The sequence below is a fragment of the Coregonus lavaretus genome (assembly GCF_964263955.1).
Source record: "Coregonus lavaretus genome assembly, chromosome: 27".
Lineage (NCBI taxonomy): Eukaryota > Metazoa > Chordata > Actinopteri > Salmoniformes > Salmonidae > Coregonus > Coregonus lavaretus.
Window position 1 is genome coordinate 6,077,720 of NC_140014.1, and position 72,089 is coordinate 6,149,808.

General features: G+C 44.5%; 2 protein-coding genes and 1 pseudogene across 3 annotated transcripts; 2 read left to right on the forward strand and 1 right to left on the reverse strand.

Annotated features, from left to right (window-relative positions):
* The first annotated feature begins 5,539 nt into the window (after positions 1–5,539).
* On the forward strand, positions 5,540–10,666 carry LOC311102588 (pseudouridylate synthase RPUSD2-like; annotated as a pseudogene). The gene is made up of 4 exons: positions 5,540–6,007; positions 6,615–6,878; positions 7,499–7,982; positions 10,616–10,666. The product of its transcript is annotated as a pseudouridylate synthase RPUSD2-like (transcript).
* Positions 10,667–10,999: 333 nt separating this feature from the next.
* LOC311102589 (protein dispatched homolog 2-like) lies at positions 11,000–28,886 on the reverse strand (the record flags this gene model as incomplete). Its single annotated transcript, XM_084143962.1, has 8 exons — positions 11,000–14,500; positions 14,890–14,987; positions 15,255–15,373; positions 15,700–15,827; positions 18,152–18,275; positions 18,609–18,638; positions 20,382–20,789; positions 28,795–28,886. The coding sequence occupies 8 exons, from the start codon at positions 28,884–28,886 to the stop codon at positions 11,000–11,002; spliced, it is 4,500 nt and encodes a 1,499-aa protein (XP_084000088.1).
* Positions 28,887–41,229: 12,343 nt separating this feature from the next.
* LOC311103128 (extracellular tyrosine-protein kinase PKDCC-like) lies at positions 41,230–47,456 on the forward strand (the record flags this gene model as incomplete). The annotated part of the gene is made up of 7 exons (XM_084144671.1): positions 41,230–41,823; positions 42,548–42,664; positions 44,011–44,282; positions 45,471–45,550; positions 45,896–46,003; positions 46,863–47,039; positions 47,350–47,456. 7 exons carry the CDS (start codon positions 41,230–41,232, stop codon positions 47,454–47,456), a joined length of 1,455 nt encoding a protein of 484 aa, XP_084000797.1.
* Between the last annotated feature and the right edge of the window lie 24,633 nt (positions 47,457–72,089).

Below are 72,089 nucleotides of genomic sequence, written 5' to 3' on the forward strand. Positions count from 1 at the left end.
ATAAACTACCTACAATACCTAACTACAATACCTACCTACAATCTAAATACATGGTTTAAGCTTTACTCAACACCATATAAGAAGCCAAGCTTACCTCCTGCTAGAGAAAACACAACCTCTCCCGACCACCACGTGGCACTCCAGATTTGGTACCATGCACTGTATGTTCTATTCTATTTCAATTTATTCAATTCTGTTTTGTTCTGTTCTGTTATTACCCCTTATGTACTTACTTATTGAGCAAGGTGAAATACATTTGCAAAAATGTCTAAAAACCTGTTTATGCTTTGTCATTATGGGGTATTGTGTGTAGATTGATGAGGGGAAGAAAATGTAATCCATTTTAGAATAAGGCTGTAACGTAACAAAATGTGGAAAAAATTAAGGGGTCTGAATACTTTCCAAATGCACTTTATGTAGTATATCTGAAGAATAGGTAGGATAGACTATAGCAATAGTTAAATAGGATAGGCCTTGACTAGAATACAGTATATACATATGAAATGGATAAAACAGTATGTAAACATTATTAAAGTGACCAGTGTTCCATCTCTATGTACATAGGCAGCAGCCTCTAAAGTTCAGGGCAGGGTACTCGGCAGAGGCCAGCTAGTGGTGACTATTTAACAGTCTGATGGCCTTGAGATAGAAGCTGTTTTTCAGTCTCTCTGTCCCAGCTTTGATGTACCTGTACTGACTTCACATTCTGGAAGGAAGCAGGGTGAACAGGCTGTGGCTCGGGTGGCTGAGGTCCTTGATGATCTTATTGGCCTGGGTGCTGTAGATGTCCTGGAGGGCAGGCATTGTGCCCCAGGTGATGTGATGCGCAGACCGCACCACCCTCTGGAGAGCCCTGCGGTTACGAACAGTGCAGTGTCCGTACCAGGCGGTGATACAGCCTGACAGGATGCTCTCAATGGTGCATCTGTAAAAGTTTGTGAGGGTCTTAGGGGCCGAGGGTAATTTATTCAGCCTCCTGAGGTTGAAGAGGTGCTGTTGCGCCTTCTTCACCACACTATCTGACACTGTCTGTGTGGGTGGACCATTTCAGATTGTCAGTGATGTGTACGCCGAAGAACTTGAAGCTTTTCACCTTCTTCCACTGCAGCCCGTCGATGTGGATGGGGCGTGCTCCCTCTGCTGTCTCCTGAAGTCCACGGTCAGCTCCTTCGTTCTGTTGATGTTGAGGGAGAGGTTATTTTCCTGGTAGCACTACGCCAGGGCCCTCACCTCCTCCCTGTAGGCTGTCTCGTCGTTGCTGGTAATCAGGCCTACCACTGTTGTGTTGTCTGCAAACTTGAGGATTGAGTTGGAGATGTGCATGGCCACGCAGTCATGGGTGAACAGGGAGTACAGTAGGGGGCTGAGTACACACCCCTGTGGGGCCCCAGTAATGACGATCTGCGTAGTGGAGGTGTTGTTGCCTACCTTCACCACCTGTAACGGCCTACTAACGCACAGTGATGCCATCGACAAGCGCCCACAGTCCTATGGAAGGAAGACCCATATTTTCGCGGCTGCTTCAGTGAGATGCAAATGAGTATTTTGGACACAGTTGTCACAGTATTTTATTTACCGGTAACCAGACAAAAGTGTTTTTAAAGAACTCCCTAGAGAAAACAATACTCTTTCTTTAATTTGACAGAACGTTATTTCAAGAAAAATGTACAGTTCCCGTCAAAAGTTTGGACCTACTCATTCCAGGGTTTTTCTTTATTTTTATTATTTTCTACATTGTAGAAAGATAGTGAAGACATCAAAACTATGAAATAACACATATGGAATTGTGTAGTAACCAAAAAAGTGTTAAACAAATCAAAATATATTTTAGATTCTTCAAATAGCCACCCTTTGCCTTGATGACAGCTTTGCACTCTCTTGGCATTCTCTCAACCAGCTTCACCTGGAATGCTTTTCCAACAGTTTTTAAGGAGTTCCCACATATGCTGAGCACTTGTTGGCTGCTTTTCCTTCACACTGCCGTCCGACTCATCCCAAACCATCTCAATTGGGTTGAGGTCGATTGTGGAGGCCAGGTCATCTGATGCAGCACTCCATCACTCTCCTTCTTGGTCAAATAGCCCTTACACAGCCTGAAGGTGTGTTGGGTCATAGTCCTGTTGAAAAACAAATGATAGTCCCACTAAGCCCAAACCAGATGGGATGGCATATCACTGCAGAATACTGTGGTAGCCATGCTGGTTAAGTGTGCCTTGAATTCGAAATAAATCACAGACAGTGTCACCAGCAAAGCACCCCCACACCATAACACCTCCTCCTCCATGCTTTACACTTGCGGAGATCATCCATTCACCACAAAGACACGGCGGTTGGAACAAAAAATCTCAAATTTGGACTCCAGACCAAAGGACACATTTCCAATTTCTAACGTCCATTGCTTGTCCCAAGCAGGTCTCTTCTCATTATTGGTGTCCTTTAGTTGTGGTTTCTTTGCAGCAATTAGACGATGAAGGCCTGATTCATACAGTCCCCTCTGAACAATTGATGTTGAGATGTGTCTGTGACTTGAACTCTGTGAAGCATTTATTTGGGCTGCAATTTCTTAGGCTGATAACTCTAATGAATTTATCTTCTGCAGCAGAAGTAAATCTGGGTCTTGCATTCCTGTGGCGGTCCTCATGAGAGGTTCCTGAAATTTTCCATATTGACTGACCTATATGTCTTAAAGTAATGATGGACTGTCGTTTCTCTTTGCTTATTTGAGCTGTTCTTGCCATAATATGGACTTGGTCTTTTACCAAATAGGGCTATCTTCTGTATACCCACCCTACATTGTCACAACACAACTGATTGGCCCAAACGCATTAAGAAGGAAATAAATTCCACAAATCAACTTTTAAGAAGGCACACCTGTTAATTTAAATGCATTCCAGGTGACTACCTCATGAAGCTGGTTGAGAGAATGCCAAGAGTGTGCAAAGCTGTCATCAAGGCAAAGGGTGGCTTTTTGAAGAATCTCAAATCTCAAATATATTTTAATTTGTTTTACACTTTTTTGGTTACTACATGATTCCATATGTGTTATTTTATAGTTTTGATGTCTTCACTATTATTCAACAATGTAAAAAATAGTAAAAATAAAGAAAAACCCTTGAATGAGTAGTTGTGTCCAAACTTTCGACTGGTAGTGTATCTGTTCAACAAATCTCCAACAAACGCAAAATAACGCTTGATAATAGGACACTATCACATGCCGGACATTGCCGTGCGCAATTGACAAATGTCACAAATGATAGAGATGTAATTTGGAAAATGAGAAAATAACATGCACTTTACAACTCAGAGTTGTTATCTGGCACACGTTTGCATCAACACAATTTTACAGTATTGTCGTATTCAGTGGAGTCGACAGTGACAGGGGTGTCGGAGGAAAATACCTCAAACACAACAGTCACTTCTACCACGGACAACGAGTTGAAAGAAACTTCTACACGTAAGAGCCAAGAGAACGAAGAACCAGAGAAAAGTAGTTGTTTAAAGAGACGGCGAGGAGGGGGTGGGAAGAAACAACTCCTTCCGGGAGAGCGGCAAATTTCAGTGGGTCTAGGGTGTCCGGTAAGGTGGAGGTGATATGAACCTTAACTAGCCAAGATTAATTCACCTTTCAGCAGGACAATAACCTAAAACATAAGGCCAAATCTACACTGGAGTTGCTTACCAAGAAGACAGTGAATGTTCCTGAGTGGCCGAGTTACAGTTTTGACTTAAATCTACTTTAATATCTATGGCAAGACCTGAAAATGGTTGACTAGCAATGATCACCAACCAATTTGACAGAGCTTGAAGAATTTCGAAAGAATAATGAGCAAATGTTGCACAATCCAGGTGTGGAACACTCTTAGAGAGTTACCCAGAAAGACTCAAAGCTGTTATCGCTGCTAAAGGTGCTTCTACAAAGTATTGACTCAAGGGGTTGAATACTTTTCTAATCAAAATATATTCACGTTTTATTAGTCATTACAATGCATCATTTTTTTTATTGTATTTTTTACAAATGTTAGAATTGTTGTTCCACTTTGACATTACAGTGTATTTTGTGTAGATCGTTGACAAAAAATGACAATGAAATTCACTTTAATCCCACTTTGTAACAACAAAATGTGGAAAAAGTCAATACTGGGAATACTTTCAGAAGGCACTGTTTATGTAACTTTTCAGGGTCAAGAGGACGAAGATAAGGCTTTGAAACGGGCTACTAACGCACAGTGACGCCATCGACAAGCGCCCGCAGTCCTATTTTTTTATTTTTTTATTTCACCTTTATTTAACCAGGTAAGCCAGTTGGCAACAAGTTCTCATTTACAACTGCGACCTGGCCAAGATAAAGCAAAGCAGTGCGATAAAAAACAACAACACAGAGTTACATATGGGGTAAACAAAACATAAAGTCAAAAATACAACAGAAAATATGTATACAGTGTGTGCAAATGTAGCAAGATACTGGGGTGCAAATGAGCAAAGTAAATAACAATATGGGGATGAGGTAGTTGGGTGGGCTAATTTCAGATGGGCTGTGTACAGGTGCAGTGATCAGTAAGCTGCTCTGACAACTGATGCTTGAAGTTAGTGAGGGAGATAAGAGTCTCCAGCTTCAGAGATTTTTGCAGTTTGTTCCAGTCATTGGCAGCAGAGAACTGGAAGGAATGGCGGCCAAAGGAGGTGTTGGCTTTGGGGGTGACCAGTGAGATATATACCTGCTGGAGCGCATACCACGGGTGGGTGTTGCTATGGTGACCAATGAGCTAAGATAAGGCGGGGATTTGCCTAGCAGAGATTTATAGATGGCCTGGAGCCAGTGGGTTTGGCGACGAATATGTAGTGAGGACCAGCCAACAAGAGCGTACAGGTCACAGTGGTGGGTAGTGTATGGGGCTTTGGTGACAAAATGGATGGCAATGTGATAGACTACATCCAATTTGCTGCGTAGAGTGTTGGAGGCTATTTTGTAAATGACATCGCCGAAGTCAAGGATCGGTAGGATTGTCAGTTTAACGAGGGCATGTTTGGCAGCATGAGTGAAGGAGGCTTTGTTGCGAAATAGGAAGCCGATTCTAGATTTAATTTTGGATTGGAGATGCTTAATGTGAGTCTGGAAGGATAGTTTACAGTCTAACCAGACACCTAGGTATTTGTAGTTGTCCACATACTCTAGGTCCTATCGAAGGAAGACCGATATTTACACGGCTGCTTCAGTGAGATGCAAGTGAGTATTTTGAACACAGTTGTCACAGTATTTTATTTACGGGTAACCAGACAAACAGTGTTTTTAAAGAACTCCCTAGAGAATACGATCCTCTTTCTTTAATGTAGTATGTTATTTCAAGAAAAATGTATCTGTTCAACAAATCTCCAACAAACGCTTGATAATAGTACACTATCACATGCCGGACATTGCAGTGCGCAATTGACAAATTATAGAAATGTAATTTGGAAAGTGACTAAAGAACATACACTTTACAACTCAGAGTTGTCTGGCACACGTTTGCATCAACACAATTTGACAGTAGTGTCGCATACAATGGAGTCTACAGTGACGGGGGTGTCGGAGGAAAATACATCAAACACAACAGTCACTTCTACCACGGACAACGAGTTGAAAGAAACTTCTAAACGTAAGAGCCAAGAGGACGAAGAACCAGAGAAAAGTAGTCGTTTAAAGAGACGACGAGGAGGGGGTGGGAAGAAACAACTCCGTCCGGGAGAGCAATACATTCCTCTCCCTCAAAAACGCAACCCCGGAGTGAGCTTTAGCAAAGATACTTTTTATGAAATGACTTACTATTTTGAAGGAGGTCTACGCAAAGTGCACTCATACTACTTTGACTTCAACATTTATTGCAAGGGACGCTGGATTGGGAAAAGTCTTCTTGAGGTTTTCAGCAGTGAATTCTGAGCGAAGCCTTTGGAGTATTACATTAGGGCTTCCAAACTAGGACGCATCCGACTCAACGAGATACCAGTGGATGACCTCACCATAACACTCAGGGTAAGTTCTAGTCTGATAAATCATGCTGTAATACACAATTAATTGGTATATACAGCCTGAAACTAATGCCTGCAAAATCATATAAATGTTCCTTACAAGCCAGAATGTTGAATAAAATTATATTTAGACTTACTGTACCAGTTGTCTGTGTGATTTGTCCTTTAGCTGCTAGAAATTTGAGACAATATCCACCTCAAACTATTGTTTACCCAACTTTTTAGACAGTAGGTATGGTACGGTTCGGCACCAAGGTCAAGTTAGTTGCCATGCCATGACAATGAAAATTGTATATTCTGAATCAGGGGAGGATGGAGAACAATCAACACTTTTCAGTGTTCATTAAAAAAATAGAAACCAAATAAAAAATAAAAAATTCACACACCAAAAATGTGGAATTGTCGAATTTTGCAGGCATTAGTTTCATGCTGTATATACAAATTAATTGTGTATTACAGCCTGATTGAACTTAACCTAGTATGATTCATCTTTGTCTTCTCCCTGTCTATGAATATGTTGGCTTGAGTCAGATACAGCAGTCAAACTTTGATCCTATGTTTTTTGAGTCTGCAGAAAAAATATTGCCTCAGACTGGTCTTTTTCCCCTCAGAACAATGGAAGGAACACAGTGCATTGCCATGAGCCACCTGTAGTCAGACGGCCCCTGGAGATTCTGGAAGATAACGGGGAGGTGTTGGTAGTTGACAAGCCATCCTCGATGCCAGTCCATCCTTGCGGGCGCTTCCATCACAACACGGTCATCTTCATCCTGGGAAAGAACCGGGCATATGTGGCCTTCATACTGTGCACCGGCTGGATCGCCTCACGTCTGGGGTGCTGCTCTTCACCCGCACTTTGGAAGTGTCCCAAAAACGTGTTGGTGTGAGAAAGACAGGTGAGACATCCTCAGTCTACCTTATGTTAGTGCAGTTTGCACCTTTCAATTGAAAAGGGACATTCAGAGTCATAAACTGATAAGACATTTTTTATTCACTTATCCTGGAAATCTGGTTACCAGTTTGGATTGAATAGGGCCTCAAGTATAATCTCTGTCAAACTGGGGTGATGTGTATGCGGCAGTGAAGTCAGGCGCAGGACACAGAGGATCAGGAATGACTACTTTACTTCCAGTAATACGCACAAAAACAAAAGTCTCCAACACTAGAGGAGTAACACGCGGAGTGCGTAAAATAACGAGCTAGCAATGCCAAACATACGACAGGACAAAAGGACAATAACACACAAAGGCAAGCATAAAACAAGGGAACTTATATGTTACATAATCAATACAAAATAAGAAACAGGTGTACAAACTAGACAACACAAGACACACACCGAAACATCGATCGGCAGTAGCTAGTACTCCGGGGACGACGAACGCCGAAGCCTGCCCGAGCAAGGAGGAGGAGCAGCCTCGGCGGCATCCGTGACAATCTCTCTATGACTGAACATAAAATACACTTTGTCAAAGTTTGATATTAGTGACTGATACAGTATGTCATCTTTTACAGCTGGAGAAGGAGTACGTCTGTCGAGTGGAGGGGGTTCCCAGAGGGCGAGATAATCTGTGAGGAGCCTATCCTGGTGTTCTCCTTCAAGGTGGGACTGTACAGGGTGCATCCTAAAAGCAAGGAATGACGCACAGTCTTCCAAAGACTCAGCTGGAACGGCCACTCCAGTGTAGTGCGCTGCCTCCCTTTCACGGCCGCACTCACCAGATCCGCGTCCACCTCCAGGCTACCCCATCCTCAACGACCCCATCTACGGTTCTTCTGCTTGGGGTCCCGACAGGGCGAAGGGTGGCCTGGTGGGCATGAGCGACCACGACCTTCTCAAAGCGATTCTGGAGGAACACCACTTGAAGGCGAATCTTAATCTCCTAGACATCCCAGATGAAGGAATCGGACAGGTGAGCAATGCGCGGTCTGACGTCAATGGCAAAGATGCTCAGACACCTCAGCCAGAGCTGTTGCCACAGGTTTGCAATTCTGTTTCAAGAGACTGTAAACTGAATGATGTAGAACAGAGTGCAAATCAGGTCCACAGCAGTCCAGCCACACCTGGAGCATTACCTAGACCATCTGAAGAAAATGGGGATCAAACAAAGTCCACAGAATCTTCTCACTCAGCTTCTACAAACACGAGAGACCCTCTATGCAGTGAGTGTAAGATTGTGCATCCAGACCCCATTGAGAAGGAGCTCATCATGTACAGTGAGGAAAAAAGTATTTTATCCCCTGCTGATTTTGTACTTTTGCCCACTGACAAATAAATGATCAGTCTATAATTTTAATGGTAGGTTTATTTGAACAGTGAGAGACAGAATAACAACAACAAAATCCAGAAAAACGCATGTCAAAAATGTTATAAATTGATTTGCATTTTAATGAGGGAAATAAGTATTTGACCCCTCTGCAAAACATGACTTAGTACTTGGTGGAAAAACCCTTGTTGGCAATCACAGAGGTCAGACGTTTCTTGTAGTTGGCCACCAGGTTTGCACACATCTCAGGAGGGATTTTGTCCCACTCCTCTTTGCAGATCTTCTCCAAGTCATTAAGGTTTCGAGGCTGACGTTTGGCAACTCGAACCTTCAGCTCCCTCCACAGATTTTCTATGGGATTAAGGTCTGGAGACTGGCTAGGCCACTCCAGGACCTTAATGTGCTTCTTCTTGAGCCACTCCTTTGTTGCCTTGGCCGTGTGTTTTGGGTCATGCTGGAATACCCATCCAAGACCCATTTTCAATGCCCTGGCTGAGGGAAGGAGGTTTTCACCCAAGATTTGACGGTACATGGCCCCGTCCATCGTCCCTTTGACGCAGTGAAGTTGTTCTGTCCCCTTAGCAGAAAAACACCCCCAAAGCATAATATTTCCACCTCCATGTTTGATGGTGGGGATGGTGTTCTTGGGGTGATAGGCAGCATTCCTCCTCCTCCAAACACGGCGAGTTGAGTTGATGCCAAAAGCTCAATTTTGGTCTCATCTGACCACAACACTTTCACCCAGTTCTCCTCTGAATCATTCAGATGTTCATTGGCAAACTTCAGACGGGCATGTATATGTGCTTTCTTGAGCAGGGGGACCTTGGCCATGGTGGAGAGTTTGTAATCTGATTGATTGCTTCTTTGGACAGGTGTCTTTTATACAGGTAACAAGCTGAGATTAGGAGCACTCCCCTTAAGAGTGTGCTCCTAATCTCAGCTCGTTACCTGTATAAAAGGCACCTGGGAGCCATAAATCAACAGAAGTGCAGATAATGTACTATACAAAGAGTCTAGAACGTGACCAATAGGATTCAAAGCTTCACAAAAGTTAACGTTTTGGACTTTGGACACTTGGTTAACCAAGCTCTGTTGTTAAAGGCCCAGTGCAGTGAAAATTCATTTTTTCCTGTTTTATAACATATTGTACAACAGCTGATGAAACTAACACTGTAAGCATGTAAAAATGTAATTAAATTGTAGTATCTTCATGACCTTGAATAAAACAAACCATTCAGTAAAAATACACTTTTTTGCTTTCGACCGTGTGAAAATTAATATGTACTTTATTTACATTTACATCATTTAGCAGACGCTAAATGATGTAAATAGTTATGCACGCTCAAGTTTTCTGTTTTTTTGGTCTTATTTGTTGTTGTTTCACAAAAAAATAATATTTTGCTGATATTTTAATGATCACAGAATCAGTTGTCAAAAGGAAATCCTTTTGGATGAGACAACTTCAAAATAACCCTGCTTGTAGGCACATTTGACAATTTCTTGTTAAGGTCATTGCATCAAACCACAATCAACCCTTCGTAATTAAAACATCAATAAATGATTCTGGGTTGTATTCGATACACCACATTTTGGACCAAAAACACATATCTGAAACCATTTTTGCCAGTAATATAAAGGATATCCCTTTCACACAGAACACATACATTTACATTTTCTTCATGGAAAAAGGATTGTTGCAAAGATTTGGCACATGCTGCACATTGTACACCATTATCCATATACTGCAGATATTCCGTCGAGGCAAACATATATTTCAACTGATGTTCCAGCTGGTTGTGCAATGTTGTAAAGGCTGTTTGATCTGCTGATGCTATTTACATTTTTTAATACCTAGTCAAGCTTAAGTAGAGATTGTATTACTCTACACTGAATCTTAACCACAGCACTGTGCAAACAAATTATCTACAAGTCATGTTTAATATATGAATGAGCCCCATAATGATGGATGAAGCCACAGGCCAGTAAAATCCCCCTTTGTCAAATTCAGGCCTGCCAATAAATGAGCAAGACATTCCTTTTTCATTATCGAAAGGACAATGCTCAAATATAGCTCTGTACCTGCAAGTCTGCAAAAGTGCTGTTCAGGTCCCCTAAATAATTAATACACACAGAATTGTCTTAACAGTTACCAAATTAATGTTACATTTCTTGGCATTGACATTGAACAACAGCAATGAGTGGTACGTTCTGACATTAAAATGGTTAGAAAATGTATATGATATAACACAATCTCTGAACTACTTTTAGTGATGTGAATTACATCACTTTGTACCATGTTAAGATAAAGTGAGGTGTGCCTCTTGTTTGGTGGTGTTTGCCTCTAATAGCATGGCACAAGCATTGCGTTCAAACAAAAGAGCACCTTCTCTCACATCTAAAATGTATTTGGAAATTATTCAATTTGTTCAATTTACATTATTGTCCAATAGTTTATTCAGATTATGGATATAAATCAGGGTGGTTCAGGCCAAGACAAAAATGCCAGTGATTATCCAAGTTCCAGTGTCTGTCTGGCTGTCAATTTTCAACATTTCTAAATCCATTATGAAGAATATTTGTCACAACATAACATTCCGCATGAAGCAGTATCTGCATTAACTAGACCTGTTTATGATAATACTTTATCAAAGGATAGTTTCTGATTGAGCGAATGAAGCTGCCTGACGATGAACTGAAAACTTTTGCATGCTTAGATTATTTTGAAATCCCATTCAGTTTGTATCTTCCCTTGGCCCATCTCGTTTGATCCATACATCAGGCAAATCTGGTTTACTGTTTGGCAACATGACTGGTCCTTCACTCAGGCTTGTATGACCCCTCCCACATCCGGGAGAGACTGTCTCATAGGTGATCTCTCTCAGGGAGAGGCGTAAGGTGTCTCTCTTTCCGTTAAGGTGCCCTGGTTGTGGTTCAAGTTCTCCCTCTGCTTCAATAGATATCTGTTGGTTTGAGGGTCCAGGTTCAGCGTCACTCAGGCAAGTCTCATTGGAATCCTCTAGTGCGTCAAATGAACTCTGAGTTGACAGTAGGCGTTTGTGGGAGTGATGCTCAAATGGACTATTGGGGGCCTCATCCTTTGAGAGGGATGGCTGGTAAATTGTTTCTATTGTTTGACTAATGATGGTTTCCTCAATGCTTGAGGAAGAGGACAGCGATACGTTCCAGTGCTTGATGCCAGCAGACTGTCCTCTGCACATCTTGCACAATAGCTTTTCATTAGCCAGGTCACCCGGAGGAGCAACTACTGGCCCTAGGGTGTTCTCTTTGTATGGGGAAGAGGTCTGCAAAGCCGGGGGTGGGTGACAGCCTTTGTGGTGCCTACCACAGATCTCTTCACTATCTGCCTCAATGTTGCTCCTCTCCACATCTCTCCTGGGACTCAGCCCACCGAACTGGATGTCATCCGAGAGAACTGAGGGTCTGTTGGATAGCTTACTAGTGCACGTGCTGTTCTCAAAGCTTTCACTTAGCTGATAAGCCAATGGCTGAAGCTCATACTGCTCTGACTCCCTCCCGCCTCCTACCTGTCGCTGTCTATGACGCTGTTGGTTCGGGTAAAGGTAATTACCCCTGTCTTTATTGAAATTCCTTTGAACGCTTGATCTCCCAAAAGCCCCGTTGGCTGCAGAGGTCGAGGACCTAGGTTCTGATGCTGAGCAGGATGGGAGACCTTCAGTTCCCTGTTTAGATGAACATGGCACCATTATTTTCCCACCGTTTTTTTGAGGACCGAAAAAGCAGCATAGGGATTGGAAAAAGAAGGTGGCAAATCCACATGCTACACATTTCACCAGAAATAGGAATATTCCCAGCTTTCTGAACAACAAGGCAGTAGTAGGGAGCATGATGATGCCCGCACAGCAAAAGGCCACAGCTCCTATTGCTACAGGACAGCCCATTCTTTTCAGGGAATGCGCAACTCTTCCAATTCTATCAGTGTGTGGAGCTGAATTATATGATATGCAGTAGTTGGCTAAAAAGTCAACAGACAGCCCAGAAGCAGCTGATATGAAGAGTGCCTCCACACCACTGAGCTGCCATTCTAGAAGGACAAGGAGACCGACGGTGACAAAAACACTTCCTCCAACAGCAGCAGTGCCATAAACACTCAGTGGAATATTCCATGTGGTCAGAAGAAGCAAGACAAACACCAGGGCTACAGAGAACCCAGTAACCACAAGGGTCTCTGAGCTTAGACATTGTTGCAAGTCAAAGAGTGTCAACTGGCTCACAAACCATCCTTTCTGAAGTCCCAGTGGTGCCCTAGAAATTTCTCCATTAAACCATGACAAAATATCATTATAGAAAAGGGTGGTGTTACTAAAGTTGTAACTATAGCGGTGCGTTGTCCTAAATACCATTACCAGGGCTGCTATTTGCCCATCTGCCTCAAAATGTAGGCCTTCAACCTCGGACACATAACCCTCTGCATGCCGCTCGGCCACCATCATACTCAGGCATTGTTCAAAAACACTCGGTGGGTAAGGAAAAGAAATAGCATTGCAGCAAAAATGAAAAGCATCCTTACTCTCGGAGCAATGTCGAATAGACACCCAGTCTATGAGTTGCTCGACAATACAGATATTGTCTGTTGAGCCTTCGTTTTCAGACGATGACGATGAGGGTAAATAAAAGCTTTGGTTTTGAACTCTTCCACACAATTCTCTCAACCACACCTGAGCCTCTGGGCTACTCATGTTAAACTCTGGATCCATAACTAAAGATCCATTGCTTTTTGGATCAAAGTGATTGCCATTATCGGTTGGGATGACTCCCCAAACAAGAGTTAATGTAATAAACTGGTCCTCCCCATTCACCAGCCGTTCAAACATGAATTGGTGGCGATATTCAGCATCATATCTTTCAAAGGGATGGCTGGAGCGGAATAACTGAGTTACCCTGTTGTCTAAAGTGGGTAGTCTCATACCAGGGTCTATAACTGAGATATATGTTCCTCCTGCGGCCAACACTGTGAACCAGCAGACCCAAATGTATCTGAACTTGACCACTCCACAAGGGAGGATTTTCAGGAAAAGCACATTGGAGGTGTCGGATAGTCCCCGCTTCAACCCTCGTAGCTTCTGACCAAAGGTGAAGAGGCACCGCTTTCGCGAGCTTGTGTCCCAGAACCCGCCAGGGCTTTTCGTGCAGCAAGGCTTCCAGGCCTGAGCAGTAACAGAGGCTGAGGCAGCCACAGTGTAGCGCTCACACAAAATGAGAGAGCTGGGCAACCACGCAAGGGAGGAGAGAGTACAGATTAAGGACGCAGTTCCCAGGTACACAGCAAAGCATCTCACTGCTGTGATGCTGCTCAGGAACCCCGAGAAAAACGTGGCACTAGAAGTCAGTCCTGATGCCAGTATCAAATATCCAACCTCTTGGAGAACTCGATTGACTCTCTTCTCTAGAGAAGCGGGTGGATTCTGGGATAGTTGTAGGTTCCAGAAATCAATGAAAGTAAAAGCCTGGTTAGAGCAACTGCCAAACAGGACGAGAGCTGAAGCTAAGTTGAGGAAAGGGAAGAATGTCAGCTGGAAAACCACTTTGTAGAAGAAATAGGAAGTCAAGAGCGAACTCACAATTGCGAGTAAAGACAATGCTGATAGGAAAAGTGACCGCAAATAAAGGGCCATGGTGAGGAACAGCGAAACTACAGCCAGAACAGGGTAGATGGCGTCCCTAGCCAGATAATACTTGAATAGCTTTTGCTTGATGCCTAGGTCCATTCCTGTGATAGTAGTGTTCTTGTATGTGAGCTCACGACCTTCAAGGCTGTTCATGTATATCTCCATCAAGTGATCTCCTTTTTCCACCGGTAGAAACAGGAGGCTATATTTCAGTGAGGGGACCTGATATTCTATTGTCTGTGGCCCTAGGAAGTCCTTATCAACCAGGTAATGCAATATCTGGAATACGGCACGAGAGTGTTTGCACCGAGTCGGCACAGATGCACAGTGGCCTTGCTTGCCCCTCTCTGCACAATATGCCACCAGGCTTCCATCGTGGTAGTATGGGGCGCAAAAGCGGAGTAGGTGCAGACTCTCCGTCACCTGCAAAGAGGTCAGGCTGAGACAGGATGAGGCATTGCTGAGAAGTGCCAGGTAGTTTCCCAGTGACCAACTTGGACAGCATCCGCCCCTGATCATGGCACCGTCCACTTCCAAACGGATATGTTGCTTGCAGAGATCTTGGAAGTGGGGTTGTGAACGAATCTGAAACATGGAGAAGAGAAGTTTGTCATTTTAACACATCTATTGACTTCTATGATCATTTATTCTCACTCTACCCATGGCAAAATCGATGTAATTGATGTTCCATCTACCTTTTATTACAAGAGCAAATTGAAAGGTACAGATTATTTTGCTACTTTTCATCACGTAATTTATTGTCACCCACTGGGGATCCATAACAACTTCGTTTTCTTTCAAATAAAGAATAGCACAGATTTAAAAATGTTTCTATCAGTGCCTGCCAAGTTCTGTATCCTAGAATGGTCTTTAATTTGTTTGAGTTGGCTCCCTGATTTCATGGTCTGGTTGGTAATGGTGGAAAATGGCAGATGGTATGCTGATTTAAGATGAGTAAAGACCTAGTCACCTACCCTTTCCTGCTCCATCTCACACATGGAGTAGATCGCCTTCAGGCTCCAAAGACTGGCAGAGTTTCCCGAGCGGAAGACCAGCTGGGCGTAGCGGTCTCCTGTGATACCACAGATGGCAGCAAAAACATGGCACCCCTCATCAAAGACTGTCCTCAGTCTTCACTTACAAAAATGGAGCTAGAGGGACTGCTTATATTCTTACATAACTGAAACACTGGAATGATGAACTAGCGGGTCAATACCTATATATTAAGGTTTTTGATTGATACATTATTGGATTGTTTCCTGCTACATTTGAGAAACATTTATCTAGTAGTAGAGAGACAACACCATCATGTGGGTGTTGATTAGCGTTATTAGCCTACCTGGAGAGTCACAGAGGAACGTGTCCTGGGCAGAGTCCCTGTCCAGCATTCTTCTAGGCCGTTGCCTGGATGACTGTTCCTGGGTCCCACTGGCATCCCCTCCGCTACCGTCTCCATAGCTTCATAAATAAACATGAACACAACACAATTATACATGAGACATCTAGACAATTCATATCAATCACAGGTAATAGCACAATCAGCACCCAAGTAACAATATACATATGGACTCAATTATCCAGCATTTACACCGTAGCTATACTATATCATATACATTTGGGAGCATGTTGGCGGAATGTGTGTTCTGTGCATAGGCTTAGTCCATCTGTGATTGTGCCTCAGAAAGATGCCTAATTGTTGCCTGTGGTTCTACTTTATTGTGGCTGCTATTTTGTACAGAGCTCTCTGTGTGTGGTGGGGAGCTCATCCGGTTTTTGCACAGTACCTCCCAGCTGTCTTGTCTTTGAGCTGTTGCGGTATCAGAGACAGTGTTTTTCCAGGCCCCGTGTTCTGCTGAAGCTTGGCCAAGGCAGACTGTCGCACCCCAATGTATGTTCCTCGAGGCTCAAAACCCTGCATGAAAACATCAAAGTCAATGGAACAACATCTCCTGATGACAGCCAAAGCAGGAAAACAATGCTATTAATTAATAAAAAATATGTAGGCCTAATGCTGATTGTTAGGGCTACAGTAGGTGAATTAGACAGTCTGATTACATGAATTAGAATGATTAGATGCTAATGTACTGTATGTTAAGTGACATACTAGGATGGATGCTTTGAAGATTGACAATGACGTTCAGTGTTGATTGATATAGCATTGTGTTCAATGTTTTTCAAGATGTATTTTTACACTGGTCTCTGCCTTGGTCATTACATATTGATAACCATGAGTGTAACTGTACACATTTAGTATTTCATTTTAGTCATTTAGCAGACGCTCTTATCCAGAGCGACTTACAGTTAGTGAGTGCATGCATTTTCATACTGGCCCCCCGTGGGAAACGAATCCACAACCCTGGCGTTGCAAGCGCCATGCTCTACCAACTGAGCTACAGTGGGGAAAAAAAGTATTTAGTCAGCCACCAATTGTGCAAGTTCTCCCACTTAAAAAGATGAGAGAGGCCTGTAATTTTCATCATAGGTACACGTCAACTATGACAGACAAAATGAGAAAAAAAAATCCAGAAAATCACATTGTAGGATTTTTAATGAATTTATTTGCAAATTATGGTGGAAAATAAGTATTTGGTCAATAACAAAAGTTTCTCAATACTTTGTTATATACACTTTGTTGGCAATGACAAAGGTCAAACGTTTTCTGTAAGTCTTCACAAGGTTTTCACACACTGTTGCTGGTATTTTGGCCCATTCCTCCATGCAGATCTCCTCTAGAGCAGTGATGTTTTGGGGCTGTCGCTGGGCAACACGGACTTTCAACTCCCTCCAAAGATTTTCTATAGGGTTGAGATCTGGAGACTGGCTAGGCCACTCCAGGACCTTGAAATGCTTCTTACGAAGCCACTCCTTCGTTGCCCGGGCGGTGTGTTTGGGATCATTGTCATGCTGAAAGACCCAGCCACGTTTCATCTTCAATGCCCTTGCTGATGGAAGGAGGTTTTCACTCAAAATCTCACGATACATGGCCCCATTCATTCTTTCCTTTACACGGATCAGTCGTCCTGGTCCCTTTGCAGAAAAACAGCCCCAAAGCATGATGTTTCCACTCCCATGCTTCACAGTAGGTATGGTGTTCTTTGGATGCAACTCAGCATTCTTTGTCCTCCAAACACGACGAGTTGAGTTTTTACCAAAAAGTCATCTGACCATATGACATTCTCCCAATCCTCTTCTGGATCATCCAAATGCACTCTAGCAAACTTCAGACGGGCCTGGACATGTACTGGCTTAAGCAGGGGGACACGTCTGGCACTGCATGATTTGAGTCCCTGGCGGCGTAGTGTGTTACTGATGGTAGGCTTTGTTACTTTGGTCCCAGCTCTCTGCAGGTCATTCACTAGGTCCCCCCGTGTGTTTCTGGGATTTTTGCTCACCGTTCTTGTGATCATTTTGACCCCACGGGATGAGATCTTGTATGGAGCCCCAGATCGAGGGAGATTATCAGTGGTCTTGTATGTCTTCCATTTCCTAATAATTGCTCCCACAGTTGATTTCTTCAAACCAAGCTGCTTACCTATTGCAGATTCAGTCTTCCCAGCCTGGTGCAGGTCTACAATTTTGTTTCTGGTGTCCTTTGACAGCTCTTTGGTCTTGGCCATAGTGGAGTTTGGAGTGTGACTGTTTGAGGTTGTGGACAGGTGTCTTTTATACTGATAACAAGTTCAAACAGGTGCCATTAATACAGGTAACGAGTGGAGGACAGAGGAGCCACTTAAAGAAGAAGTTACAGGTCTGTGAGAGCCAGAATTCTTGCTTGTTTGTAGGTGACCAAATACTTATTTTCCACCATAATTTGCAAATAAATTCATTAAAAATCCTACAATGTGATTTTCTGGAAAAATAATTCTCAATTTGTCTGTCATAGTTGACGTGTACCTATGATGAAAATTACAGGCCTCTCTCATCTTTTTAAGTGGGAGAACTTGCACAATTGGTGGCTGACTAAATACTTTTTTTCCCCACTGTACATGGTCATTCAATCAGTTAATGTAACTATTCTTGACTGTTCATTAGACCTGCAATTGCACTGATATGGTTTCACTTGTATTTCTGAGCTGACAAGACATAAAAATGTTTGAGAGATATGCAGTGTCTACTACTTTATCTGCGGCAGCTTTTTAAGAGGCAGAGAGCGAGCTAAAAAAGAGTTTACAGTAGCATTCGGTTTGATAGGAATTTGGCAGAGAAAGCCACAGTGCTGCTGAGGGAGACACTCACCATCAGCGGGTCAGAGAAGTCTGGTAGGGGACCAATTAACAGGCCGGCTAGGGAACATCCAAGGAGGACCACTGCACACCCGACGAGCACCGCCAGAGGATACTCCAGTACCACCTGGGAGTAACTGTCAAGCAAATGTCACCAACTGTCAAGCAAATGCCACAGGAAAAGAGCATCTCTTTACATAGTGAAAGTACTGTATGTATCTAGGAAAATCATGGTTCTAGCATAGTAAAGTAAACCATTGAACATTACATCTCCAAACATTGGTCACCAGTACTCATATTTTGAGTCACACAATATTATCTTGATCTTATGATCATGTTGTATAGCTAAATGAAGGACTAAAGATTGTTGTTGTCCTAATGACTGCCATGCACTGGTGTACAATTGGGTGCAAGGGAAATTGTAGGTCATTTTGCGTTCACACGATGACCTTGTTGTCATGGATACTGACTTTCTAGGGATCCAGTAGAGTCCGTCATCCCTAAAATAGAAAAATAATTCTGCGTCATTGACCTTGTTTTGAGATTATATTTTTGCATGATAATGTTCAGTGCATTCGGAAAGTATTCAGACCCTTTGACTTTTTCCACATTTTGTTACATTACAGCCTTATTTTAAAATTGATTAAATTAAAATGTTCCTCATCAATCTACACACAATACCCCATAATGACAAAGTGAAAACTGGTTTTTTTAAATTTTTGCAAATTTATGAAACATGATAAACAGAAATACCTTATTTACATAACTATTCAGACCCTTTGCTATGAGACTCGAAATTGAGCTCAGGTGCATCCTGTTTCCATTGATCATCCTTGAGATGTTTCTACAACTTGATTGGAATCTACCTGTGGTAAATTCAATTGATTAGACAAGATTTGGAAAGGCACACACCTGTCTATATCAGCAAAAATCAAGCAATGAGGTCGAAGGAATTGTCTGTAGAGCTCCAAGACCGGATTGTGTCGAGGCACAGATCTGGGGAAGGGTACTAAAAAATGTCTGCAGCATTGAAGGTCCCCAAGAACACAGTGGCTTCCATCATTCATAAATGGAAGAAGTTTGGAACCACCAAAAACTCTAGGCCAAACTAAGCAATCGGGGAGAAGGGCCTTGGTCAGGGAGGTGACCAAGAACCCGATGGTCACTCTGACAGAGCTCAAGAGTTCCTCTGTGGAGATGGGAGAACCTTCCAGAAGGACAACCATCTCTGCAGCACTCCACCAATCAGGCCTTTATGGTAGTGGCCAGACGGAAGCCACTCCTCAGTAAAAGGCACATGACAGCCCGCTTGGAGTTTGCCAAAAGGCACCTAAAGGACTGTCAGACCATGAGAAACAAGATTCTCTGGTCTGATGAAACCAAGATTGAACTCTTTGGCCTGAATGCCAAGCATCACGTCTGGAGGAAACCTGGCACCATCCCTACGGTGAAGCATGGTGGTGGCAGCATCTTGCTGTGGGGATGTTTTTCAGCAGCAGGGACTGGGACACTAGTCAGGATCGAGGGAAAGATGAACGGAGCACAGAGAGTTCTTTGATGAAATCCTGCTCCAGAGCGCTCAGGACCTCAGACTGGGGCGAAGTTTCACCTTCCAACAGGACAACGACCCTAAGCACACAGACAGCGTCGTCCAGGGTAGGGGAGGGAATGGCCGGCAGGGGATGTAGCTCAGTTGGTAGAGCATGGCGTTTGCAACGCCAGGGTTGTGGGTTTGATAAAATAATGTATGCGCTAACTGTAAGTCGCTCTGGATAAGAGCGTCTGCTAAATGACTAAAAATGTAAAAATGTAAAAAAAATGGGACAAGTCTCTGAATGTCCTTGAGTGGCCCAGCCAGAGCCCGGACTTGAACTCGATCGAACATCTCTGGAGAGACCTGAAAATAGCTGTGCAGTGACGCTCCCCATCCAACAATTTGGAAACTCCCCAAATACAGGTGTGCCAAGCTTGTAGCGTCATACCCAAGATGACTTGAGGCTGTAATCGCTGCCAAAGGTGCTTCAACATAGTACTGAGTAAAGGGTCTGAATACTTCAGTTTTGCTAAAATGTCTAAAAAACAGTTTTTGCTTTGTCATTATGGGGTATTGTGTGTAGAACGATGAGGGGAAAAGCAATTTAATCCATTTCAGAATAAGGCTGTAATGTAACAAAATGCGAAAAAATTCAATGGGTCTGAATACTTTCCAAATGCACTGAATATATAGTATATAGACTACAGACCTGACTGTGACCACATGATGCTGTTTGGACTTGTGGGGGCCACCGCCATCATGGGACCCGTGCAGCCAGTGGCAGCTGACAGCGTTGTGACAGGAAAAGGAGGGGCTGCAGGTCTTGAGAGCACCCGTTGAGCAGTCAGCGTGAGGAGGACCCACAGTGATTGGGTGCGACTCCAGACAGGCGTTGCCTTTGATTGGCTTGTGATGGCCACAAAAGTGACATCGTCGGGTCTGCGGCGAATCATAGGCTCCACCCTGTAAGACTTGATGGTAGAGCTGGGAGGAGGTGGAGGAGGAGGGCCTGGGGAGGCTGCAGCTGTCAGACTGGTCCCCTTCGGTTTGGATCAGAGTCGCCTGGGCCTCCGGGCACAGGCTGTCGGGAGGACACAGTGACACCTCCGGTATCGCACTGTGAGAGACAGACAGGGGGAAAAGTGTATTTATGTATAACCCCTACAGTGGCAGTGCTTGCCATTGTCAAATGTGCACTGGAATTTTCTGTAATCAATGTTTCAGCTCAGTTGCTTCCCTGGCCGGATCATTTTTACTAAGCCTTGAGTAGGCAAACCAAATTAATTGGGTAAGGAATGACATCTCTAAAGTATTGTTGCGTTGCTTGAAGGCCCAATTAGGCAAAGAGATGCTCCGTCTGCCCTGCCTACCTGTCAACATCCATAAGAGAGTCCCGTGGATGTGGATCTAATGAACAATAACTGATGTTTATGGAAGAAGTGGGTGAAGATATATATTTTTTCTTCCTCGTGTTGTCTTTAGGCCTAATGGTCAGCAGAGTTTCAGCATGTACATTTCCTTAGAGAAAAGTAACAATTATAAATCAATCCCTATTTACTGAACTACATTTACATGTTAGTCTTTTAGCAGACGCTCTCATCCAGAGGGATTTACAGGAGCAATTAAGGTTAAGTGCCTTGCTCAAGGGCACATCGACTGATTTTTCCTCTAGTCTGCTCATCGATTTGAACCAGCAACCTTTCGGTTACTGGCCCAATGCTCTTAACCGCTAAACTAACTGCAGCACTGTAAAAGGCGCTGCGTGGTCAATCCGACGTCTGCATTGGACGTCCAGCATTTACCGTGATACGGCCTCTACAGAAGTCAAGGCATTCACACTTCTTGCCCTTCGCAGAGCAGCGCAGAGCTGTTGTGAAGGAAGTTGTCAAGGAAGTGAGTTTGTGTCTATATAGGACTTCCCACCTACCATCAACCAATTATGTCAATGCAGAGCTATACGGAGCCCTCCGCATTGTTACAAAATTTGAAAGGTGGAAGGCGATGTGGTACGGAGCTCTGTTTGGTCTCTGCATGCCTCTGGAGGCTCCGCGATTGCGTCACACCCTCCATACGGAGTCTCCAACCACATTTTCGGACTAAGCATAAATTGGCTTTAAATAATATTGAATTCCCGGTATTACAATAATCTAGAGTATGACTGAATGAAAGCAGACATTTAGGCACAGTCTAAATCTAATCTGACTCAGGTTAGAGGGTAAAATGACTTGTTATGGGTAGGGTAGTAATCTTTGGGCCGATGGGTCATTGCGTCCAGGATCTGAAACAATTTTTCCAGACCTGGTCGCCTGGATGGACTAAGACACACTTCCTTGACTCCCTCCTCATCACCAAGGCGATGTGGTAAAGTAAACAGGGAGCATTTGATCAGCAGTTGAGTGCTTTATTTGCATTCCCAACCACCGGGGAGAGATGGGTGGGCAGCAAATGAATCATAGCTTGACTGTGTGCCATTGTGCATTTCAAAAAGCTGTATTAATAATAGAAAGTGTCTTCGATGTATTGGTCGCTTAAAAGTGTGGAGGCAATTTCTCAAACCTATGTAGTGGTTCCACTCATATGATCCCATCAAGATGCCGAGATTATAATTTTGGCTGAAGGACAAAATATGTTGCTGTTGGGTGGCTGATGGTGATGGCGATGGCGCTGATGGTGTCACTAGCTTGCTTCTGAACATACTCAGGGAAATGATTTATTTGCTGTCCAATAAAAAATTGCCATGTACCCTTCAACTGCGCTGTGTGACACATCACAAGCTGCACAGTGCACTGACAGCATGATGGGGGCTTTTGTGCTAGCAGAAGGTGCTATAGACAGCACCCTTTAGGACTGTGTTACTGCAGAAGTATTCCTTGCTTCTCATTGACATCTGTTTATAGAGCTAGGACATGCTAGCACAGCTAGGCAATTTGTGGATCCAATTAATTATTGAAAAGAGCAGTTACAAAAATACCTCCAGTTGGGTGTTATCGAGCCCTTGCCTGCAAGCTATGAAATAACAAACGCCTGAGATATTGCCAAATTCTCAAATATAATTGACATGGGAGGTGTTCTATCAAAGGTTGATATAACATTGTATTATGGTCTAAAGAGGGTGTTCATATGCTGATACTTTGCTCTGTCCGCCAGAAACAACCTTGGTTGAGCAGCGCCGTGCTATTTGCTAAACGTTGATATTACATCGTATTTAGGTCTAAAGAGGAAGTTGATATGCTGACACTGCTGCTTTCATGTTTACTCTGTACTGCTACTGGTGGACTGCATATCCGCGGGAAGTAGGGGTTCTGGAGGTGCTGCAGCACCCCCTGATAAATGTAAGTAATCTTGCCAAAATTAGGCTATATATTAAAAATATTTTTTCATAAAATTATATTACTCCTGTCTATTTGGAAAATCATTCAAAATACTACACCAGAGAGCATAATTTATCCACAGAGGATAAAAAGCTTTAACAAAAATATCTGTGGATTAAGTTTTATCATAAGCACTTACAGTAGGGAAGGCCGCAATTTGGGCAGCACATGTGCCAAATACAACTTGTTGTATTGTGGCCATAGACATATAATCCATAGAAGGGTTTTGGAACCTCTTACCCTGGCAATTTGACTATTAAACTCATGGGTACACTAGCAATGGCTGCCAGTGCTGACTTGAATGGGAACTGCCGTCTATGGATTATATTTCTAACGTTGGTTGCGGCTGTCAGTTTGCCTCTCGCAAATTTCTAAATACAATCGCGAGAAAAACGTACAGTTTGGAAAGCAAATGCCTACTGTTGAAAAGAGAACACTAATCTGTCTGTAAAGTCTAATAATGATGCTTAGCATTTTTAACACCACAGTCGACCAAACAAGTCCTGCAGGCTCTAGTTTGATCTAATGTTGACTATTGCCCGGTGATATGGTCAAGTGCTGCAAAGGACCTGCAAAAGCTGCAGCTGGCCCAGAACAGAGCAGCACATTTTGCCCTTCAATGTACACAAATGGCTAATATTAACAGTATGCATGTCAGTCTCTCTTGGCTCAAAGTAAAGGAGAGATGTGTTGAAAATTCCAAAATGTATGTATAAACAATTTACATATAGCTGTGACAGACATACTTACCCCAGCAGACATGCCACCAGGGGTCTCTTCACAATCCCCAGGTCCAGAACAAATTCAATGAAACGTACAGTATTATATAGAGCCATGATTGCATGGAACTCCCTTCCATCACATATAGCGCTAGTGAACAGCAAACCTGGTTTCAAAAAACAAATAAAGCAACACCTCACAGCACAATGCCTCTCCCCCATGTGACTTAATTTTTGTGTGTATAGCCTTTGGAAAGTATTCAGACCCCTTGACTTTTTCCACATTTTGTTACATGACAGCCTTATTCTAAAATTAATCAAATAAAATAAAAATTCTCATCAATCTACACACAATACCCCATAATGACAAAGCGAAAAACAGTTTATTTGAAATTTTTGTAAATGTATAAAAAAATTAAACAGAAGTACCTTATTTACATAAGCATTCAGACCCTTTGCTATGAGACTCGAAATTGAGCTTAGGTGCATCCTGTTTCCATTGATCATCCTTGAGATGTTTCTACAACTTGATTTGAGTCCACCTGTGGTACATTCAATTGTTTTGACATGATTTGGAAAGGCATGCACCTGTCTATATAAGGTCCCACAGTTGACAGTGCATGTCAGAGCAAAAACCAAGCCATGAGGTCGAAGGAATTGTCCGTAAAGCTCGGAGACAGGATTGTGTCAAGGCACAGATCTGGGGAAGGATACCAAAAAAGGTCTGCAGCATTGAAGGTCAGCGAGGTGACCAGGAACCCGATGTTCACTCTGACAGAGCTCAAGAGTTCCTCTGTGGAGATGGGAGAACCTTCCAGAAAGACAACCATCTCTGCAGCACTCCACTAATCAGGCCTTTATGGCAGAGTGGCCAGATGGAAGCCACTCCTCAGTAAAAGGCATGACAGCCCGCTTGGAGTTTGCCAAAAGGCCCCTAAAGGATTCTCAGACCATGTGAAACAAGATTCTCTGGTCTGATGAAACCAAGATTGAACTCTTTGGCCTGAATGCCAAGCCTCACGTCTGGATGAAACCTGGCAGGGAAAGATGAACGGAGCAAAGTACAGAGAGATCCTTGATGAAAACCTGCTCCAGAGAGTTCAGGACCTCAGACTGGGGCGAAGGTTCACCTTCCAACAGGACAACGACCCTAAGCACACAGACAAGACAATGCAGGAGTGGCTTCGGTACAAGTCTCTGAATGTCCTTGAGTGGCCCAGCCAGAGCCCGGACTTGAACCCAATCGAACATCTCTGGAGAAACCTGAAAATAGCTGTGCAGTGACGCTCCCCATCCAACTTGACAGAGCTTGAAAGGATCTGCAGAGAAGAATGGGAGAAACTCCCCAAATACAGGTGTGCCAAGCTTGCAGCATCATAACCAAGAAGTCTCCAGGCTGTAATCGCTACGAAAGGTGCTTCAACAAAGTACTGAGTAAAGGGTTTCAATACTTATGTAAATGTGATATTTCCGGCTTTTAATTTTATAAATTAGCAAAAAATCTAAAAACTTGTTTTCGCTTTGTCATTATGGGGTATTGTGTATAGATTGATGAGGATCTTTTTTTTTTTTACATCTTAAGGATCGGACCCTTTTTTTCAATTTTCACCTAAAATGACATACCCAAATCTAACTGCCTGTAGCTCAGGACCTGAAGCAAGGATATGCATATTCTTGAAACCATTTGAAAGGAAACACTGAAGTTTTTGGAAATGTGAAATTAATGTAGGAGAATATAACACATTAGATCTGGTAAAAGATAATACAAACAAAAAAACGTGTTTTCTATTAATTTTTTTGTTCCATTATCTTTGAAATGCAAGAGAAAGGCCACAATATAATATTGCAGTTTAGGCACAATTTTGGCCACTAGATGGCAGCAGTGTGTGTGTGCAAACTCTCAGATTGATCCAGTGAAGCATTGCAATACTGGACTATTTTGTATCACATCAGCCCAAATGTGCCGAACCACTGGTGTCAGCTAATGGGGATCCTAATAAAATCAAATAACAACATTTCGTAGAATTGCATGAAATGAGTTTATAAAAAGCCAAAACAATTCAGACCCATGTGTGGAAATCCTAGAAACGCCTCTTCTCAACTGTATGCCACTACGCAAATGCGATAATAGATTCATGCAATGCTTTATTGTCACAAACGTTGAGAGACGGGTCAGCGTGAAAAGCGTACATGTTTATTTCACCCAATAAACAACGTAACGTGAAGTCCAAAGGGCTATACAAATACCAGCCTAAACAGGAACAAGATCCCCCAATACTCAGTAGGCAATGGGCTACTTAAGTATGATCCCCAATCAGAGACAACGAGCGACAGCTGTCTCTGATTGGGAATCACACCTGGCCAAACCTAGAAACACAACCTAGCACTGCAACATAGAAATAGACTAACTAGAACATAAACATAGAATATATAACATAGAAACTCACGCCCTGACCAAACCAACTTAAGACAACAGGCCTCTCAAGGCCAGGGCGTGACATTTATTATAAATGTAGAACGTAGCAAACCCCACCGTATACCCTCAAGGTGCGTACAATATGCAGAAACACATTGGTATCAGAAGTGGGATTCTCTGCTTACAATAACAGGGCCACAAATGTGTAACTGCATATCATTACAAGGTGGTGATCTTCTTATGTATGCAGGACGACTGTGCAACTGATCTTTTTTTTCTTTAGCACATTTGAACACTCTTGGTTTTACATCATTTATCCTCGACCACGATCGCCTATTGTTTTGATGCATTTGGTACTATAGTCTAGCCTCTGGAGCGGCACTGGTGGCTCACAGGCTAACTTGTCTCATCCAGAATTGAATATTTATTGTTGTGGTTGGTTTGTGTTGGCTACTGAATAAGCAGGCAGCTGATGCCTCATAGGGAAGTTTGACAAGGGTACCCGAGTGGCAGTGGATGCACATATCTGGGTACTGTTTTCTATTTTCCACCTCCCCTTTACTAACAGTCTCTATGCATGTGCAAACCTTAAAGAATAACTAGTTTAGAAAGGCATTGCATAGAAGTTAGACGGTGTTTATTGTGCAAGAGACTGTACACTGACTACAGCTTTCAACTATTACATCCAGGGGTTGTCACTCCCTCCTACTGTGTCAATAACAAGTGTTTGGCTTACCATTATGAAATAGACAAAACACGTCTTGTGCCTTTTTGGACCAAAATAGGTATTTTTTGCATTATGAAGTGCAAGCTTTCCATATACCAGACCCAAATAGGTGATGCCATCTTTCTTCTCCCCAGTAACCTCTGAAAAGAAAATGCAGAGGGCAGCGTTTTTTGGAGCTCAGACTACTTTAAAATCCATTTAGTGACTTCCCTTTTTGCAACCCCACAAAAATGCACAGTATCTCCAGAAAAAAAACGTTGATGCAGAACATTTACGCCTCGATCACACCGACAGCGTCATTGCATTTTTGGTACACCAGAATGACATTCATTTCCAATGGAACGCTGCGTTTGCCTTGCAGCATTGCGTTGGAGAGGCAGTTGCAGTGCGTTCTGTGTGGTGCATACGTTGGATTTATCGAATTTATGCGTCAAACTGTATGCGTAGATGGCTTGACAGAAATGGTAGCAGAAGGTGAATGTTGAACTTATGTTGCACACATATCCAGATGATGCTGCGTACCATTTTGCGCAATGACGCTGTCGGTGTGATCAAGGCGTTAGGGCCAGTTTCCCAAATACAGATTAAGCCTATTCCTGGACTTCAGGATTATATTTAATCTGTGTTTGGGAAACCAACCTTTAGCATAATTCCCTGGTGATTCCTAAGTGTTTGTAGTTCCCTAATCCACAAGTCATACCAGTTAATCAGTATCAATGTTGAGTGAATTGTATCATATACCATATGTAGCTAACCATATCTACTACATACAGTGGGCACTGTAGTGACAGTGATGTGAATCACATCTATAAAAAAAATAACTGGCATGGTGGAGTTTTGCCCTGTAGATTTGTGGTTTCCCCTGAGCCGAGCCTACAGTAGGCTATTGTGTCAGCAATGTCATATACAGATCTGCATTATTCAGACTTCAGAGAGCATAAAGAGTGGATGGCCGAGGAATACCAAATATCTCTGGATCCTGGGAGATTGTGGATGGAAGTGAATGTGGGAGTGGATTCAGTGGATAAATTGTACACTGAGTATACCAAACATAAAGAACACCATGTTAGCATGTTGACTCTAATGCTTCCCACAGTTGTGTCAAGTTGGCTGAATGTCTTTTGGATGGTGAACCATTCTTGATACACATAGGAAACTGTTGAGCGTGAAAAACCCAGCAGCGTTGCAGTTCTTGACACAAACCGGTGCGCATGGGCATAGCATCTACTACCATACCCCGTTCAAAGGCACTTAAATAATTGTCTTAAAAATCCTTCTTTAACCTGTCTCCTCCACGTCATCTACACTGATCGGAGTGGATTTAACAAGTGACATCAATAGCTTTCACCTGGATTCACCTGGTAAATCTATGTCATGAAAAGAGCAGGTGTTCTTAATGTTTTGTATACTCAGTGTATTTCTTGCAATAGGCTGCTACACTGTACCAAATATTGACTATTACATTACAACCAAGCATACTCTGGGGAGATATTGGTTGCTATAATAGAGCATTTGAGAACACATTTTACAAAAACAAAACAATGGATTTGTCATCCCCCCAAAAATAGAACATTTATGATTCCAGGTTAGTCTGCTCTTGATTTATAATACATGTTAGCAGTGGCTCATTTGTAAGCTGTAATAAATACAAGACTGAGGAATAGGACTATGAGAAATCCATGTCGCTGTAGTGTATCAAGTGCTTACAAACACACAGGTAATTGATATTAATTGATAGACTGATTGATATACACTGACATAGTAATCATAGATGGACAAAGCACCAATACAAATGTATATTCGGGCTAATAATGCGAGGAATAATTTGACAGCCGACTAGACTAACACAGTGCTATTTGCGGTTAACAGAAAACGAAAGGGCTACGTACCTTTGAGATGTCTCCTGTGCAGGTCTTTCAGTGCTTGGCGAATCCATGACTATATCATTCGCGCTCTCATCAGTGATAGAGCAACTATCCATTCTCAGTTACATTTCTCCTTATTAAACCACTGTCCAAAATTACCAACTGTGAAATTGACTATTATTTAGGCTCGTGTTCACTAGGAATAGTTATATCGGTTTTAATTTCTACAACGGCAAAAAAGGATAGATGAACGTTTGAGTAGCCTATCTGCCACAGCCTGGTTTACTATTGGTCGACGCGGTGTGATGACTTGAGGGTGGTGCTGACGGATACAGTATGACACGGATATAATGTATCGATACTGCCTACATTGTCTGTTACAACCTTCTCTCTTCCTCTTTATCTATTATTTTCCTTTGTATAGAAGCTGACATAAAGCCATGCACCTGTATCCTATGTCTGAATAATTTAGTGTGGTTAATAAAGTATTGTCACATAACTAGCCTATATAACAGGCAATACTATCCTTTTAGATCAGATTTGCAGAAGCAATTGTCAAATTACACCTTGTTGGCGTAAATACAATACATAAGACATAGGCCTATTACTAAATAAATTATAAGCTACACCTAATATTTTTGAATTGTGGTCCCAAATGTTTAGATTTGGGATACAATCTTAGTTTTGCTTCCAAATAGAATTGCAGTACTCCATTAATTAAAGTATATCTCCAGCTCATATTCCTAGGTGGTAAACTGTAGTTCTACCACTACGTAGCCATCAGGTGATGACGCTTTTCTGCTGATACACACTCTGCTGTCCTTTGATGACCTGTAGTCAGAAAAGGCACCTGGGACCAGAGAGGGAGAGATAGTGTGCTCTTCCTAGGGTTACTCCATCTTCATAAAGATATAATGTAGGCTGCTCTGGTGAATGATCAGTGGCATGCCAGCTGGTCTGTGTCTACAGATTAATCATAATGCAGACACCTCATCATCACTGATGCTATTAGTGTAGAATGGAGGAAAGATCAATGGTGTTTTTGACACTGAGAGGCACCCAGTGAACATAATTGGTTGAAAATACATTTTTTAAACGTCGTTTGCACTGTCTGCCATAGAAACACAGTCTGAAATCATCCTTTATCAATGACTTATCAATGTTTCCAAAAAATGTGATTTCAACGGTCCAATCAAAGCAGTGCCTTTCCTAGAGAAACCATTACTTTTTGATGTAGGCCTTAGCGCTGAGATTCATAGATTACTGACTATAACATTTGAAATATGCCTACAGACTAGCGTATTATGTCAAGAACTTGTTGATGTATTTCAAAATTAGATATACAGTGGGGAGAACAAGTATTTGATACACTGCCGATTTTGCAGGTTTTCCTACTTACAAAGGATGTAGAGGTCTGTAATTTTTATCATAGGTACACTTCAACTGTGAGAGACGGAATCTAAAACAAAAATCCAGAAAATCACATTGTATGATTTTTAAGTAATTCATTTGCATTTTATTGCATGACATAAGTATTTGATACATCAGAAAAGCAGAACTTAATATTTGGTACAGAAACCTTTGTTTGCAATTACAGAGATCATACGTTTCCTGTAGGTCTTGACCAGGTTTTCACACACTGCAGCAGGGATTTTGGCCCACTCCTCCATACAGACCGTCTCCAGATCCTTCAGGTTTCGGGGCTGTCGCTGGGCAATACGGACTTTCAGCTCCCTCCGAAGATTTTCTATTGGGTTCAGGTCTGGAGACTGGCTAGGCCACTCCAGGACCTTGAGATGCTTCTTACGGAGCCACACCTTAGTTGCCCTGGCTGTGTGTTTCGGGTCATTGTCATGCTGGAAGACCCAGCCACGACCCATCTTCAATGCTCTTACTGAGGGAAGGAGGTTGTTGGCCAAGATCTCGCGATACATGGCCCCATCCATCCTCCCCTCAATACGATGCAGTCATCCTGTCCCCTTTGCAGAAAAGCATCCCCAAAGAATGATGTTTCCACCTCCATGCTTCACGGTTGGGATGATGTTCTTGGGGTTGTACTCATCCTCCTTCTTCCTCCAAACACGGCGAGTGGAGTTTAGACCAAAAAGCTCTATTTTAGTCTCATCAGACCACATGACCTTCTCCCATTCCTCCTCTGGATCATCCAGATGGTCATTGGCAAACTTCAGACAGGCCTGGACATGCACTGGCTTGAGCAGAGGGACCTTGCATGCACTGCAGGATTTTAATCCATGACGGCGTAGTGTGTTACTAATGGTTTTCTTTGAGACTGTGGTCCCAGCTCTCTTCAGGTCATTGACCAGGTCCTGCCGTGTAGTTCTGGGCTGATCCCTCACCTTCCTCATGATCATTGATGCCCCACGAAGTGAGATCTTGCATGGAGCCCCAGACCGAGGGTGATTGACCGTCAACTTGAACTTCTTCCATTTTCTAATAATTGCGCCAACAGTTGTTGCCTTCTCACCAAGCTGCTTGCCTATTGTCCTGTAGCCCATCCCAGCCTTGTGCAGGTCTACGATTTTATCCCTGATGTCCTTACACAGCTCTCTGGTCTTGGCCATTGTGGAGAGGTTGGAGTCTGTTTGATTGAGTGTGTGGACAGGTGTCTTTTATACAGGTAACGAGTTCAAACAGGTGCAGTTAATACAGGTAATGAGTGGAGAACAGGAGGGCTTCTTAAAGAAAAACTAACAGGTCTGTGAGAGCCGGAATTCTTACTGGTTGGTAGGTGATCAAATACTTATGTCATGCAATAAAATGCAAATAATTACTTAAAAATCATACAATGTGATTTTCTGGATTTTTGTTTTATATTCCGTCTCTCACAGTTGAAGTGTACCTATGATAAAAATTACAGACCTCTACATGCTTTGTAAGTAGGAAAACCTGCAAAATCGGCAGTGTATCAAATACTTGTTCTCCCCACTGTACATGTTCCAAGTGGTCCCTTTTTTGAGAAACCGTAGACTTCATATTAGTGCCCCAAAAAATTCAGAGGTTATTAACTTTGAATAACATTTGAAATATGGCTTTTAGTTCTTAAGATACATCTACAGTGGGGAAAAAAAGTATTTAGTCAGCCACCAATTGTGCAAGTTCTCCCACTTAAAAAGATGAGAGAGGCCTGTAATTTTCATCATAGGTACACGTCAACTATGACAGACAAATTGAGATTTTTTTTCTCCAGAAAATCACATTGTAGGACTTTTAATGAATTTATTTGCAAATGATGGTGGAAAAAAAGTATTTGGTCACCTACAAACAAGCAAGATTTCTGGCTCTCACAGACCTGTAACTTCTTCTTTAAGAGGCTCCTCTGGCCTCCACTCGTTACCTGTATTAATGGCACCTGTTTGAACTTGTTATCAGTATAAAAGACACCTGTCCACAACCTCAAACAGTCACACTCCAAACTCCACTATGGCCAAGACCAAAGAGCTGTCAAAGGACACCAGAAACAAAATTGTAGACCTGCACCAGGCTGGGAAGACTGAATCTGCAATAGGTAAGCAGCTTGGTTTGAAGAAATCAACTGTGGGAGCAATTATTAGGAAATGGAAGACATACAAGACCACTGATAATCTCCCTCGATCTGGGGCTCCACGCAAGATCTCACCCCGTGGGGTCAAAATGATCACAAGAACGGTGAGCAAAAATCCCAGAACCACACGGGGGGACCTATTGAATGACCTGCAGAGAGCTGGGACCAAAGTAACAAAGCCTACCATCAGTAACACACTACGCCGCCAGGGACTCAAATCCTGCAGTGCCAGACGTGTCCCCCTGCTTAAGCCAGTACATGTCCAGGCCCGTCTGAAGTTTGCTAGAGTGCATTTGGATGATCCAGAAGAGGATTGGGAGAATGTCATATGGTCAGATGAAACTTTTTGGTAAAAACTCAACTTGTCGTGTTTGGAGGACAAAGAATGCTGAGTTGGATCCAAAGAACACCATACCTACTGTGAAGCATGGGGGTGGAAACATCATGCTTTGGGGCTGTTTTTCTGCAAAGGGACCAGGACGACTGATCCGTGTAAAGGAAAGAATGAATGGGGCCATGTATCATGAGATTTTGAGTGAAAACCTCCTTCCATCAGCAAGGGCATTGAAGATGAAACGTGGCTGGGTCTTTCAGCATGACAATGATCCCAAACACACCGCCCGGGCAACGAAGGAGTGGCTTCGTAAGAAGCATTTCAAGGTCCTGGAGTGGCCTAGCCAGTCTCCAGATCTCAACCCCATAGACAATCTTTGGAGGGAGTTGAAAGTCCGTGTTGCCCAGCGACAGCCCCAAAACATCACTGTTCTAGAGGAGATCTGCATGGAGGAATGGGCCAAAATACCAGCAACAGTGTGTGAAAACCTTGTGAAGACTTACAGAAAACGTTTGACCTGTGTCATTGCCAACAAAGGGTATATAACAAAGTATTGAGAAACTTTTGTTATTGACCAAATACTTATTTTCCACCATAATTTGCAAATAAATTCATTAAAAATCCTACAATGTGATTTTCTGGAAAAAAAAATCTCAATTTGTCTGTCATAGTTGACGTGTACCTATGATGGAAATTACAGGCCTCTCTCATCTTTTTAAGTGGGAGAACTTGCACAATTGGTGGCTGACTAAATACTTTTTTTCCCCACTGTATGTATGTTTAAGTAGTCTATATGGCAAGATACTTAAGTAGGCCTAGAGTTGTAAAGTACTCCGAATGAGCTTCAATCTTCCCATTGCCATTGGATTCTCATATGACAGAAATAACACTGGGTTTATCATCTACATCAAATCAAATCAAATTTTATTGGCCACATGCGCCGAATACAACAGGTGCAGACATTACAGTGAAATGCTTACTTACAGCCCTTAACCAACAGTGCATTTATTTTTAACAAAAAAAGTAAAAATAAAACAACAACAAAAAAAGTGTTGAGAAAAAAAAAAGCAGAAGTAAAATATAATAACAGTAGGGAGGCTATATATACAGGGGGGTACCGGTGCAGAGTCAATGTGCGGGGGCACCGGCTAGTTGAGGTAGTTGAAGTAATATGTACAATGGCATCATCTTCTGTTGCAGAGGAAAACAGCTAGCCAATTGCCGGTGCTGGAGAAATAAACTGGAGCTCTACTTAAATGAAAGCACAGCAGTTCTGTTTGGAAGCAGTAACTATAGGTCTAATGGTATTAAACATGTAACATAGCTGAATTATTAACCATTACTCTCTATCCTAGACTGAAGGTGCAGAGTCACATGCGCCGAATACAACAGGTGAGCCAGTGCTGTATTGTAGCTACATCTGTCACGATCGTTGACTGAAGACACGGACCAAGGCGCAGCGTGATAAGCGTACATACTTTAATTGTACTTACACGAACAAAAACAACAAACAAACGATACGTGAAGTCCTAGGTTATACACAACAAACCAAACGGAACAAGATCCCACAAAGACTAGTGCAAAACAGGCTGCCTAAAAATGGTCCCCAATCAGAGACAACGAGCTACAGCTGCCTCGGCCAACATAGATCAAAACGATCTAGAACTAAAACATAGAAAAACTAAACATAGAAAAATCCACACCCTGGCTCAACATTTAAGAGTCCCCAGAGCCAGGGCGTGACAGTACCCCCCCCCCCCAAAGGCGCGGACTGTGACCGCGCCACACAAACACAAGAGGGTAGGGGCCGGGTGGGCATTCCGCCTCAGAGGCGGATCCGGCTCCGGGCGTGTCCACCTCCCTCTCTCCACCCCCCCCCGTTGCGCCCCTGATCTGGTCTGGCCCCGCTGGCCAGAGCTGGACTGGACACCGGTGGAGCGGATTGCTCTGGCTCCGGAGTGGAGCAGCTGACCGGTGCCGGACTAGGCACCGGTGGAACAGGCACCGGCCGTGCCGGACTGGACACACGCACCACTGGCTTGGTGCGGGGAGCAGGAACGGGCCGGACCGGGCTGACGACGCGCACCACTGGCTTGGTGCGGGGAGCAGGAACGGGCCGGACCGGGCTGACGACACGCACCACTGGCTTGGTGCGGGGAGCAGGAACAGGCCGGACCGGGCTGGCGACGCGCACCACTGGCTTGGTGCGAGGGACAGGAACAGGCCAGACCGGGCTGGCGACGCGCACCCCTGGCTTGGTGCGGGGAGCAGGAACAGGCCGGACCGGGCTGGCGACGCGCACCCCTGGCTTGGTGCGGGGAGCAGGAACAGGCCGGACCGGGCTGGCGACGCGCACCACTGGTTTGGTGCGAGGGGCAGGAACAGGCCGGACCGGGCTGGCGACGCGCACCACTGGTTTGGTGCGAGGGGCAGGAACAGGCCGGACCGGGCTGGCGACGCGCACCACTGGTTTGGTGCGAGGGGCAGGAACAGGCCGGACCGGGCTGGCGACGCGCACCACTGGCTTGGTGCGAGGGGCAGGAACAGGCTGGACCGGGCTGGCGACATGCACCACAGGCTTAGTGCGGGGAGCAGGAACGGGCCGGACCGTACTGGGAACACACACCACTGGCCTTGTGCGGGAATCAGGAACGGGCCGGACCGGACTGGTGACACACACCACTTCCTTGGTGCGAGGAGCGGGACTGGGTTTCCTTCTAAACCTCCGCTCCCTCTGCTGCCTAACCAGTTCCTCTCGCCGTGCCTCTACACTCTCCCTCTCCCTCATGACAAATAGCCCCCGTAACCTGGTGGCCTCCTCTCCTAGTCGGCAGATTCGCCCTGTAGCTGCCTCCTGCTGCTCCGTCATCCACGCCGTGTGCCGTCGTCGGCGCGGTTGGGGTTGCCTCTCGCGTGTCCGTCGTCGGCGCGGTTGGCGCCGTTTCTCCTCTCCTGCCTGGGCATTTACCTTTGCCCATGGCCCTCTGCCCGCGAAGATCTCCTCCCAAGACCACCATTTGCCCACCTGCGACATCGCCATCTTCTCCTCCTGGGCATGCTGCTTGGTCCTCTTATGGTGGGATCTTCTGTCACGATCGTTGACTGAAGACACGGACCAAGGCGCAGCGTGATAAGCGTACATACTTTAATTGTACTTACACGAACAAAAACAACAAACAAACGATACGTGAAGTCCTAGGTTATACACAACAAACCAAACGGAACAAGATCCCACAAAGACTAGTGCAAAACAGGCTGCCTAAATATGGTCCCCAATCAGAGACAACGAGCTACAGCTGCCTCTGATTGGGAACCACCCCGGCCAACATAGATCAAAACGATCTAGAACGAAAACATAGAAAAACTAAACATAGAAAAATCCACACCCTGGCTCAACATTTAAGAGTCCCCAGAGCCAGGGCGTGACAACATCCAGTCTGTAAATAAGCTGTGAGGTTTGATCTTGTCTTGAGGCTAATGCCCCCAGCTCACTAAAGTCGCTATATCCCCAGCCCGCCTATAGCTTTGTCTGCTCCAGATAAGGGGTGGACCTGAACCGACACCCATGGTAATTTCCCGTGGCAGATCTCTTCCGAGTGGGTAGTGATGCGAGCAATTTATATTCATTTATTTACAGCTCAAGACTGAGAGGAAAGATTTCCCTAATAGGGGAGAACGATACAAGTGGTTCCCAAAGGCAAGATGTTGCTTATGAACAAGAGATAGGAAGATAAAGGGGTAAGGAGTACAAAAAGGCATGCTCTCAGAATTTTGATGATTGTTCCCAAATGAACAACATTACCTGAGTATATTATATATTTCAGTAAGGAAAGTGTGAACTGTGAACATTTCACAATGAATCATCTCGTCTGACCTTCAGTCTAGGATAGAGAGTAATGGTTAATAATTCAGCTATGTTACATGTTTAATACCATTAGACCTATAGTTACTGCTTCCAAACAGAACTGCTGTGCTTTCATTTAAGTAGAGCTCCAGTTTATTTCCCCAGCACCGGCAATTGGCTAGCTATTTTCCTCTGCAACAGAAGATGATGCCATTTTGCTGATGAATACTGTGGGGTGCTAGTCTGATGACCGTCAAAAAGGCCTCCTAAAACAGACAAAGTTAGAAAAGTGTGCCGCTATGGTTACTTCATCCATCTGTATGAAGATGTTTACCTTCATTATCTCTCAAAGAATGATTCATTCTTTTTATTTTATAGTAATTAAGAAATCTCATTTGACTGTTAGTTTGATAATTTTCTAACTGTTCTTTTCAATGTAAAGTGTGTGACACTGGTGTGGGCAAAGGTGTCCTCAGACTAAATACTCTCCTTATCCCTTTTCAGAATGAATGATTTTAATAACATGCTAAGTCAATCACTACTGTATAAGATATGCAGTGCCTGACAAAAGTTTGGACACACCCACTCATTCAGGGGTTTTTCTTTATTTGTACTATTTTCTACATTGTAGAATAATAGTGAAGACATCAACACTATGAAATAACACATATGGAATCATGTAGTAACCAAAAAACTGTTGAACAAATCAAAATCTATTTTATATTTGAGATTCTTCAAAGTAGCCACCCTTTGCCTTGATGACAACTTTGCACACTCTTGGCATTCTCTCAACCAGCTTCATGAGGTAGTCACCTGGAATGCATTTCAGTTAACAGGTGTGCCTTGTTAAAAGTTAATTAGTGGAATTTCTTTACTTCTTAATGCATTTGAGCCAATCAGTTGTGTTGTGACAAGGTACCCTATTTGGTAAAATACCAAGTCCATATTATGGCAAGAACAGCTCAAATAAGCAAAGAGAAACGACAGTCCATCATTACTTTAAGACATGAAGGTCAGTCTAGGCACTGGTGTACCACACACACCCTTAGCCCCCGCAAGGCGGAGAGACACACAGGAAATTAGCTATAAAACTGCAAAATGTTCTCTCAGCTTCATGGCAAAATGTGTAGAATAGCAGTAAATTAGCTTTAAACATGTAAGATTCTCTCATCCTCATAGTAAAATGTGTGGAATAGCCAACCAGGTCACCCGTGATACAAGTCAATATTCGACATCCTCCATGTTTGAGGACGTCGGGAGATGACATGGAAACCGGCCACTACGGGCAACAGTAAGCGCCGTTACCTTCAAGTAGGCATGCTCAGTCCTTTTGGGGCGGAGACTAGTGACAAGAAATGTGTAAATATATAGCAGTAAAGAATGTGGTCTTGAATATCCTGTGACATTTTTCTCTCCTGTTAATCTTGAATTAGGCTTTATATGCATTTAATAAAAAACGCACCTGTGCGTCAATCTAAGTAGCATAAAAAAAAATCCCAGTCAAAATCAGTCAGTTTAAGCTACAGATATCATTTTTTTTGCATGGGCTGCCTCTCAATCCACAGCATCCGCCTACAGTATGTCAGCCTTCCGCATCTGCGGTGGAAGGTGGCCGAGCTACAGCAGTGTTTGTCACACCATGAGATATCCCGAAAATCGGTCTTCTTATGAAAACGTCTGTACCGAATGGTTTGGCTTACAAACTAATATGACCCTACTATGGAAAGGGGAGACTCTCACAAACCCAATGGTGTACGACCTCCACAAGTGTCACGGGACTCGTCTGAAGGCAACCCATACAATCGAATGGAAGAATTTGGAGCTAGTTTTGTGCTAGCAAAAATATGGGGTTAAATATGTGTCTTAAAAAACTCAAATACTTCCTGAGCTTTGTTATATATCCTAGATATAGGAAAGACACTTCACAACCTTATTCCTTATGATACATTTTTTGTCTTTTTTGCCATTTATGAATATGTTATTCAATGTGTTTCTATGGGCTATAGTAGTAAAGGCCAAATGCAATATTTAAAAGGTATATATACACTGCTCAAAAAAATAAAGGGAACACTTAAACAACACAATGTAACTCCAAGTCAATCACACTTCTGTGAAATCAAACTGTCCACTTAGGAAGCAACACTGATTGACAATACATTTCACATGCTGTTGTGCAAATGGAATAGACAACAGGTGGAAATTATAGGCAATTAGCAAGACACCCCCAATAAAGGAGTGGTTCTGCAGGTTGTGACCACAGACCACTTCTCAGTTCCTATGCTTCCTGGCTGATGTTTTGGTCACTTTTGAATGCTGGCGGTGCTTTCACTCTAGTGGTAGCATGAGACGGAGTCTACAACCCACACAAGTGGCTCAGGTAGTGCAGCTCATCCAGGATGGCACATCAATGCAAGCTGTGGCAAGAAGGTTTGCTGTGTCTGTCAGCGTAGTGTCCAGAGCATGGAGGCGCTACAAGGAGACAGGCCAGTACATCAGGAGACGTGGAGGCTGTAGGACTGCTAGCAGCAGGACTGCTACCTCCGCCTTTGTGCAAGGAGGAGCAGGAGGAGCACTGCCAGAGCCCTGCAAAATGACCTCCAGCAGGCCACAAATGTGCATGTGTCTGCTCAAACGGTCAGAAACAGACTCCATGAGGGTGGTATGAGGGCCCGACGTCCACAGGTGGGGGTTGTGCTTACAGCCCAACACCGTGCAGGACGTTTGGCATTTGCCAGAGAACACCAAGATTGGCAAATTCGCCACTGGCGCACTGTGCTCTTCACAGATGAAAGCAGGTTCACACTGAGCACATGTGACAGACGTGACAGAGTCTGGAGACGCTGTGGAGAACGTTCTGCTGCCTGCAACATCCTCCAGCATGACCGGTTTGGCGGTGGGTCAGTCATGGTGTGGGGTGGCATTTCTTTGGGGGGCCGCACAGCCCTCCATGTGCTCGCCAGAGGTAGCCTGACTGCCATTAGGTACCGAGATGAGATCCTCAGACCCCTTGTGAGACCATATGCTGGTGCGGTTGGCCCTGGGTTCCTCCTAATGCAAGACAATGCTAGACCTCATGTGGCTGGAGTGTGTCAGCAGTTCCTGCAAGAGGATGGCATTGATGCTATGGACTGGCCCGCCCGTTCCCCAGACCTGAATCCAATTGAGCACATCTGGGACATCATGTCTCGCTCCATCCACCAACGCCACGTTGCACCACAGACTGTCCAGGAGTTGGCGGATGCTTTAGTCCAGGTCTGGGAGGACATCCCTCAGGAGACCAACCGCCACCTCATCAGGAGCATGCCCAGGTGTTGTAGGGAGGTCATACAGGCATGTGGAGGCCACAGACACTACTGAGCCTCATTTTGACTTGTTTTAAGGACATTACATCAAAGTTGGATCAGCCTGTAGTGTGGTTTTCCACTTTAATTTTGAGTGTGACTCCAAATCCAGACCTCCATGGGTTGATCCATTTGATTTCCATTGATAATTTTTGTGTGATTTTGTTGTCAGCACATTCAACTATGTAAAGAAAAAAGTATTTAATAAGATTATTTCATTCATTCAGATCTAGGATGTGTTATTTTAGTTTTCCCTTTATTTTTTGAGCAGTGTATATACAGTGGATTCGGAAAGTATTCAGTCCCCTTGACTTTTTCCACATTTTATTACGTTACAGCCTTATTCTAAAATGGTTCATACCCAAGAAGACTTGAGGCTGTAATCGCCGCCAAAGGTGCTTCAACAAATTACTGAGTAAAGGGCCTGAATACTTATGTAAATGTGATATTTCCGTTTTTCACCTCCCTGACCAAGGCCCATCTCCCCTGATTGCTCAGTTTGACCGGCCAGCCGGCCAGCTCTAGGAAGAGTCTTGGTGGTTCCAAACTTCTTCCATTTAAGATTGATTGAGGCGACTGTGTTCTTGGGGACCTTCAATGCTGCAGAAATGTTTTGGTACCCTTCCCCAGGTATGTGCCTTGACACAATCCTGTCTCGGAGCTCTACGGACAATTCCTTCGACCTCTTGGCTTGGTTTTTGCTCTGACGTGCACTGTCAGGTATGGGACCTTATATAGACAGGTGTGTGCCTTTCCAAATCATGTCCAATCAATTTAATTTACCACAGGTGGACTCCAATCAAGTTATAGAAACATCTCAAGGATGATCAATGTATGCACCTGAGCTCAATTTCGAGTCTCATAGCAAAAGGTCTGAATACTTATGTAAATAAGGTATGTGTGTTTTTTATTCGTAATAGATTTGCCAAAAAAATTAAAAACCTGTTTTCGCTTTGTTATTATGGGGTATTGTTGGTAGATTGATGAGTGAAAAAAAATGATTTTATCTATTTTAGAATAAGGCTGTAATGTAACAAAATGTGGAAAAAGGAAAGGGGTCTGAATACTTTTCCGAATGCACTGTATACCTAAAGGGGTCCAAAATGCAATATCAAATAGCTAAATGATTCAAGTTATGACCATCTTAAAATAATTCCATATGTTAAAGGGGTCCTAAAATTCAAAATCATTGACACACACATTACTCATCACCAGCTAAATCAGGGGCGGGATTTTACTTTTAAGGGAAGACACGCCTCTGGTGGGCGTGCCTCAAGAGGTGAAAACAACGAGCTCAACCTTTCTCCATAGTCATTAGTACAGAAGAGGTCTCTCGTCCGATTGAATTAAGTGCGTGTTCATTTTACCCGCGCACGAAATGTCCACGATGGGCAGCCCTCTGTGCACCGCGGTACTTTTAGCTTTTCTGGTCTTTTCTTTAAGACTTTTTGTGAACAGTTGGCACAGAGTTCATAAAGGAATGTTTGCCAATGGAACTATTGAGGATGATTTTGTTATGGAGCGTAACGGATTAGTTCATGAACTCAACGAAAGACGCAAGGAAATCCTTTCTTTCCTCATCTCTTCTGGGGTAAAGAGGTTATTGGATGAATCGGGACACTTTGGGCAGCACCAATCATTTGAAAGTAACCATTTGGATATTAGTTTGGATAACGAGAGTGAAGTTTCCAGTGGATCTATTAGAATAAATAAGGATCATATTGGCTGTGATCAGCTTGTTGATATGAAAGCTGTGGATATCCTTGGCTCGGGCTATACCAAAATAGTGCTTGAAGTTGTGCTATCGGAGGGACAGTCTGTGGCATTGAAAACCGTGTACGATCAAGGAACTGACATGGCGAGATGTCTCGAGGATTTTAAAGACCCCTTGGGCTGTCACGAGCTCGTGTCTTTTAAACTGAAAAAAGAAATAGTTTTATTGCAAAGACTGCAACATCCAAATATCATAAAGGTACGTGAATAAAGTATTATTTATTCAATAAATAATTAGTCTAAGGTAAAAAAAATAGAATATAACTTTATTGATCTCCAGGGGGTATAGGCTAATCAAGGTGTCAGAGGCTTACATACATCACAAACACAGAACATACACGTTACAAACAACATGGCCTACCGTTCTAGAAACCTACAAACTTCAACCACATTGATGCTACTTTGCTGTCTATTTAAGGAGCTAACTGCTTCTCAGGCCTGTCTGCTCTGCTGCTTGTGTAATATCCTTAAAAAGCCTCATTGCATCTGTAGGACATTCCCATGTAATTCAATTAAACCTCTTGAACCTCCCCTGACCTTGGGTCGCAGTTCTGCATCAGCAGCTGGAGGAGATACAATGTCCCTCTCTGTCTGTTAACCTGGAATATGTATAAAAAATCCCCAAAGTCTATTTAATCAATCCATTATGGTCAAATGTGCAACTTGAATGTAAACAATCCTAACCTGTTTACAGGCTACTGTGTAACAGTTTAATGAATACCTTCATGAACACACTTTAACGTAATCTCTGTAATAGGCCAGAGTAGAACACCACATTTTACTGGTTTGTCCTGAGAACAACTGGTTTGATACAGTTATGCTGCGCTCTCATCATTTTCTCCCAATTCTTTACTAGCTTACATTCCCGGTGTTAGGTTTACTGTGACACTAATAATGCAGTATAACCTATTTCCCTTCTGCAGCTCCGAGGTCACTGCGAGGACAGTGTGGGGGCAGGAGGCATCACAGCCATCCTGGAGCAGGGCTTGCCACTACAGATGATCCAGCTCCTACAGAGCCCCTGGGAGGAACGCTTTCGGGTAAGAAGACCACTAGGCCCTCTGTCTCTCTCTGCTCTCTCTCTCACTCACTCACACACACACACAATCTCATCTCTCTCTACCACCCTTGTCCTCCTCCACATCCCTGGAGAGAGTGTTAATCAGGAGTGGCCCGCCCCCTGGCTCCCTCTGGGGCATACCTGGGGTGGGGATGGGGGTGGATGATAGGGGATGGGGGTGGAGAAGGAGCTGCTGTTGGAGGATGACATTCTTAGCCTGGAGTGGATTAACCCATGCCCCATCTCCATTCCAACTGGGCCTGATCAAATACTCTGAAGGACAGATGTCTGCGTTCAGGGGGATCTCGAATGTCGGCCCCCTCTTCTCGCGCCTTAAGCCCTCTACGATCTTCTAGTGTGTGTAGTGCGTACCAATGTACGTCAATGTGTGTGTATGACACTGATAGTGTGTGTGTGACACTGATAGTGTGTGCATGTGCGTGTGCGTGTGTGTACGCACAGAAGTGTTGTTGTTTGCAAGTATGTACGCGTCATAACACATGGTGACGAGTCCTTCAGGCCAAGTCATTTCGAGCATCCACGAAAGTGAGGAATCAGTAACAATGAGCAACAGCAGGGGTGAGGTGTTAAAGGAACACTTATTTCAACATGCCTGATCCCTTGGAGCAAAACGCTCCACTGCTGTAGGGTGTACAGTCATTCAAAAAGGGGTTTGGTTTCCCCTACCTCTGTTTTAGTAGTGCTGCGGCTGCACTGAGAGACGTTCGACAGACTCGCCTGGTTACCCAATGTCCCAACTATGTTTGCAGTGTGACCAAATCATTTTCTGCCGCGTCAACGCATGCCGAATGCTACTCGTTCCATTTCTTTGTGGGCTGTGCCAACTCGATACTTGTTTCGCCGCTTTGTTTCATCTTGACCATTCTTCTATGGCTCATGTTATACAGGAATGAAGTAGTAAGCCTAGATGTGATATGAAGCAGCAACTGCAGAAATGTCCTGAAAAAGCAGTGTGACACAAGAAGAGTCTGTGTGCAATATGATCTGTTTTCTTTTTCTTTCCTTTTTAGAGTGGGTAACACTTTACAAGACGTTGCTCATAAACCTGTGTAGTAACCTTGTAATTACACGTGTAACAACAATGTATTAGCAAGTTGTTACACAACATTTTAGTATTTTCTTGCACACATTTTTTACATACCACAGGACATAGGCGAAAGAGCAGACAGCCACAATAATACTATCACATACGATGACATCGTCCTCATATATCACCAAGTACATATGACATATACAGTACATGTCAAAGGTATACAATGACAACCATAATGTCAACAACATCCAACCTGTACATTTTTCCCTCAGGTTTGTTTGGGCCTGGTGAGGCTCCTCCACTACCTCTCCCACTCCCCTCTGGGCTCTGTGGCTCTGTTGGACTTCCAGCCCCGTCAGTTTGTCATGGTATCTGGGGAGCTGAAGCTCACAGACCTGGATGACGCCAGCGTGACGGAGCCCGCCTGTCAGGTGGACCAGGACTGCGTCTTACAGTTCCCCCTCCGCAACTTCAGCCTGCCCTGCACGGACCAGGGAGTGTGTGAGGGCCTCAACGAGATGAGGAATCGTTACAACGCCTACAGGTAATACAGCTGCACTCCCATTGTTAGGCTACATTTTCAAGTGTTTTGCCAGGTGGGTGAGATGTCATTGCTGCACTCCTTGGGCTAGTTTCCCAGATCCAGATGAAACCGAAGCTTCTGCTAGACTAAAAAACATGCTCAACGGAGAATCTTCAATAACCAGGTTTCCATCCAACCATTTCATGCTGGTACAATTTTATAAATGCCGACAGACAATTTGTTCGTTCGACATGGTGGGATCTTTTTTGTCTGTAAAATTAATTATGCGAGAAATGGCAGTGGAAATGTCTTTATGCACAAATATTGATATAATAACCATCATATCTAAGTAAACTTGGAGTCACGCGATGACATGGTGTGTGGTCCTCCCACTACGACTCAGGAAACCATGCAGTTCATTAGGCTACAGATGAAATAAGGGAGATGAAAGTGCACTTGATTAGCTTGATGCTTGATGCTCCTTTAAATATTGAGGGTCTTATTCTGGTGACATGATGATTAATGCTTGGCGGCTGTTTGACAAATAAAAATAATATTGCTGTTATCCATAATAATCTTGTAATGTAGGTAGCCTACCTGCACTGTATCTGCGAGCTGTTAGCTAGAGTGCACGTGCCAAGACCAGAGCGGGCATGTTTGCTATATAACACAACAGTTTTTGTGACAGAACCATCAGTAGTGTTGAAAATGCAATGGAAACCCATTTAACTTTTTCATTCGGTACATAGGAATTTAACTGCAAAAGTTATTTTTATGTGCACTACGTCATCACTCACATACTTTTATCCATAATAAGTCCGTTTGATAGAAACACATCTCTGGTGGGAAAATTTGCATATTATTTTATGCAGATTTTAGAATATTTGCATGAAAATCTGTCGCAAATTGGATTGAAACCTAGCTATGGAAAGTGACATTTGTCCTGCTTAATCTTAATCTTAAAACAAACAAAAAACAAGCATTGGAAAGGTGGGTGAGATGTATCATAGCCCCACTCTTTGATGGTTTAGCTAGATCATTCCTCGCTTTGTTCCGTGACAGTGCCATTTTGTAGGCTACATGTATTCACTCATGATTCTGCCAGGTTTACTGCACACTTGCTTTAATACCGTGATGAAGAGTCAACGTTTCATGAAATATGTGATGGGACTTGTCTAAATGAGAAATGTTTCTTTTACACTGCCTCAGGTATTTTTTCACCTACCTGCTGCCTCACCAAGCCCCGCCTGCTCTGAGACATCTGGTGGATCACATCATGAACTCAACGGGTGAGGACTGGAGTAGATGGAACATGACCCGCCATTACTATTAATCATTTGGAAAGACCTAATATGGCCCTTTCATATGTCATGTTAGAGCCTAGAGTTTTTCCCTAACCATGTGCGCCTGACTAGAAAAACTTTAGGCCCTAGTTGGAGTTTGTCATACACTTCCATGTGAACAATACCATTTACCCCACATATGAACATAACTAGAGCCAGGTGTTTTGACCGACCACATTGGCCTTTCCAGGAAAAACAAATTGTTCACATTTGACCAAGCGTATGACCAATTCCAGTGGTGTTTCCACTCATACCTTTTCTGTGCTGACCTGTTCCGCTGTGTTTCTCCAGGAGAGCTGAAAGGTGATGTGAATGACACTCTGGAAGCCTTTGAAGACATGTTCCATCTGTACAAATCCGGCCTGCACCTGGACAACATGCCTCCGTCAATAATCAGAGGTATGACGTGAACCTTTGATTTTTTGGTCTAAATGACTTTTACAGTGCTCCAGACCCCTCCCCTCCAAACTCTCCAGCCCTTCACTCTATGAAAATTAATAACTAAAATGACTGGCCCAGATCCTGCAGCTGTATTTTCCATGCTCAAGCTGCTCAATGGTTTATACAGCTACATTATAAATAGTAATCAAAGTAAGCCTGGGAAGTGGATTGAGTGGACTGAGTCTGGAAATATAAAGGAATGTTTTAGACCAACATTGTTGTGATGTATTAACACTGTAAACTGCTAGGTTCTGGCAAAGGAGTTCTAAAAAGGAACTGTAGTTCTCCAGTACGTGTCTTCAGTCACAGGCAAAACTGATTCCTGGGCCTATAGATCATATGAATGGTCTGCGTATGTTGACTTAGAGTACTATTTTTAGTGAACATTTCATCATGAGTATCTGGAACTCCATAGACATAGGATCACTGTCCAAGACTTAAAATAAAACAGATAACCCCAATGTCTTCCCTTTTTCCAGATGATTTTCTTCTACAGAGTGTTCATATAAAGAACCTTAAAGTGACCCTCTGTTTGCCGCACTAATGCCCCAACTGGAGCGCTTGTTCCCCTATTAATATGCCCCCCAACATTTTGAACCCCTGCCTTGTAGGTTTAGGTGGAGGAGTACCAATGGAGAAACTTGACACCCCTGCCATCTTCCCCTCACTGTGAATGAGTTGACTTCTGTTCTGATGTTGGGTTGGAGGGGGGGCAGGCGCTCCTAATTCGCGGCCCATGCTAATGTTTAGCAGATGGGTTTGGCCCAGGCCCCACAATGTCTCTGAAAGACTCTGGTGTTTCTTCTCACCCCATTAGATTATGCAGTCATGAAAGGCATGAGCACCTCTGTAAATATGGAATACAGATGCTGGCCCTCGTACAACCACCAAGGCTGCGTGCTGTCGGTGCACAACGCCAAGGAGGCGGCCTTCATCTGTAACTCCCTTCCTCAGTGCACTAGCTTCAGCCTGAGCGACCAGAGGACTTGGACAGGTTAGTGTCACTGACCGTCAGCCTTGAGGCATTGACCGAACTGTGGTTGTCATCTGGAGTGGAATTGGACAATTATTTATCTTCGGGAACTCCTAGTTGTCATTAATAATCATGCCTAAAGCATTCACATTATACCCCTTAATACTTTAAGTGCTAGGTAAACATTTCTGAGTGCTCTCTTTATTGAACATTTGGCCTTTAAACCTGATATCAAGCTATCAAGTTCCAGTTGAGATGTACTGTAATTCTGAGTCACTGAGGAACTTTACTTTGGCATTTTTGTTATTTCTTTGCCTTTGCTTGTCTGCAGGACGGCTCCTCGCCTCGTTCCAAAGTGGTTTCAGACATCTGGTTCCAGATGGGAACTCGGAGGTGTATTTGAAAAAGACCAAAGCATCACCAGGAACTACGGTGTAGGGAGTGGGACAACAGGAGTTGGGGAATGCGGGGAGGGTGTTTTTGAAGCGAATGAATGAATGTGATATATTTATAGGGCTTTTGTTCATTGGCTCGTTTGATCTGGCTGCCAATCCTGCGTGCTGCCAATAACTATTTAATGGGATGCGCCATGAAACTTTGTGGCTTGGCGTAGGGATACAGGTTTGTGCATCGAGGGCTGCACATGGTAACAAGCATATAAGTGCTTACAGCAGTCAGCCTAGATGATTACAACCATTCCAGTCCCCAGTAGTTGTCTTTGATTTTGCCATATGTGATGTTAAATATAGTTATCATTACATTGTTTGTGTATAATATGTGCACCTTGTGGGTGTGAACCTGTTTAACTTTTTCAATGAAAGAGATTCTGTTCAATGACAGTTCATTCTGTACTTGATGTTCTGTACTTTGTTATTATGGTTGTTTTATATTATAAATACTTTAATATACTTTGTTGTTTCAGAGTCTGTCTTTGTGAAACGGTATGCAATTCAAATGCTTGGATTAATTTGAACTAATAGCATATTCTATTCTTGTTAGTGTCACTATAGGAATTGATCTCCTCTATACCCTACTCCAACCAACCAATCACATATCACACAATGTGTGGGCGTGTGTATGCACTGCTTTCAGCCCCCTCTTCCCACAATCTGTTACCCATTTCAAAGGGGGGAGATCCCAAGCCATACTGTGCTCTGCAAAGTTTACAAAAGCCCAGGGAATGCATGCCAATAATCACTTGCCGGGTCATTATGGGGCTTAATTAATACATGTAAATGTTCCTTGTTTTCAGGCTCTTTCTCATGGAACAGGCCCATAATACAAAGGAGCGCTAAGAACAATTCAGAGTAAATCTCCTTTTAGCACACAAATGGGACCAACCATCTGCCCTGTTTTGGGGAGCTCCATTGAGTTCCATTGAGAGGTGTAGGTATTGATGATATGCAGAGCCAGAGATAAGCTAAAATAGCTAAGGCCTGGGGTTGGCCTGGTAGGCCAGGTTCTGGAGGGCTAAGGTGGGGGACAGGAGTGTCTCATTGTACCCAACCCTGGCCCCCTACTGTCTAGGTCAGAGGTGGTTGACTTGATAACACCTTGGGAAGATAAGCCTAATTGAATGACTGACTGGGCCACTGCTATCTGGACTGACCTGAATGTAAAGTAGTACTGGATATACTGTAGTACTAGGCTGCGTTCAGCAGGGCACAACATTGTTGAACAGTGGTCTCATACTCCCAGCCCATGGGCCACATCAGGCCCGCGAACGTTCTATTTATGGCCTGTGGATTTGAGACCACTGATGTAGAACGTACATGCCTCTCTGACATATAAGGAATCATGTCAGCTCTGTTCATGACTTATGAATCGCAATGTTCCACAACGTTTGCCTACAGTACATGGGCCTGGTCTTCTGGAAGGACAGTCCTGAATCTGATATAGTGTTGTTCGTTGTTGGGCAGATGATGGTCATGCCTCAATTTCTTCACTTTCACCAAATGACAAGAAAAATGCATTTTAAAGTCAATCTGTAAACCAACCTCCTCCTTCTTGCTCTCCCTGAAGTGAAAGGTCAGGCAACTGCAAAGTTTGTCTCGGCTCCTATTTTGACATATTGTAGTAATGGTGGCCCTGGCTTCTCTCAAGCTTTATATGAAGCATGCAATAGTTACCATTTCATGACATGTTAAGGAGTACATTACTCAATGTCATGAGTGCAAGCTTATTAGGGTGATTTCTAAACATCCCCCTAAAATTTGCTTCACACCATAAGTGTTTAAAAATGTATGTTATTTTTTTTAAACAAATTCTATATATACAGTACCAGCCAAAGGTTTGGACACACCTACTCATTCAAGGGATTTTCTTTATTTTCACTATTTTCTACATTGTAGAATAATAGTGAAGACATCAAAACTATGAAATAACACATATGGAATCATGTAGTAACCAAAAAAGTATTAAACTTATTTATCTTGGCCAGGTCGCAGTTGTAAATGAAAACTTGTTCTCAACTGGCTTACCTGGTTAAATAAAGGTTAAATAAAAAATAAATAAAATTTAAAAAAACAAATCAAAAAATATTTTATATTTTTGATTCTTCAAAGTAGCCACCCTTTGTCTTGATGACAGCTTTGCAAACTCTTGGCATTCTCTCAACCAGCTTCACCTAGAATGCTTTTCCAACAGTCTTGAAGGAGTCCCCACATATGCTGAGCACTTGTTGGCTGCTTTTCCTTCACTCTGCAGTCCAACTCATCACAAACCATCTCAATTGGGTTCAGGTCGGGTGATTGTGGAGGCCAGGTCATCTGATGCAGCACTCTTCTTCTTGGTCAAATTGCCCTTACACAGCCTGGAGGTGTGTTGGGTCATTGTCCTGTTGAAAAACAAATGATAGTCCCACTAAGCGCAAACAAGATGGGATGGCGTATCGCTGCAGAATGCTGTGGTAACCATGCTGGTTAAGTGTGCCTTGAATTCTAAATAAATCACAAACCGTGTCACTAGCAAAGCACCCCCACACCATCACACCTCCTCCTCCATGCTTCATGGTGGGAACCACACATGCGGAGATCATCTGTTCACCTACTCTGCGTCTCACAAAGACACGGCGGTTGGAACCAAAAATCTCAAATTTGGACTCATCAGACCAAAGGACAGATTTCCACCGGTCTAATGTCCATTGCTTGTGTTTCTTGGCCCAAGCAAGTCTCTTCTTCTTACTGGTGTCCGTTAGGAGTGGTTTCTTTGCAGCAATTCGACCATGAAGGCCTGATTCACGCAGACTCCTCTGAACAGTTGATGTTGAGATGTGTCTGTTATTTGAACTCTGTGAAGCATTTATTTTGGCTGCAATCTGAGGTGCAGTTAACTCTATTGAACGTATCCTCTGCAGAAGAGGTAACTCTGGGTTTTCCTTTCCTGTGGCGGTCATCATGAGAGCCAGTTTCATCATAGAGCTTGATGGCTTTTGTGACTGCACTTGAAGAAACTTTCAAAGTTCTTGAAATTTTCCGGATTGACTGACCTTCATGTCTTAAGGTAATGATGGACTGTCATTTCTCTTTGCTTATTTGAGCTGTTTTTGCCATAATATGGACTTAGTCTTTTACCAAATAGGGCTATCTTCTGTATACCCCCCCCCCCCCCCCCCCCCCACACACACACCTTGTCACAACACAACTGATTGGCTCAAACACATTAAGAAGGCACACTTGTTAATTGAAATGCATTCCAGGTGACTACCTCATGAAGCTGGTTGAGAGAATGCCATGAGTGTGCAAAACTGTCATCAAGGCAAAGGATGGCTACTTTGAAGAATCTCATCTAAAATATATTTTGATTTGTTTAACACTTTTTTGGTTACTACATGATTACATATGTGTTATTTCATAGTTTTGATGTCTTCACTATTATTCTACAATATAGAAAATAATAAAATAAAGAAAACCCTGGAATGAGTAAGTGTGTCCAAACTTTTGACTGGTACTGTATATGTATATATATATATATATATATTTATTATTATTATTTTGACATGAACCGCCCCAGGAGAAGGCTGTATTTTCTGTCTTCTCAATAGGGATTGTCTGTTTCCTCCCTTTCTCTAGCTGTTGTTTATTTAGCTTGAGTTATACATGGTTTCAAGCTTGAGCTCTGCTCTTTTGGTGGAGAGCTAGAAAAGTGACTTTTAATTTTAGGAGGGTTTTTGGCTGGATCATGTCCACAAAAAAAACATAAAGATAATGATTTGTTTTACCCCTTGTCACATAACATACATAACGTCTCTGTTCCTAATTTCGAAATCGACAAATGTGTATTTTTCAGGGAGATTGCTTACTCTCCATTACTGTTGCTTCAGTTTCCAGTTTCACTCGACTTGTTTCCATCGTTTTTATTGATGACCTCCATCTGGACATAATACAGTGCCTTGCAAAAGTATTCATCCCCCTTGGTATGAAGCCCCTAAATAAGATCTGGTGCAACCAATTACCTTCAGAAGTCACATAATTAGTTAAATAAAGTCCACCTGTGTGCAATCTAAGTGTCACATGATCTGTCACATGATCTCAGTATATATACACCTGTTCTGAAAGACCCCAGAGTCTGCAACACCACTAAGCAAGGGGCACCATGAAGACCAAGGAGCTCTCCAAACAGGTCAGGGACAAAGTTGTGGAGAAGTACAGATCAGGTTTGGGTTATAAAAAAATATCTGAAACTTTGAACATCCCACGGAGCACCATTAAATCCATTATTAAAAAATGGAACGAATATGGCACCACAACAATCCTGCCAAGAGAGGGCCACCCACCAAAACTCATGGACCAGGCAAGGAGGGCATTAATCAGAGAGGCAACAAAGAGACCTAAGATAACCCTGAAGGAAATGCAAAGCTCCACAGCGGAGATTGGAGTATCTGTCCATAGGACCTCTTTAAGCTGTACACTCCACAGAGCTCGGCTTTACGGAAGAGTGGCCAGAAAAAAGCCATTGCTTAAAGAAAGAAATAAGCAAACACGTTTCGTGTTCACCAAAAGGCATGTGGAAGACTCCCCAAACATATGGAAGAAGGTACTCTGGTCAGATGAGACTAAAATTGAGCTTTTTGGCCATCAAGGAAAACGCTATGTCTGGTGCAAACCCAACACCTCTCATCACCCCGCGGAACACCATCCCCACAGTGAAGCATGGTGGTGGCAGCATCATGCTGTGGGGATGTTTTTCATCAGCAGGGACTGGGAAACTGGTCAGAATTGAAGGAATGATGGATGGCGCTAAATACAGGGAAATTCTTGAGGGAAACCTGTTTCAGTCTTCCAGAGATTTGAGACTGGGACGGAGGTTCACCTTCCAGCATGACAATGACCCTAAGCATACTGCTAAAGCAACACTCGAGTGGTTTAAGGGGAAACATTTAAATGTCTTGGAATGGCCTAGTCAAAGCCCAAACCTCAATCCAATTGAGAATCTGTGGTATGACTTAAAGATTGCTGTACACCAGCGGAACCCATCCAACTTGAAGGAGCTGGAGCAGTTTTGCCTTGAAGAATGGGCAGAAATCCCAGTGGCTAGATGTGCCAAGCTTATAGAGACATACCCCAAGAGACTTGCAGCTGTAATTGCTGCAGAAGGTGGCTCTACAAAGTATTGACTTTGGGGGGGGGGGGGGGGGGTGAATAGTTATGCACGCTCAAGTTCTGTTATTTGTTTGTTTCACAAGAAAAAATATTTTGCATCTTCAAAGTGGTAGGCATGTTGTGTAAATCAAATGATGCAACCCCCCCCCAAAATCCATTTTAATTCCAGGTTGTAAGGCAACAAAATAGGAAAAATGCCAAGGGGGGTGAATACTTTCACAAGCCACTGTATGTTCAGAAAAACAACCCATCAGCAGTCGTGAGACGTGTGAAGGGCATTGGTGCCCCTCGTTCGTTTTGGATTTTGTCTGTTCTGAGAACTGCCAGTGAGGGTTGATTGAGTAGCTCTGAGGGCTACATACTGAGTTCACAGATCGTATTCGGTAGGGAGTACACGGTTTGAAATGGAGTGAAACAGGGATGTACACAGCTTAACTTCTTCCAGTAAGAACACAGATTTTTGTTTTCAGATGTAAAAGGTTTTGCAACATTGTTCCCTCCTGAACGTGAACCTGGGCTATCTGCTGACAGAGCTGTTCCTCTGGTGAGCCATAATGAATTGACAGGCCCGGGGAGAGAGAGAGGGGCCATGGATCATGTTTTTAAAGCCCCCATATTAACCCCCAGCCAAAGGTTTCTTTCGCCTCACATACCCATGGAACCAAGGTAGCGTTTCACTATGGCGTCCAGTGACTATCTCCATCGACCATGGAACATGGATGGACTCAGTCCACCAAAGGTTCAAAACCTATCTCTTAAAACTTTCTCGAAACTGAGATGGCTGGGACATTCAGTTATGAGATCCCCACGTGCACTTCAGTCCCCGCAAGATCAGAAGTTTGGGCCTGGATCAGCTTTCCTTTTGAAGCTTCCCTCCCTGTCACCCCCCCTCTCCCCCTGAGCCCATCCATCACACCGGCGCTCCAGCACCTCTGTAAATCATCCGTGACTGCCTAGCCCTTTCTACTGCAGCCGAGGACCTGAGGGCAGGACTGGGGGAGGGGGAGTGGAGGGGAGGAGATTCTGGCTACAGGAGTGGCCCGGTCTTGTCACTGCTGGAGTTCAAATCAAAGGCCTTTGCCTTTTGTTCTGGGGTCTTGTGTCCAACCTCCTCCTGTATCCTCACAGCCATTTCTCAGTGGGGCCAAACCTCCAGGACCCCAGGACAGAATTAACATGTTCCAATATCCACACTAGTGTATTAATTAGAATGCATGGCCACTAGCTACATAGCTTAGTAGTATGCAAGTCTAGATTTTGGAACAGTCACAGTCAGTTTCAAATTGATTAGGGCCTTTTGGTTAATTAAATGTGTTATTCCAAACTAAAAGGCCTACATACAGGCTAAAAAGGCATTATCCACTTGATTTCACTTGTCTGCTCGGGAGTTTGCAGTATGTAGACCTCCCTTTGACCTTTAACAAGTGCAGGTTACTACTCTTTCAAGATACGGTTTGAGTCAAAGGAATGAAAAGTAACACCTGGAACCTAATCATCAGCTTGGCTTATTTCTAACTGTCTGAAAAGCCGTTTTACATGCCAAGAAAGTGAAAACACAACCAGAAGAATACACTACATTTTTCTAGACTGACATACAGTAGGTGCCGTACTTATATTTATTTATTTACTTGTTTTGTTTATGATTGTGCTCTGACACGCCAAGCAGAGGGTTCAAGAACGCAACCTTGTTGACACCGTTAAACCAAGGAGAGACCTGTGAAATGCTGCAAAACGCTACGAACAGCCACAAGTCCCTAATTAGCGTATTGCCTCAACGGCCATAAAACAGTTAGGGGAATCATTGAGGGGCTGTAAAAGTTAGCACCATTAGGAGTTAAATAGGGCATACAGTGCTGCATCATTAACATACTGCCAGTAAATGGCCGTCAGTGATATTAATTCAATACAAATCCTTGGCTGGCTACCTGTGGTAATTACTTATGGAGCTGGCTCACTTCAGGCAGACCATTACTTCAGGCAGACCATTAGAAATGTAAACTAGTATGTAGGCTGTAACTACGATACAGTAAACACACAGTTTTACAGTTCCTATAGAAACCTGCACCGTAATTCCCCTTTAAAGTGCAAGCTAACATCATAGTGAGAAAAACAAATGAGAAGAATCATTCCATTATATTACACAGAATTATATTTTTGCTGGCTGCCCAACTGAATTCTGCCCCGAAAGTTAATTTGCACAGCATCATCTAATAACTTTGATATTTTTACGATTACATTTATTTTGAGTAAGTGGAGGAAGCAATTCGGGGTTGTGGAGTACATTACTTCCAGCAAAAGTAATCTTCAACGATTAGAGAAGTAAAAACAGTCAGTGCCGATCCAAAACTTTGTCAGCAGAGAGGGTTTGAGGTGGGGATTATGTTTGGGAGAGTTCTGTAAACAGGGGTTGGAGATCAAAGAAGAAGGATGGGGTGGGGATTGTGGTCAGGGTCTTACCAGGGCCTGGGGAGAGGGAGCCAAGCTCGGAAGAGACAGAGCTGCCCAGAGCTGTCACAACAGACTGCCACTTCCCTTTCCCCTTCAAAACACAACTCAACCCCCAGCCATCCTAGATAGAGAAAATAGCCTACTCACTTTCTGCTGTCGTTTAGGGTCACAGAATTGTTTTGAAGTGGTTGACAGACCGTATTCCTTTCCCGTCTCTCTAAACGTTATCTTTGGCTACAGCTCTCCCCTGGCCTCCACAGAAGTGCTGATGGAGAACTCTCTGACCCTAGGAGTACACGTTTGAACTACCTCAAAAATAAACATCACGGTGACAGACCAAACACGGCGGCCATTATTTAACACAAGACATCAAGTCAGCTGAATGCACCAACAATCTTTGGGTGCTATGACCGACAAGTGACACAGCAACATACATTTGTAGCTCAAAATAGAAGTAGTTAAGTGCATATGGAATTAGGGTTAGACAAATCATCATATGATTTTGACCCAATAGACTGATGATAAGATGTTTTGAGACCTTTTGCCATTTTTTGTCAGTACATTATTGTAAGTCACTATTGAAATACAGTTCAAGTCGGAAGTTTACATACACTTAGGTTGGAGTCATTAAAACTCGTTTTTCAACCACTCCACAAATTTCTTGTTAACAAACTATAGTTTTGGCAAGTCGGTTAGGGCATCTACTTTGTGCATAACACAAGTCATCTTTCCAACAATTGTTTACAGACATATTATTTCACGTATAATTCACTGTATCACAATTCCAGTGGGTCAGAAGTTTACATACACTAAGTTGACTGTGCCTTTAAACAGCTTGGAAAATTCCAGAAAATGATGTCATGGCTTTAGAAGCTTCTGATAGGCTAATTGACATCATTTAAGTCAATTGGAGGTTCACCTGTGGATGTACAGTGGGGAAAAAAGTATTTAGTCAGCCACCAATTGTGCAAGTTCTCCCACTTAAAAAGATGAGAGAGGCCTGTAATTTTCATCATAGGTACACGTCAACTATGACAGACAAATTGAGGAAAAAAAATCCAGAAAATCACATTGTAGGATTTTTTATGAATTTATTTGCAAATTATGGTGGAAAATAAGTATTTGGTCACCTACAAACAAGCAAGATTTCTGGCTCTCACAGACCTGTAACTTCTTCTTTAAGAGGCTCCTCTGTCCTCCACTCGTTACCTGTATTAATGGCACCTGTTTGAACTTGTTATCAGTATAAAAGACACCTGTCCACAACCTCAAACAGTCACACTCCAAACTCCACTATGGCCAAGACCAAAGAGCTGTCAAAGGACACCAGAAACAAAATTGTAGACCTGCACCAGGCTGGGAAGACTGAATCTGCAATAGGTAAGCAGCTTGGTTTGAAGAAATCAACTGTGGGAGCAATTATTAGGAAATGGAAGACATACAAGACCACTGATAATCTCCCTCGATCTGGGGCTCCACGCAAGATCTCACCCCGTGGGGTCAAAATGATCACAAGAACGGTGAGCAAAAATCCCAGAACCACACGGGGGGACCTAGTGAATGACCTGCAGAGAGCTGGGACCAAAGTAACAAAGCCTACCATCAGTAACACACTACGCTGCCAGGGACTCAAATCCTGCAGTGCCAGACGTGTCCCCCTGCTTAAGCCAGTACATGTCCAGGCCCGTCTGAAGTTTGCTAGAGTGCATTTGGATGATCCAGAAGAGGATTGGGAGAATGTCATATGGTCAGATGAAACCAAAATAGAACTTTTTGGTAAAAACTCAACTCGTCGTGTTTGGAGGACAAAGAATGCTGAGTTGCATCCAAAGAACACCATACCTACTGTGAAGCATTGGTGTGGAAACATCATGCTTTGAGGCTGTTTTTCTGCAAAGGGACCAGGACGACTGATCCGTGTAAAGGAAAGAATGAATGGGGCCATGTATCGTGAGATTTTGAGTGAAAACCGCCTTCCATCAGCAAGGGCATTGAAGATGAAACGTGGCTGGGTCTTTCATCATGACAATGATCCCAAACACACCGCCCGGGCAACGAAGGAGTGGCTTCGTAAGAAGCATTTCAAGGTCCTGGAGTGGCCTAGCCAGTCTCCAGATCTCAACCCCATAGAAAATCTTTGGAGGGAGTTGAAAGTCCGTGTTGCCCAGCGACAGCCCCAAAACATCACTGCTCTAGAGGAGATCTGAATGGAGGAATGGGCCAAAATACCAGCAACAGTGTGTGAAAACCTTGTGAAGACTTACAGAAAACGTTTGACCTGTGTCATTGCCAACAAAGGGTATATAACAAAGTATTGAGAAATTTTTGTTATTGACCAAATACTTATTTTCCATCATAATTTGCAAATAAATTCATAAAAAATCCTACAATGTGATTTTCTGGATTTTTTTTTCTCATTTTGTCTGTCATAGTTGACGTGTACCTATGATGAAAATTACAGGCCTCTCTCATCTTTTTAAGTGGGAGAACTTGCACAATTGGTGGCTGACTAAATACTTTTTTTCCCCACTGTATTTCAAGGCCTACCTTCAAACTCAGTGCCTCTTTGCTTGAAATCATGGGAAAATCAAAAGAAATCAAATTGTAGACCTCCACAAGTCTGGTTCATCCTTGGGAGCAATTTCCAAATGCCTGAAGGTACCACGTTCATCTGTACGAACAATAGTACGCAAGTATAAACACCATTGGACCACGCAGCCGTCATACCGCTCAGGAAGGAGACGCGTTCTGTCTCCTAGAGATGAACGTACTTTGCTGTGAAAAGTGCAAATCAATCCCAGAACAACAGCAAAGGACCTTGTGAAGATGCTGGAGGAAACAGGTACAAAAGTATCTATATCCACAGTAAAACTAGTCCTATATCGACATAACCTGAAAGGCCGCTCAGCAAGGAAGAAGCCACTGCTCCAAAACCGGCATAAAAAAGCCAGACTATGGTTTGCAACTGCACATGGGGACAAAGATCTTAATTTTTGGAGAAATGTCCTCTGGTCTGATGAAACAAAAATAGAACTGTTTGGCCATAATGACCATCGTTATGTTTGGAGGAAAAAGGGGGATGCTTGCAAGCCGAAGAACACCATCCCAACTGTGAAGCACGGGGGTGGCAGCATCATGCTGTGGGGGTGCTTTGCTGCAGGAGGGCTTGGTGCACTTCACATAATAGATGGCATCGTGAGGAAGTAAAATTATGTGGATATATTGAAGAAACATCTCAAGACATCAGTCAGGAAGTTAAAGCTTGGTCGCAAATGGGTCTTCCAAAATGACAATGACCCCAAGCATACTTCCAAAGTTGTGGCAAAATGGCTTAAGGACAACAAAGTCAAGGTATTGGAGTGGCCATCACAAAGCTCTGAACTCAATCCTATAGAAAATGTGACGGCAGAACTGAAATGGTGTGTGCGAGCAAGGAGGCCTACAAACCTGACTCAGTTACACCAGCTCTGTCAAGAGGAATGGGCCAAAATTCACCCAATTTATTGTGGGAAGCTTGTGGAAGGCTACCCGAAACGTTTGACCCAAGTTAAACAATTTAAAGGCAATGCTACCAAATACTAATTGAGTGTATGTAAACTTCTGACCCACTGGAAATGTGATGATATAAATAAAAGCTGAAATAAATCATTCTCTCTACTATTATTCTGACATTTCACATTCTTAAAATAAAGATGTGATCCTAACTGACCTAAGAGGGAATTGTTACTAGGATTAAATGTCAGGAATTGTGAAAAACTGAGTTTAATTGTATTTGGCTAAGGTGTATGTAAACTTCCGACTTCAACTGTATATTGCAGTATCAATCTCTACTAACACATTTCACTGCACCTATCCGGCGTATGTGACAATATTTTGCTTTACTAGGTTTGTCTGTCAGCAATGGGCTGTGATCACCTCAGTCCTACTTAGACAGCCCAGTCTGGATAGATTACAGACACGCTCCAGGTCGTAAAGTGTCAAGTAATATGTAAAGCTTCACCTAGCCTCCTATCAACACCCCCTCCCTTGCACTCTTGAACACGCTGCAGTAGACTGGTGATGAAATGTGATATGGGGCCTGAAGGAGTCCTAGGTATGTGACCTATCAAATCAAAGCCTATTGGTCGCGTACACTGATTTGCAGATGTTATCGCAGGTGCAGCGAAAAGCTTATGTTTCTAGCTCCAACCGTGCAGCAACATCTAGAAATACAATAACAATACAAACAAAGATTAAAATGGATTTAATTGTCATTTTTTGTCAACGATCTACAGAAAATACTCTGTAATGTCAAAGTGGAATGTCAAAATTGGTCAAACATTTATAGAAATAAAACCCTAATATATATGTTTTATTTTTGAATTATTATTATAGTTTTTACCACTAATATATCTTGATTAGATAAGTACATTTTAGCCCCCTAGAGTCAATGTCCATGCCCCCGCAGACATCTAATTAGCAAAATAAGAAAATCCCCATAAGAATCTGTCTGTTTATGCTAGAGATACCTTTTTTTTTTATTGGATGCGGCAGATGAGGTGGATGCAATCCATCGCATACGCCGATGTCACACTTCCGCATCTGTGGTGAAAGGTGACAGAGCTAGAGTGGTGTTTGCCAGACCATGAGACATCCCAAAAATCGGTCTTCTCACATTATCGTCTGTAGAGTCTGAATGGTTTGGCCTACAAACTATTCTGTCACAAACGCGATTGTGTTCTCCGTTTTGCTCTACGATCCCCACTAGCGTCTTGGGACTCGTCTGAAGGTCCCCCAATACCATTTGAAAAAAATTAATGGAAGTACAGTACCAGTCAAAAGTTTGGACACACCTATTCATTCAAGGGATTTTCTTTATTTGCACTATTTTGAAGTGAAGACATCAGTGAAGACATCAAAACTATGAAATAACACATATGGAATCATGTAGTAACCAAAAAAGTGTTAAACAAATAGCCACACTTTGCCTTGATGACAGCTTTCCACTCTCTTGGCATTCTCTCAACCAGCTTCACCTGGAATGCTTTTCCAACTGTCTTTAAGGAGTTCCCACATATGCTGAGCACTTGTTTCTCTTTGCTTATTTGAGCTGTTCTTGCCATAATATGGACTTGGTCTTTTACCAAATAGGGCTATCTTCTGAATACTCCGAGCCGAGCCCTATGGAGCTCGAGGGTGCTGGCGCTAGAGAGAGAAGGAGAGAGAACCCAATGGGGGCCGTCCCCTGCACCAACTGTGGCCGTGGAGGACACACTGCGGCTAGGTGCTGGGGAGGGCCTCCAGGGAATCGGGGCAACAGGTCGCGCACTGGGGAGTCATTTCAGGTGAGTAGGCGCCCCACTCACCCAGAGCTCTCTGTTGTTCACTTGTGTATACCTGTGGTATTTCCTCAGGTTGCATCTCATTCCCAGCATAAGGCGCTAGTCGATTCAGGCGCAGCTGGGAATTTTATTGATCGGAAATGTTGTACTAAGTTAGGGATTCCCCTCCTGCCCGTTGATGCACCCTTCCCTGTCCATGCCCTAGATAGCCGCCCGTTGGGATCTGGGTTGATTAGGGAGGTCACAGCGCCACTAAAGATGAAGACGCAGGGGGGTCATGAGGAGATCATTCAGTTGTACCTGATTGACTCTCCTGCGTATACCGTGGTGCTGGGGCTTCCTTGGTTAATCACCCATGACCCCACCATTTCGTGGCAACAGAGGGCTCTCAAGGAATGGTCTGACCAGTGTGTTGGGCGATGTTTAGGTGTTTCCGTTGGGGTGACCACGGTGGAGAGTCCGAACCAAGTGCCCGCAATGCACATTCCCCCTGAGTATGAGGATTTGGCACTCATGTTCAGCAAAACGAGGGCGACGCGATTGCCACCTCATAGACAGGGAGATTGTGCGATAAACCTCCAGACAGGTGCGGCACTCCCGCGGAGCCATGTGTATCCTCTGTCTCAAGAGGAGACGACGGCTATGGAGACAGTCCCTGAGACAAGGATACATACGGTCCTCCACTTCCCCTGCGTCCTCGAGTTTCTTTTTTGTGAAGAAGAAGGATGGAGGGTTGCGCCCGTGTATTGATTACCGTAGTCTCAATCAGATCACTGTTAAATACAGTTACCCTCTTCCTCTGATTGCGAGTATGACTGAATCATTGCACGGAGCGCGTTTCTTCACAAAACTGGATCTCAGGAGCGCCTATAACTTGGTGCGCATTAGGGAGGGAGATGAATGGAGACAGCATTTAGTACCACCTCAGGCCATTATGAGTATCTCGTCATGCCATACGGGTTAATGAATGCTCCTTCAGTCTTCCAATCATTTGTGGACGAGATCTTCCGGGACCTGCATGGGCAGGGTGTGGTAGTGTACATTGACGACATCCTAGTGTACTCTTCTACACGAGCCGAGCATGTAGCCCTGGTGCGCCGAGTGTTGGGTAGGCTGTTGGAGCATGACTTGTATGTCAAGGCAGAGAAATGTCTGTTTTTCCAGGAGTCCATCTCCTTCTTGGGTCATCGGTTGTCCGCGTCAGGGGTGAAGATGGAGATTGAAAGTGTGTCAGCCGTGTGTAACTGGCAAACCCCAACCACTGTTAAAGAGGTGCAGCAGTTTTTGGGGTTTGCCAATTACTACCGGAGGTTTATCCGGGGTTTTGGACAGGTAGCAGCTCCCATTACTTCCCTGCTGAAGGGGGGCCCGGTGCGTTTGCAGTGGTCGGCTGAAGCGGACAGGGCGTTTGGTAAACTGAAGGACCTGTTCACTTCGGCTCCGGTGCTGTTGCACCCGGACCCCGCTTTAGCGTTCCAGGTAGAGGTGGACGCATCAGAGGCCGGGATTGGGGCAGTACTGTCGCAACGCTTAGGCACGCCTCCAAAGCTCCGTCCCTGCGCTTTTTATTCTAAAAAGCTCAGCCCGGCGGAACGTAATTATGACGTAGGGGACAGGGAGCTGTTAGCCGTGGTTCAAGCTCTAAAGGTGTGGAGGCATTGGCTTGAGGGGGCTCAATACCCTTTTCTCATTCTGACTGATCACCGTAACCTGGAGTACATCCGGGCAGCTAGGAGATTGAACCCTCGTTAGGCTAGGTGGAACATGTTTCTGACCCGGTTCGTGTTTAAGATAACCTACATCCCAGGGTCCCAGAACGGTAAGGCAGACGCCCTGTCCAGGCGGTATGACACAGAGGAGAGGTCCGTTGAGCCCACTCCCATACTGCCAGAGTCTTGTCTGGTGGCACCGGTGTTATGGGAGGTCGATACGGAAATTGAGCGGGCGTTACGCACCGACCCTACTCCCCCAGAGTGTCCAGTGGGTCGGACGTACGTGCCGCTCGAGGTCCGTGATCGTCTCATTTATTGGGCTCATACGTCACCCTCCTCTGGACATCCAGGTATTGGCCGGACAGTGCACTGCCTTAGTGTGAAGTACTGGTGGCCAACATTGGCTAGGGACGTGAGGGTTTATGTCTCCTCCTGCTCGGTGTGTGCTCAGTGTAAGGCGCCTAGACACCTGCCCAGGGGGAAATTACAACCCCTGCCCGTTCCACAACGGCAGTGGTCTCACCTCTCGGTGGACTTTGTTACGGACCTTCCCCCCTCTCAGGGGAATACCACTATTCTGGTCATTGTGGATCGGTTCTCTAAGGCCTGTCGTCTCATCCCAATGCTGATCGGGGTCCCCAATTCACCTCTAGTCTGGAGGGCGTTCATGGAACGCTTGGGGGTCTCGGTTAGCCTTACCTCGGGGTTCCACCCTGAGAGTAATGGGCAGGTGGAGAGAGTGAACCAGGATGTGGGTAGGTTTCTGAGATCATATTGCCAGGGCCGGCAGGAGGAGTGGTCGGGGTATATCCCCTGGGCAGAGATGGCTCAGAACTCTCTTCGCCACTCCTCTACTAACCTGACCCCTTTCCAGTGTGTGTTAGGGTATCAGCCGGTTCTGGCACCATGGCATCAGAGCTAGATCGAGGCTCCTGCGGTGGATGAGTGGTTTCGGCGCTCGGAGGAGACGTGGAACGCTGCACACGTCCATCTGCAGCGGGCCATCCGTCGGCAGAAGGCGAGCACCAATCTCCACCGCAGTGAGGGTCCAGTATACGCCCCTGGAGATCGAGTCTGGCTCTCGACTCGAAACCTGCCCCTTCGCCTGCCCTGCCGGAAGCTGGGTCGGCGGTTTGTGGGGCCATTCAAAGTCCTGAGGAGATTGAACGAGGTTTGCTACAAATTACAACTGCCTAATGATTATCACATTAACCCCTCGTTCCATGTGTCTCTCCTCAGGCCGGTGGTAGCTGGTCCACTCCAGGACTATGAGATAAGAGAGACTCCTCCGCCCCCACTGGACATCGAGGGGGCTCCGGCGTACTCGGTCCGGTCCATCGTGGATTCGAGACGTCGGATGGGGGGTCTACAATATATCGTGGAGTGGGAGGGGTACGGCCCGGAGGAACGGTGCTGGGTGCCTAGGAGGGACATTTTATATCCATCCCTCCTGACTGAGTTCCACCGTAGTCATCCCACGCGCCCTGCTCCGCGTCCTCCTGGCCGTCCCCGAGCCCGGGGTCAGCGCACGGCTGGAGCCGCGCGTCAAGAGGGGATACTGTCACGAATTCCGCCGAGACTGCTCCTCCTCCTTGCTCGGGCAGGCTTCGGCGTTCATCGTCCCCAGAGTACTAGCTACTACCGCTTGATGTCTCAATGTTTGTTTGGTCTTGTCTTGTTAGTGCACCTGTTTCGTGTTATGTATTGATTAGGTCACCTATAAGTTTCCTTTAGTTTTGTTTGCAGTTGTGTGTGATTGTCCGCCTGTCCTTTGATGTAAGATATTTGTTCTCATGTTGATAGTGTCTTTACGCACTGTATGCGTAATCGCTCACCTCCAGTGTTTGAGGCCCGTTTATTTTGTATTGTATTTGTGGACTAGTAAAGTCTTTTTGACTGAGCTTCTGTGTCCTGCGCCTGACTCCAACACCGCATCCACATCAGCTTGTGATACGGTAGCGCCAACAATAACAGGCACAGGGGAAATATCTACCCCGGCAATAACAAGGTACGAGTAGCTCCACCGAGCTACACTACTCTCACAAATAAACAATCACCCACAAGGACAAGGGGGGCAGAGGGAACACTTATACACAGACTAATGAGGGGATAAGAACCAGGTGTGTGTGATTGACAAGACAAGACAAATGAAATGATGAATAATGGAGCGGCAGTGGCTAGTAAGCCGGTGACGACGAACGCCGAAGCCTGCCCGAACAAGGAGGGGAGGCAGCCTCGGCGGAAGTCGTGACAGTACCCCCCCTTGACCTGCAGCTCCAGCAGCGCACCAACCCCGGTGCCTTACTCTGGGCGCCTTACCCTCACGCCTTACCCTCACGTTCTTAGCCAAGGTAGGCCACCAGTACTTTCCGATCAGGCAGCGCACTGTACGACCGGTACCTGGGTGACCAGAGGAGGGTGACGTGTGTGCCCAGAAGATCAGACGATCACGGATAAGAGCAGGCACGTACCGCAGCCCAGCTGGACACTGAGGTGGAGATGGATCTGTGCGTAATGCATGCTCTATATCCGCGTCCATCACCCATACTACCGGCGCCACAATGCAGGAGGCCGGGAGTATGGGGGTGTTGTCTCTGGGCCTCTCCTCTCTGTCATACAGCCGGGACAGTGCGGCTGCCTTCACGTTCTTCGTACCCGGAATGTATGACAGTGTAAAATCAAACCGGGTGAAGAAAAGGGCCCACCTGGCCTAGCGAGGATTCAGCCTCCTCGCTGCCCGGATGTACTCCAAGTGATGGTGGTCCGTCCAGATGAGGAAAGGGTGTTTCGCCCCTTCGAGCCAATGCCTCCACACGGTCAAAGCTCGGACAACAGCCAACAGCTCCCGATCACCAACGCCGTAGTTCTGCTCCGCCGGGCTGAGCTTCTTAGAGAAGAAGGCACAGGGGCGGAGCTTGGGTGGCGTGCCCGAGCGTTGGGATAGGACAGCGCCTATCCCTACCTCGGACGCATCCACCTCCACTACGAACGGTAGTGATGGATCGGGGTGGGCCAGTACCGGGGCTGAGGTGAACAGTCTCCTGAAGGCCAGGTCAGCCTCAGCAGACCAGCGGAGCCGGGACGGCCGACCCTTCAACAGGGATGTAATGGGAGCTGCGACCTTGCCAAAGCACGGATAAACCTCCGATAGTAGTTGGCAAAGCCAAGAAAGCGCTGCACCTCCTTAACCGTGGTTGAAGCACGGCTGAAATGCGGTCTCCCTCCATGTCCACACCTGAGGTGGTAATGCGGTATCCGAGGAAGGAGACAGACTGCTGGAAAAACATACACTTCTCTGCCTTGGCATAAAGGTCATCTTCCAACAGTCGGGCCAGCCCTTTGCGAACCAGGGACACATGCTCGGCACGCGTAGCAGAATACACCAGGATGTCATCGATGTAGACCACCACACCGCGACCAAGCATGTCCCGAAACACCTCGTTCACAAAGGACTGGAAGACGGATGGAGCATTCATCAAACCGTAGGGCATCACCAGGTATTCATAATGCCCCGTGGTTGTGCTGAATGCTGTCTTCCACCCATCCCCCTCCCGAACACGCACCAGGTTGTATGCAGTCCTGAGATCTAGTTTAGTGAAGAAGCGCGCCCCATGCATTGACTCAATCACTGAAGAAATGAGGGGGAGAGGATAACTAAATCTTATAGTTTCCTTGTTCAGTGATCGATAATCAATGCACGGGCGCAGACCGCCGTCTTTCTTCTTCACAAAGAAGAAACTCGAGGAGGCGGGTGAAGTGGAGGGACGTATATACCCCTGGCCCAGGGACTCGGTGACGTATGTTTCCATAGCCTCCGTTTCAGCCTTCGACAGGGGGTACACATGACTCCTGGGAGGTACAGCGTCTACCCGAAGGTTTATCGCGCAATCACCCGTGTGCGCCAAATTGAGGTATTCGGGGGGAATGCGCACGGTGGAGGTACCGTCTGGACTTTCCACCGTGGTTGCACCAACGGAAACACCTAGACACCAACCCTGACACTCTCGCGACCACCCCGTGGAGTGTGGAGTGCTAGCCAAGGGATACCTAATACCACAGGGAAAGCAGGAGACTCAATAATCGAAAAAGTAACCTGCTCACAATGAGTCTCCTGGGTGATCATGGTGACTGGTACAGTGACTTCCTTTACAAACCCGGACCCTAATGGTCGACTATCAAGTGCTCTGATGGGGAGTGGAATGGATAGGGGAACCAATGAAATGCCTTGACGGCATGAGAATGCCCTGTACATAAAGTTCCCAGCTGCGCCTGAATCGACTAGCGCCTTACACTGGGGAACTACCATTTGATCGGGAAAATGGATAGGTAGGGTACAGTGCGCAGCAGAGAGCTCTGAACGAGTGTGGGGGTTCGATACCTGGGATGATGCGAGAGTGCCCTGCCTGCCGCCTCCAGGCCCAAAAGAGCGTTGACTACGACGTGTGGTGTACTGTCCCTTCGTGCCACCAGAGTGGCACTGTCGCTGTCATCCTCCGCTCTCTCGGACAGCGGCTCCACCCAGCTCCTTCAGCTTGGGACCCGAGTCGTCCGGGGTGGAAACGGGCAGACCCCTACCAGGACGTCCTCTGGCTGCCAGCAGGTTGTCCAAATGGATGGCCATGTCCACCAGTTTCGTGAAAGACAACATAGTGTCCCGGCAGGCTAGCTCCCGTCGGATGTCCTCCTGCAGATGGCACCGGAAATGGTCGATCAGGGCACGCCCGTTCCACCCGGACCCCGCTGCCAGAGTCCGAAACTCCAACGCGAAGTCCTGCGTGGTCCTCGTCCCCTGCCTCAGGTGGACCAGCCGCTCACCCGCCTCTCGACCCTCGGGCGGGTTATCGAAGACCGCCCGAAAGAGGCGAGTGATCTCCCCGTAGTCCTCCAACGCGGCTCCTCCTTCGCTCCAAACCGCGTTGGCCCACTCCAGGGCTTTCCCCGAGAAGCAGGAAATGAGGACGGACACCTTCTCCCGCTCCGATGGCGCCGGCCTGATGCTGGAGAAGTATAGCTCCAGTTGGAGGAGGAATCCTTGGCAGAGCGCCGCCATCCCATCAAACGCCCGTGGTCAGGATATCTGGATCCCACCGGGTGCTGGGGTGTAGGTGGCTGGATCCGGTTGGCCAGCTGGTCTCGACAGATCGGGTCCTCTCCTCTCCAGGCGTTGGACGACCTGAAGAACCCGATCCATCGCTTCCCCCAAGCTGGCCAGCATCGTGGAATGCTCCTGGACCCGTGCCACGACTCCAGGCATGCGCTCTTCTCCCGCTGACTCCATAGTGGGTGGGTGATTCTGTGATGAGTGTGATAGGAGTCAGGCGCAGGAGGGTAATCACTGAATGCAGAGTTTATTCCGTCGTACACAAATAGCGCTGGATAGCAACAAACGAAACAGGCACAGGGGGAAATCTACCCTGGCAATACAAGGTAACGGTAGCTCCAACAATAACAGGCACAGGGGAAATATCTACCCCGGCAATAACAAGGTACGAGTAGCTCCACCGAGCTACACTACTCTCACAAATAAACAATCACCCACAAGGACAAGGGGGGCAGAGGGAACACTTATACACGGACTAATGAGGGAATAAGAACCAGGTGTGTGTGATTGACAAGACACGACAAATGGAATGATGAATAATGGAGCGGCAGTGGCTAGTAAGCTGGTGACGACGAACGCCGAAGCCTGCCCGAACAAGGAGGGGAGGCAGCCTCGGCGGAAGTCGTGACAGGCCAAATAAACATTTTCATCAAATACTTGTTTTATTTTTTTTCTATATACTTCAAGGGGTCTAAAACTAAAAAATCAAATATCAAAATTGTCCTTGTTATGACCTTCTTAAAACAATTCCATAAAGCTTAGTAGAACCACTTCCCCCGGCTTACATGGGGCTTAGACTGTTTAGTGCCAAAAATAATAATTCTTATATCTCTCAGATATAGGACAGACACTTCAGAACAAACTTCCTTTTGATTTTGTTGGGGACTATCTGTTGCTCCATGTAGTGAATTTGTTATTTGATGCGTTTGTATGGGCTAATAGCAGTAAGGCCCAAAATAATTGTTCATCGTTTCAAAAAATATACATTTCTGGGATACTTCAAGGGGTTTTAAAATCCAAAATCAAATAGCTAAATGATCCTTGGTATGACCTTCTTAAAACAATTCCATATAACTTAGTAGAACCCCCCTCCCCCGGCTTAGACTGGGCTTAGACTCTTATGGGTTAGAATCAACTTTGCTAGCGATTACAGCTTTCCACACCTGGATTGTGCATCATTTGCTCATTATTCTTCCAAAAATTATTCAAGCTCTGTCAAATTAGTTGTTGATCATTGCAATAATTTTCAGGTCTTGCCATAGATTTTCTAGAATATTTAAGTCAAAACTGTAACTTGGCCACTCAGGAATCCATCTCCCAGTGTCTGGTGGAAAGCAGACTGAAGCAGGTTTTCCTCTAGGATTTTGCCTGTGCTTAGTTCCATTCCGTTTCTTTCTTTATCCTGAAAAACTCCCCAGTCCTTAACGATTACAAGCATACCCATAACATGATGCAGCCACCACTACGCGTGAAAATATGTAGAGTGGTACTCAGTAATGTGTTGTTGGATTTGCCCCAAACATAACACACTGTATTTAGGATAAAAAGTTAATTGCTTTGCCACATTTGTTGCAGTATTACTTTAGTGCCTTGTGGCAAACAGGATGCGTGTTTTCGAATATTTGTATTCCGTACAGGCTTCCTTCTTTTCACTCTGTGGATTTGGTTAGTATTGTGGAGTAACTACAATGTTGTTGATCCATGCTCAGTTTTCTCCTATTACAGCTATTAAACTCTGTAACTGTTTTAAAGTCACCATTAGCCTCATAGTGAAATCCCTGAGCAGTTTCCTTCCTCTCCGGCAACTGAGTTAGGAAGGACGTCTGTGTCTTTGTAGTGACTTAGTGTATTGATACATCATCCAAAGTGTAATTAATAACTTCACCATGCTCAAAGGGATATTCAATGTCTGTAAAAAAAAAAAAAAAAAAACATTTACCAATAGGTGCCCTTCTTTGCAAGGCATTGGAAAACCTCCCTGTTCTTTGTGGTTGAATATGTGTTTGAAATTCACTGCTCAATTGAAGGACCTTACAGAAAAATCATGTAAACCTTTTCAACCAGGGGGGTTCCAAATATCTCTAATAGTCACCCCAGCGTGAGAGTTTTCAAGTGCATGATGTCAGAATGCACTCATTGTTCCAAAATGTGATTGTTACACAACAGGAGAGTTAACCCACGCTGCCCTCAACCCAAGGCACACTGCCTGCTAATTATCCATAGGCTATGTTTCAACTTGTAAATGTCTAATTATTTAAATACTATTATTGCACACAGAGTCCATGCAACTTATTATGTGACTTGTTAAGCACAATTTTACTCCTGATTTTATTTAGGCTTGCCATAACAAAGGGGTTGAATACTTATTGGCTTTTCATTTTAAATATTTGTAAACATATAGAAACAACATAATTCCACTTTGACATTACAGGGTATTGTGGGTAGGCCAGTGACAACAAATCTCCATTTAATACATTGTAAATTCAGACTGTAACACAAAAAGAGAAAGTAAAGGGGTGTGAATACTTTCTGAAGGCACTGTATGTATATAGGGCAGCAGTCTCTAAGGTGCAGGGTAGAGTACAGGGTGGTAGCCGGCTATTGACATTGTCTAAGGTTCAGGGCAAGGTACCGGGCGGAGGCCGGCTAGTGATGGCTGTTTAACAGTTTGATGGCCTGGAGATAGAAGCTGTTTATCAGTCTCTCAGTCCCAGCTTTGATGCACATATACTGTCTCCGCCTTCTAGATGGTAGTGAGGTGAACAGGCCATGGCTCGAGTGGCTGAGGTCCTTGATGATCTTCTTGGCCTTCCTGTGACACCGGGTGCTGTAGATGTCCTGGAGTGCAGGCAGTGTGCCGCACCACCCTCTGGAGAGCCTGCGGTTGCGAGCGGTTCGGTTGCCGGGTGATACAGCCCGACAGAATGCTCTCGATGATGCATCTCTAGAAGTTTGTGTCTTAGGGGCCAAAATGAATTTCTTCAGCCTCCTGAGGTTGAAGAGGCGCTGTTGCACCTTCTTTACTATGCTGTCGGTGTGGAGGGACCATTTCAGGTCCTCAGTGATTTGCACGCCAAGGAACTTGAAGCTTTTGACCCTCTCCACTACGGCCCAGTCAGGCCTACCACTTTTGTGTCGTCCAAAAACTTGATGATTGAGTTGGAGATCTGTGTAGCCATGCAGTCATGGGTGAACAGGGAGCACAGGAGGGGGCTGAGCACCGTGTTGAGGATCAGTGTGGTGAAGGTGTTGTTGCCTACCTTCACCACCTGGGGTTGGCCCATCAGGAAGTCTAGAACCCAGTTGCACACGGAGGGGTTCAGACCCAGGGCCCTGAGCTTAGTGATGAGCTTGGAGGGCACTATGGTGTCGAAGTCTGAGCTGTAGTCGATGAACAGCATTCTCACATATAGGTATTCCTACCTACAGTATGTACAGGCACGGGAGACAGTAAAATATGTAAGATGATCTCTGTATGTGTGTGAGATCATCAACAAAAAACATGTAGCCTTAAAGAATGTTCTCAGTTGGTTTACTTTTATTGAATTCCTTTGGGGAAATGTGTCTTGCGTCTCTAAACAAGCATAGCATGTCATCTCTCAGACCATTGAGTTTTAATAAGAAACATGATCAGATAATATGATAATCTGAAAAGCTAATGTGATAAGAAGATGAGGAGATGAATGTGTTTGGAATATGATAATATCTTACAAATATGTTAATAATGCATTAATAAGAACCTGTTCAGATCATGCAAGAAGATTTTGATTTACTAGGTCCTCTTAGACTCATTGGAATGCACCCCTTCCACTATACTTACATATTCCGTCATGAATGTACCCTTCAAATTGTGAACTTTCCATCATTATATCTTGGGCATTTTTTAGGTATTTACATTGCCTTCCTCAAGACACTTTGGCTCTTTCTCAATTGTCTAAGAATCCGTCCTCACCTAGCCTCCTCTCCTTTGTTGAACTGACCAGGTTAAAGCCAGCCTAATGATGAGCACCATATTGTATTCACCCATCAAATATTTTCTAATCAGTGCAGATAAAGAGTGGGAGACAAGGAGATGACAAGATTTTTATGCAATTGAGATAAAGCCTTTGCATTTTGCGTATGGAGACCAATACAGTGTTCAATGGGACATTGGCGCCCTCTAGCAGCAGAAAGACACTACTACAGTCATGGTCAAAAGTTTTGAGAATTACATTTTACAGTTTAGTCATTTAGCAGACGCTCTTATCCAGAGCGACATACAGTTAGTGCATACATTTTATTTTTCATTCTGGCCCCCCGTGGGAATTGAACCCACAACCCTGGCGTTGCAAATGCCATGCTCTACCAACTGAGCTACACGGGTAAGTCTGCTGCCTCAGTTTTTATTATGGCAATTTGCATATACTCCAGAATGTTATGAAGAGTGATCAGATGAATTGCAATTAATTGCAAAGTCCCTCTTTGCCACGAAAATGAACTTAATCCCCCAAAAACATTTCCACTGCATTTTAGCCCTGCCACAAAAGGACCAGCTGACATAATGTCAGTGATTCTCTCGTTAACACAGGTGAGAGTGATGACGAGGACAAGGCTGGAGATCACTCTGTCATGCTGATTGAGTTAGAATAACAGACTGGAAGCTTTAAAAAGGAGGGTGGTGCTTGAAATCATTGTTCTTCCTCTGTTAACCATGGTTACCTGCAAGGAAACACATGCCATCATCATTGCTTTGCACAAAAAGGGCTTCACAGGCAAGAATATTGCTGCTAGTAAGATTGCACCTAAATCAACCATTTATCGGATCATCAAGAACTTCAAGGAGAGAGGTTCAATTGTTGTGAAGAATGCTTCAGGGCGCCGAAGAAGGTCCAGCAAGCGCCAGGACCGTC